General features: G+C 40.4%; 1 protein-coding gene across 2 annotated transcripts; it reads right to left on the bottom strand.

Annotated features, from left to right (window-relative positions):
* Positions 1-13,148: 13,148 nt before the first annotated feature.
* On the bottom strand, positions 13,149-27,575 carry LOC126236644 (polyadenylate-binding protein 4-like). 2 transcript variants are annotated; one of them, XM_049946104.1, is made up of 10 exons: positions 27,060-27,575; positions 26,783-26,976; positions 25,834-26,112; positions 25,634-25,750; positions 16,406-16,600; positions 16,110-16,325; positions 15,005-15,251; positions 14,649-14,809; positions 14,235-14,447; positions 13,149-14,116 (listed from the first exon to the last, which is right to left on the bottom strand). In XM_049946104.1, exons 1-10 carry the CDS (start codon positions 27,250-27,252, stop codon positions 14,045-14,047), a joined length of 1,887 nt encoding a protein of 628 aa, XP_049802061.1. In that variant the 5' UTR covers positions 27,253-27,575; the 3' UTR covers positions 13,149-14,044. The 2 variants fall into 2 exon arrangements, with proteins under 2 accessions (XP_049802061.1, XP_049802060.1); XM_049946103.1 differs by having other exon boundaries at positions 15,005-15,254; positions 27,060-27,574.
* Positions 27,576-72,089: the final 44,514 nt, after the last annotated feature.

Raw genomic sequence — 72,089 nt, 5'->3', positions numbered from 1 at the left:
GTTAGGAAACTGCTGCGGAAGCAAAGGTAACTTCACAGCAAACATAAACATAGCCAAAGCCTTGCAGACAAACAAAAATTACGCGAAGCGAAATGTAGTGTGAGGAGGGCTATGCGAGAGGCGTTCATTGAATTCGAAAGTAAAGTTCTGTGTATTGACTTGACAGAAAATTCTAAGAAATTTTGGTCATATGTCAAAGCGGTAGGTGGGTCAAAACAAAATGTCCAGACACTCTGTGACCAAAATCGTACTGAAACAGAGGATGACAGACTAAAGGCCGAAATACTAAACGTCTTTTTCCAAAGCTGTTTCACAGAGGAAGACTGCACTGTAGTTCCTCCTCTAGATTGTCGCACAGATGACAAAATGGTAGATATCGAAATAGACGACAGAGGATAGAGAAACAATTAAAATCGCTCAAAAGAGGGAAGGCCGCTGGACCTGATGGGATACCAGTTAGATTTTACACAGAGTACGTGAAGGAACTTGCCCCTCTTCTTGCAGCGGTGTACTGTAGGTCTCTAGAAGAGCGTAGCGTTCCAAAGGATTGGAATAGGGCACAGGTCATCCCCGTTTTCAAGAAGGGACGTCGAACAGATGTGCAGAACTATAGACCTATATCTCTAACATCGATCAGTTGTAGAATTTTGGAACACGTATTATGTTCGAGTATAATGACTTTTCTGGAGACTAGAAATCTACTCTGTAGGAATCAGCATGGGTTTCGAAAAAGATGGTCGTGTGAAACCCAGCTCGCGCTATTCGTCCACGAGACTCAGGGGGCCATAGACACGGGTTCACAGGTAGATGCCGTGTTTCTTGACTTCCACAAGGCGTTCGATACAGTTCCCCACAGTCGTTTAATGAACAAAGTAAGAGCATATGGACTATCAGACCAATTGTGTGATTGGATTGAAGAGTTCCTAGATAACAAAACGCTGCATGTCATTCTCAATGGAGAGAAGTCTTCCGAAGTAAGAGTGATTTCAGGTGTGCCGCAGGGGAGTGTCATACGACCGTTGCTATTCACAATATACATAAATGACCTTGTGGATGACATCGGAAGTTCACTGAGGCTTTTTGCAGATGATACTGTGGTGTATCGAGAGGTTGTAACAATGGAAAATTGTACTGAAATGCAGGAGGATCTGCAGCGAATAGACGCATGGTGCAGGGAACGGCAATTGAATCTCAATGTAGACAAGTGTAATGTGCTGCGAATACATAGAAAGATAGTTCCCTTATCATTTAACTACAAAATAGCAGGTCAGCAACTGGAAGCAGTTAATTCCATAAATTATCTGGGAGTACGCATTAGGAGTGATTTAAAATGGAATGATCATATAAAGTTGATCGTCGGTAAAGCAGATGCCAGACTGAGATTCATTGGAAGAATCCTAAGGAAATGCAATCCGAAAACAAAGGAAGTAGGTTACAGTACACTTGTTTGCCCACTGCTTGAATACTGCTCAACAGTGTGGGATCCATACCAGATAGGGTTGATAGAAGAGATAGAGAAGATCCAACGGAGAGCAGCGCGCTTCGTTACAGGATCATTTAATAATCGCGAAAGCGTTACGGAGATGATAGATAAACTCCAGTGGAAGACTCTGCAGGAGAGGCGCTCAGTAGCTCGGTACGGGCTTTTGTTAAAGTTTCGAGAACATACCTTCACCGAAGAGTCAAGCAGTATATTGCTCCCTCCTACGTATATCTCGCGAAGAGACCATGAGGATAAAATCAGAGAGATTAGAGCCCACACAGAAGCATACCGACAATCCTTCTTTCCACGAACAATACGAGACTGGAATAGAGGGGAGAACCGATAGAGATACTCAGGGTACCCTCCGCCACACACCGTCAGGTGGCTTGCGGAGTATGGATGTAGATGTAGATGTCATAGACCGGCATAGTGGTGGAAGAGAGAATGTTTTCAAAGATGCAGAGCCGGCCGCGGTGGTCTCGCGGTTCTAGGCGCGCAGTCCGGAACCGTGCGACTGCTACGGTCGCAGGTTCGAATCCTGCCTCGGGCATGGATGTTTGTGATGTCCTTAGGTTAGTTAGGTTTAAGTAGTTCTAAGTTCTAGGGGACTAATGACCACAGCAGTTGAGTCCCATAGTGCTCAGAGCCAAAGATGCACAACTGGAGACATTGCTAAGTGAAGACTCGTGTCAAACTGGCACGATTAGTGGGAGTGACACAGCAAGCCATTTCAAAATGTCTCAAGGCTATGGGCAGGATTCAAAAAGAAGGAACTTGGGTCCGTGTGAGCTGAAACCAAGAGACGTTGAACGGCGTTTGTGTTTGTGAACAGTTGCTTCAGAGGCAAAAACGGAAGGGATTTCTGCATCGCATTGTGACTGGAGAAGAAAAATGGGTACATTATGATAACCCTAAATGCAAAATATCATAGAGATATCCCGGCCATGGTTCCACGTCGACGGCCAAACCAAATATTCATGGCTCCAAGATCATGCTCTGCATTTGGTGGAACCAGCTCGGTGTCATGTACTATGAGGTGTCAAAACCAAGTGAAACAATCACAGGTGCCCGTTATCGAACACAATTAATGCATTTGAGCAGAGCATTAAAAGACAAAACGGCCGCAAAACAGCAAGAAGCACGATAAAGCAATCTTGCAGCACGACAACGCTCGACCCCACATTGCAAAAGAGGTCAAAATGTACTTGGAAATGTTCAAATGGGAAGTCCTACCCCACCCGCTGTATTCTGCAGACATTGCTCCCTCTGACTATCACCTGTTTAGATCAATGGTGCATGGCCTGGCTGACCAACACTTCCGATCTCATGAAGAAGTCACAAATTGGATCGATTTGTGGATCATTTCAAAAGATGAACAATTTTTTCGACGCGGATTTGTACACTGCCTGAAAGATGGGAGAAAGTAGTGGCCAGCGATGGAAAATACTTTGAATGATACATGTGTAACCATTTTGTTTCATTAAAGCCTCAAATGTTGGGGAAAAAACAGCAGAAGCGAAGTTGTACACCTTGTACTAATTAGAATTCCAAAGAAAGCTGGTGAGGACACGTGTGAAAATTACTGAACTGTCAGTTAATAAGCCACAGTTGCAAAATACTAACACAAATTCTTTACAGGAGAATGGAAAACTGGTAGAAGCCAACCTCAGAGAAGATGAGTGCGAACCTGGAGAAATGTGCAAACACGTGAGGCAGTGCTGACCCTATGACTTATTTTAGAAGAAAGTCAAACCTAATTTTATAGATTCTGTAAATTTGAAGAAAGTTTTTGGCAATATCGACTGAAATACTTTCTTTGAAATTCTGAAGGCAGCATAGTTAAAAAATAGGGAGCAAAAGATTATATAGAACTTGTATAGAAACCAGATGGCAGTTATAAAGAGTTGAGGGGCATGAAAGGGAATCAGTGGTTGAGAATAAAGAGGGTTGTTGCCTATCCCTGATATTCAGTCAGTACACTGAACAAGCAGTAAAGGAAACCAAAGAAAAATTTAGAAAAGGAATTAAAGTTCGACACAAAATAAAAACTTTGAGGCCTGCCGATGACGTGGCAATTCTGTCAGACAGCAAAGGACTCGGAACAGAACGGACAATGTCTTGACAGGAGGATATGAGATGAACATCAACAAAAGCAAAACAAGGGTAATGGAATATACTAGAGTTAAATCAGATGATGCTGAGGAAATTACATTAATAAATGAGACTAAAAGTAGTAGATGAGTTTAGTTATTTGGGAGGTAAAGTAACGGATGATGGCCCAAGTAAAGAGGATATGAAATGTAGACTGGAAACAGCAAGAAAAGCGTTTACGAAGAAGCGAAATTTGTTACCATTGGATATAGACTCAAATGTTAGGAAATCTTTTCTGAAGGTATATGAGTGAAGTGTAGCCTTGCACGAAAGTGAAATGTGGACGATAAACAGTTCAAACAAGAAGTGAATACAACAAGCCACGAGCCAGTGTGGCTGACGCTTATAAGTGTCCGTGCTCACTGTCGGATTACTCAGTCTAGTTGCAGTGTCCAAGCTAGCATCAAAGCATGTAAACTTTTGTTTTGTGTGGTCAGTTATCAAACGTATATTGTTCGTAATGGTGGCTAATGAACCGACACCTGGTCTTTCCAATGTGAAAAGGAGCAGGAAAAGTGTTAAATTGACAGAGGGACAGTTACTTAGTGTACTAAATGACAGTGATTTTCTGTGTAGTGAGGACGAGGCATACCACGGAGACTGTCATTTAGAGGCTGCAGAAGAATTGCAGAGTGATGATAGCGTGGAAGCACAGCTTTCAAATCTGTTTCATGACAGTTCCGCTACTAAATTGATGACCTCTATCAGAGTCAATCTTAAAAATGCGCATTTGAAGTAAATATAATTTCAAATGAATTCAGTTTCCTTTTTTTCCTTCATAAGAATTTGCGTTTTGGAATCCAAATTTTTCCTGAATGCGGTGGATTTGTTGCTTGTTTGAATTGTATTTTTTGTTACATAATCAACAAATCACGAGCATTTGAATGACGCCTGTGACCTCTATAGGTGTCAGACAGCAGACTTTAAAACATGACCACAATACAGGTGAAGCTTATTTGAAGTAATGCATCTAAGGTGTTATCATTAAGTCAGTATAGAACATGATCCTACAGGTCTTACAAGGTCCTGACGTCAGCCTGTAGCTCAGGCGTGCTTAGGAGCGTCGGCTCCGAGCGGCACCTGCCGATTCAGTGTGTTACCGGCCCGCACTCGAGCGTTACCGGCCCGCACTGGAGAGTTGCGCGCCTGCACCGATGCCGCAGCGAAAGTGTTAAAAGTGGAAGACAAGGTAATATGCACGACATACATTACTGCTAAATCATCATGTATGATTAAATTTTTGTATTATAGTATACTGTCAGAAATTGATTGTTTTCATTATTACAAAATGTGTTTTGTATTTCAGAACACACCACGTAGATCTCCAAACAAATGCTGCTGACTTGCAGAACTACAATACCTGATATAGCACAGCAATCTTTACTCAGTGATGAAAAGAACAAACATCCAAAGGAATGTGAATTATATTGGTACAAAACTTTACAACAGACTGCCAGTCAACATGACAAGGTTAGAAGATGAAAACAAATTTAAAGCAGAATTCAAAATAATTCTACTTGACAATGTTTATACTTGGTAAATGACTATGTAGGACAATAAACATTTTCTGTTAATGTTTATATTAAGGCAAAACTAAAAATACCTTCTATCTCCCCTAAATTTTGCATACCAGATAGAGAGCTGTTGTGTGATGTAAAATCTGTACTTAATTATTTTACTGTATATAAGGACCTGCTGCCTAGGGAGGACAAAAGTAAAGCCCTATGAAAAACAGACTATGTAATTACACTGAGGTGACAAAAGTCATGGGATAGTGATATGCACATATACAGGTGGCAGTAGTATCATGTACCCAAGTATAAAAGGGCAGTTCAATGACAGCACTGTCATTTGTACTCAGGTGACTCATTTGAAAAGTTTTCCGAACTGATTATAACCACATCATAGGAATTAACAGCCTTTGAATGCGGGATGGTAATTGGAGCTAGATGCATGGGACATGCCATTTTGGAAACTGTTAGGGAATTCAACATTCTGAGATGCACAATGTCAAGAGTGTCCCGAAAATACAAAATTTCAGGCATTATTTCTCACCACAGACAACACACTGGCCCACTGTCTTCACTTAACCAAGAGCAGCAGCATTTGCGCAGAGTTGTCAGTGCTAACAGACAAGCAACACTGCATGAAATAACCACCTAAATCAATGTGGGATGTACGACAAAGGTATCTGTTAGGACAGTGCAGTGAAATTTGGTGTTAATGGGCTATGGCAGCAGACGACGGACATGAGTGTCTTTGTTAACAGTACACAGCCTACATCACATCTCCTGGGCTCACGACCATACCAGTTAGATTCTAGATGACTGGAAAACTGTGGCCTGGTCAGAGGAGTCCCAATTTCAGTTGGTAAGAGTTGAGGATAGGGTTCGAGTGTGGCGCAGACCCCACAAAGCCATGGGCCAAGTTGTCAACAAGGCACTGTGCAAACTTGTGGTGGCTCCATAATGGTGTGGTCTGTGTTTACATGGAATGCACTCGGTCCTCTGGTCCACCTGAACCAATCATTTACTTGAAATGGTTATGTTCAGCTACTTGCAGACCATTTGCAGCCACATTCCCAAACAATGATGCACCACATCACAACCACAGTTGGGTTGACGAACATTCTGTATTGAGAGGTCAGTTCATGCACACAATCCTGCACTGGCAGCACTTCGCAAATATGGATGGCTGTATAGGCAACACTGCTCAATACATCAAGTTGCTGCACGATGTCAGGAAGTATCCCATGACTTTTGTCACCTCAGTGTATACCACCATTGTAGTACTATGTACTGTATGTGAGCTAATATTTTGTATTTACTTTTTTATTTAAATTGCATGTTCCATTTCCTTGAAATGATTTCACAGTTTACATGTACCTTGGGACAACATCCATACAATATTTATTGTTTATGTACGGACATAGTAGCTGAGTGGTCGGCGCGACGGTATGTCATACCTAACGGCCCAGGTTCGATTCCCAGCTGGGTCGAGAATTTTCTCCGCTCAGGGACTGGGTGTTGTGTTGTCCTTATCATCATCATCATCATCATCATCATCATCATCATCATCATCATTTCATCGCCATCAACGGAAGCCCTAGCCACACGGCATTTCCATTACAGATAAATAAAATAAAGAAATTTCAGTATACCTTTATATACTATAGTACCCATTATAATGACACTTTCTATCCCAGAGTTTACAAGCGCATTCAACTCCTGAGTGAGAAAAGGCAGAATACAAGGTGACAAGAAACTTCTTTATGAAATGTGTCACACATTACATTTAAAATCATGCTCAGTTCCATACTATATGCTGCCAACACTGTAAGCTTTCTGGTACTTCATCAACATTAACTTGCTGTCAGGGATAATACTTGCTCCATCACTGACTCATTACTTTTGAACCAGGTCTGTTCAAAAATTCTGGAACTTTGTCCACAGAATTTTTCTATCCCTTCCTTTTGCTTATTGTGCAGTCTCCTTGGAAAAACATTCCTCCAAAATTGATACACTGTTCCCAATGCCATTTCAACTTCCAGAAGCAGTCTTGGTAAGCCTCTTGCTGGATTGCGCTAAGTACTGTCTGCAAATTTTCTTTTATCTCATCTTGTTGCAAATCTCCGTCCTTTCAGTGGAGTTTTCGACTTTGGGGGGGGGGGGGGGGGGGAAACAGTCCACAGGGGCCAGGTCTGGATAGTATGGAGGATGAGGCAGCACAGGATTTCATTTTTTGCACAAGTCTTGCATCAACAGGGATGAAAGCGGTGTGTTATAACACTGCAAGAGCAATGAATTGTCTAGCCACATTTCAGGCAGTTTCCCTCTCACATGCATCATAATACATACCGACAGTAGAAGTTTTTCCCTGTGGCATACATTCATGATGAAATGATCCTTCAAAGTCAAAGAAACTATCAGCACAGCTTTGACATTTGATCTGACCTGACATTCTTTTTCTTGCCTTGGAGAACCTTCTCCAACCCATTGTGACGATTGGAACTTGTCTCGGCATCATAACCATAGACCCACGTCTCATCGGCAGTTACAATTCTCATAAGAAACGTCTCATTCTCATTTGCGTGGTCTAAAAGCTCTTCACAGGCGTCTTTCTGGTACTGACTCATTGGGCCAACTTGGTGGCAACACAATGCATTCCAAGATGCCTTGTCAGGATTTCTTGACATGATTAAAATGAAATGTTATATTCTTCTGCAATCTCTTTGTCAGTATTCAATCTGGCACGTGCAGTTTTGTTGACATTCCTAACGTGTTGCCAGTAGCCAGTGAAGGTGTCCTAAATGAGGGTCATCTTTAACTTCTCATCCGGCCATTTTTAAACTGTGTGAACCATTCATAACACCGATTAGGACTTAAGCACTCATCACCATAGGCTTCCTGCATCATTTGTGTGCCCTGTAAGGGTTTTCAAGAGATTCATGCAAAATTTAATGCAGATGCATTGCTCCCCTAACTCTACCGTCTCGATATTGGCATACTGTGTGACACAAAATTTTACTCAATACATCACTGAACATTAAGAGATATACAACAATGAAACCTCCAGTAGTTACACATGAAAGACAGCCACGTGCAGGGATGCCAACTGCATTTCACTCCAGTGAAATGGCCCAGAATTACGAATGTTCCAGAATTTTTTGAACAGACCACCTACTGCCTAGCCCACCTGCATGGGGTATTGTTTGTCACATATAATTGATGACAACACTGTATGTGGTCTACTCAGAACCAACAATCAAAATATGGACGAGTGGAAATGACTGTGTCCTGTATAGTTCTTTCACTGTAGTAAGCTGCTCTACTACCAAATGAAGATCTGTACCCCCATCATTACTAATTACAAAGCTGGTATTGTAAACACTCATTACCAACCTAATGCCATTTGGTGTCCACAGAAAACATGTTCAACAATTTGCTGTAATCAATCCAGGTAGTAATGAACAGTGGATAAAACCCCAGAAGGTGTGCCTTGTTAGTACCACAGTACACCTTCGAACAGCTCCCCCGACTTCATAAAGCAACCAAGTTAAACATGTAACATCAGTTAATATTACACGAATTATTTTCTCACTCAAAGATTAGATATCACACACAGCACAATGCTGCAGAGTGGAAATTCACTCTGGCAAGATTTAACAGTTTTGGAAGTCCCACTTATGATACTTCTGAAACACTGTAGCTCCAAATATTGCTGAGTTATCACAATATTGTTTTCCATTCCTGATTTTGTTGGAAGAATAATGCAGACAAATTACTTTTCTTCGAAGCTTGGTGGTTTAACAAGATATGTATTTGGTTTGGTCTAGTCCCTGCCAATACAAGTAAGTTTTTGAACTGCCTGACTAATCACATTCCAATAAGCAGTAAAATTTTCTGATTGGCTCCGTTCAGGCCATCTTATAGTCTTAAGCCTGGCCCATTATCCCAATGACATTCCTTACTACAAGGAAAATGTCTCTGTGGCATGACCGCATCAACAAACATAACCAGCCCACTGTCTTTCAGCCACTATTGTTTTTTCCATTGCAGATCTATTTCATGAATTAATTACTAATCAGACGTGTCACAACTCGCAGAATATCTGATATCAGCAACGTAACAGCCAATGCTTTTATGTTGCACTACAGTTTCTTTTAAACTTTACTTGTAACGAAGGTGTTTGTTAGTAATGACTCCATTTCAATGTCATTCTGTATCCATCACAAAGTTGACTGCTAATGTAATTTTTTTTTACTGAACAGTGAGACAAATGTAGCTGTAATGTATCCCATACCATCAACCAATGTGATGTTATAAAATTATAAACATTCAAAAGCGAAGGCTCAATTTGGATGATCCAGAATTTGTGCGTGGATATTACTGATGGTGATGACTTGTCCAACAGTCCTGTTGCAGAGGTTAATCTAGTCACTGTGGAATTGTATATCAGTGGTATCCACTTGAAAGGAATTGTACTAAGAAAAATAAGTTGTAATTCCTCACATCCACACCACATCAAGATTACAATTTTAGAACTGATTAGTTTGTGAATGATATCAACTGACATGCTGGATAGTTGTTAGAGGTAAGTGTGCAAGACAAACTGTGCTTAGAAGAATTGGAATGACTCAAATCTTGAAGAAATTAATAGGTGTTAAATACTTACTTGTTAAGTCAGCTGAGCAATAAAGACTCTAAAAGCCAACAGCTTACCACCATCTCAAGGTCTGTTATTAGGAATTACAAAATGCAACAAATGTTACCTGAAGATTTCTGAATCTCATGGAAGGTCCAAAGCTTTGAAGAGAGTGAACAAGGAATTCACACTAACCTGCAACAAATGTGTGTTGCCCACATGCACTCACTCACTCACTCCTCTGTACTACCATAATCTCTTAATAATTGTGATACTATTCAATCATTTCATTTTCTTTTGTTTATAGTTCCCTTATAAATAGTTTCAGTAATTCTTGCCAAGAAATAATTAAGCTGGGATAGCTGGAGTTCTCAATGTACACTAAGTTCACCTGTAGCTCCAGAAATACCACATTCCCTTTTGAAATATTGACCTAAAAAGACCATTTAATAAATATCAATGGAATTAAGTATTTTATGCTATTTCAAAATAGGTTTTGAACAGGCATGGCAATGAAACCATCATTATGCAGTCACTGTGTTAGAGTTCACCACTTGGTCATTTGCTTTTCTGCCACTAGTAGTCAACATTTGGCGCAATGCCTTAAAAACTACTTTCAATTATGGAGGTTGCCAATGTCATGGGCATGCATAATCAACACTTAGATTAACTGCAGTATTTCCAAAGTTGAAGTGTGACGTTTTAAATGATACATTTTTTTTTAAAATACCTAAAGGGTCTTCACTCTACATAAGGCAATTAACTTATTAATTTACCTTCTCAAGGGCAAGATCTCTCACAAGTGGATGACTGGGAAAAAAAGTTTAATAAATGTAATGGAGACTAACAACCTGCTTTGTTCAAAAGTTATTTATGTTTTCCACAAGTCAGGACAGAATAAAGTTCTAAGAGTATGAGAGAAATTTCCACCTCGGAAAAAATAAAACTTTACTTTTAGGTCACGTATCTCTTCATACCTGCATTAACAACCATATTCTTATCCGGGTATAGGATGCTGTACTTCGAAGCCAAATACAGTCAAGCGTAGCAGGTATTATTTGATTGTCACAATCTATGCATGCAAAACAACTGCATCAACAAACTGTTCTTAAGTACGAAAGTTGTTCCTGTTTCACTAGAATGTGCAATATGGTATACTCCTTATAAAATTTAAGCCATGTTGCTAGCTTCAGACATGAAAAATATAGCCACAGTTATAGTATAGTTTCACCCCCACAACTGTAATCTGGAGCTAACACTGGTAACCAGGAGAGGAGAGTAATACAATAATGGTGCACAAAACAATGAACATATCTCATCCTCTGGTTAGTTATTATGGTAGTTTTCCTATTAATTAGCTGTAAATAAAATCAGTTGGTAGAGCACTTTCCCGTGAAAAGCAAAGTTCCCGAGTTCGAGTCTTGGTCCGACAGTCTAATCTGCTAGGAAGTTTCATATCAGCGCACACACTGCTGCAGAGGGAAAATATTCTAGCTGTAAATCACATTGTTATTCTGATCCAGGTATAAAAATCACATGCCAAACTTCTCTACAGAATAAGTGGCAGCCTGCTTAAATGGATCCCAACAACAGTATTCGGTCACATTGCTGTTACAAAAAAAATTATAAAATTGGGCAAGATGAAAGTATAAATTCCTGTTAAAAATTAATTGCACAAAGCCAAACTGATCAACTATTATACTTTTAATAATGTGAATCGTGTAGCTGCTGATGGGGCTGAAGTACGCCATATTGTGTACTTAGATTAAACTTACTTGATAATTGAAGTCCGTCACTTGTCACTACGCTGTTGCCATACTCGTTGCTGACTACCACTCAGTTATAGGCAACATGCAAACTTCAGGTCACTTCAGAAATGCTGCCAATGTGTCGTGCAGAGCAATGTTTGAAATGGCCACGACGACGTACGATGCAAATGGGAGATGCTCTGTCGATGGCCAATTTTAAGTGAGCAGTCACTTAACTACAGCAGACGATGGGTTTTATAGCCCAAAATTTAAACTCGTGTCCTAACCCACCCATGACTTTGTAACATGCAATGTACCTGAGAAAACAGCAAATCAGCAATCTGCAGTAGAACTAAAATCACAATCACTATATTCACACCATTTAAGGGTAACATCATTGAGAAAACTCAAAGACAGAAGAATTTCATAAGTTTGTTTCCATAGTCACATTCTGCAGAAAAATTGCAGTTTCTGCAATAAAAGCAAATTGGTTACATGAAACTATTCTCAACATGTCCAAGGGATGTTGTGTTACCAACTGCCGGCAGTCTTGGTTGTAAATTATAGGTGACAAGCAGATTCCAAATGAAAAAAAGGATAGAAACAAAAATAAGAAAGCAATACAATGAAAATTATGTGGCAAAGTATCAGAAACAACATTACATTTAAACCAATTACTTGAATAAAAATGAGTTTTGGTTAAATTTAGAAAACAAATTTCACTCTTTAACGAGACTCGAACCTTTGACCTCTTACAAGTCAGGTTTACATGCTAACTACTACACTATACCATTACACTGCCAAAAGCAGTTTTATTTACAGCTGCTACCCCAGTCACAACGATTGTCAGCCTTCCAAAATTCGGGTTGACAAAATGTCAGGAGAGTCCAATTTAAGCTGATCTCCGATTACGTAACTGTATAAATGATGCTGAATCACTTCCTTTGCAGAAGGATAAAGTGGTGTTTCGATAGGGCTGTGTGTGTGTGTGTGTGTGTGTGTGTGTGTGTGTGTGTGTGTGTGTGTGTGTGCGTGTGTGTGCGTGTGTGTGTGCGCGCGCGCGCGCGCCAGGTCCATGTTTCAGGATAAAAATATTGAAAGAAAGAAAAAAGAAATGTGGACAAGGAATTCTAAGTGAACTAACTGTTGTGGCAATTGCGAATGGTTCATGCGCGACATTGAGCAATGAGCACTCTGGAGGAAACCAGGTACAGCACACGAAGTGTCTATTACCAAGTAATTTCAATCTAAGTACAACATTTCACCGTGTTATTTTTGTCTCCAGACAGGAGATTTTGAAACAGAAATAACTTCACATATCTTAATTCACATGGTACCCACATTGCAGCACAAACTTCAGTGGTGCATACCTCACTAAACTGTGCAATGAAGTGTTTTCTGTACAGAAAAGGAACATCTTATCGAACTGATGTCCAATGTGTTATGTTACTTGTTCTTGCTACACTATCACTTTGAAACGTCTCTTAAAATTACAGAAAAGCAAGAACAATCTGATTTACAGTAGTTTTCACAACAGATTTCAATACGGACAGTGAGCAGGTAGATACCTTGAAGAGGAAATTGCTGCTGAATAGGAGCAGGTGGAAAGAAAAATCCAAATGTATTATTTATCCATTAACCCATTGTTTTTCAAATTACATAATCATTACATAAGAATTTTAAACATAATTTCAAACCCCAAGCACGAAATATATACATTCACTTAAAACTACATACTTACAAATGAAAACTTCCTAAATATCAGTACCTTCAAAAACTCTCCCACCCTCCCGTCTCACTGAACTCTCATCAATATTTGTAATTTAATGTTGATTTTCCTCTTTTTATGCTGATTTTTTAATGTAACTTGATTACAGATGTTATTTCCTTGTGGGCACTTTGATGTAAAGGAAGAAAATATTACAAGTTACCATTTTAGGTATTACAATTTTTTTGCTGTTTAAAATTATTGACAAACAAGAAAGACTAACATTTGAGACATTTTAAATGAATACAAGCAAGAAGGGAAATGAAAAATACGCCCACATCTATTACAGAAGGTATATTGAAATAGTTTTAAAACTAACTCAATGTTCTTTGAATTTAAAAGCCAATCAGAACATTCATAAAACAAAATATTTGCAAATCAACGATGTACAACAAATACAATAAAGAAACTTCAATTATCAGCAACACTTAAAAGAAGATCATTTTAATAAGAAAGTGGGCTTACTCACTAGAACTCATTCATGAAGTTTTACTTTTAAAATATATTCTTAGATTTCTTTTCGTGTTTAAAGTCCTGTCTATTAGGTAACAGAAGACAAGCAACAAATTAAGGATATTTTAAAATTCCTACACATTTTAATTCTCTCTTTCTGAAATTAGTGCTGGAAGCTACCAGAGAAGATCTGAATAAGGAGTATATAGTAGCCCCAAATTTCTTCAAATTTTAAGCCACTTCAGGTTCCAAGTTAGCCGGAAATGCTCCAGTTGTGGCCATTATAATATTAAACCTTTATTCCTTCTTTCCTTGAGATGCAGCTTGTTTTGCCTGGTGGGCTTGAAGAACAGCAACAGCTTCTTCAACCTGTAAGCAGTGAGCCTCAATTTAGTGTTTCCTTAGGCATGTAACACAAAATTTAAAATTTTGATTATATCTCAATGGAAGAAACAAAAAAAAAAAAAAAAGGAAAACCAAGGATTACCTTAGCTTTGAGAGACTCATGGTGTTCCAACATATGCAGAAGCTCTGAATTATCTATCTCCAGTAACATTCCAGTAATTTTCCCAGCTAATTCTGGATACATATGCTGAATTAAGGGGAACAGACGTTCTCCCAACATCTGTTTCTGGTCACGATGGGAAGCCTCAGCCAACATTGAGGCAGTCAGTGGTTCTTGGCCTTGAATGTGCACAGCCTGAAAGGGTGAACATTTTTTATAACACCACTCCTTGGTATACATACTTTAAACCAAGGACCATTTTCCAGTTAAACACTCAAAGAGAACTCTGTTGTCATAAAAGGAACAAAATTATTTCAAATATAATAGAACAAAGCCACAAAGAAAAATTAAACATCCTTATATGTATTCTAGATGCTCTTTGCACCTCACACTTACCTGCTGTACAGGTGGTTGCTGTGCCACAGGCATTGGTTGTGGTGGGTTACGCATATTAGCTGTGTACTTGTATGTAGCAGGACGTCCCTGAGCAGAAACTGACACAGTTGGAGCACCCATTGGACGGCCCTGGATGCTACCCGCTCCAACGGACTGTTGACCTGTGACAAGAACCAACATTAACAGAACAAAATTACCGGGATGGAAACCAGGTGATACCACCAAGACATTTCTTGTATGAGCATTCTTCTGCATTTATCATCTGTGTCTTTATCTGAACTATTGTACTTTAAAAAAAGTATGAGACTGGAAATCAAATAATCTTCATTGCAATCCCACCCACAAAGACCACTAACCTGTAATTGGCCTTGCAGACAGTTGGTTTCGAATTGAAGTTGGCTGCGCTGCAGGTCTTGGAGCAGCTCGGAAAGGCAAATTTCCAAATGTCGAAGCAGTGCCCTGAGCATTAGGACGCACTTGGGGTTGTGCAGTCCAGCGTGGTGTTGCTCTTATTGGTGTCATCTGTGCTGGAGTGTAATAACGTTGCGGCTGGGCGGCAAGTGTTGGAACGAAGTATCCACCGCCTGCATTTGGCTGGAAGATCTGCTGAAATAGTTTTAGGGACAATGAATAACAACCAAGTAATGGCCAAAAAAGAAGTTAATCACAGAGTAGCTACAAAACATGGCAATTAAGACCCTACACTCTGCTCTCAAATTAACTGCCAAGACTTCTATGGAACCACAATCAAATAAACATTACCACATGGCCATTAACTACTATAAACAACCCAGAGTTAAAATTTATTTGTTGTTTCCACTTTGGAATTATGTCACATGCCAATACAGTAGGCTACACAGGTTTAAACAGGAAAATCAACTGAGTATTAGACAAACGGGGAATATTAGGGCAAAACTAGAGATAAATTTAACATTAAAATGCAACAAATAAGAACCGATGCCCTGCACGACTGTAGAACTGCACTTCACTATAATATCATAAGGGACTGAGTATTATCTTAAATAATTTTACCATCCATTTGGTAAATTAAGTCCTGTGACATTAGGAAGGTAGCAAACTAAGAAATATCATGAAAATTGGTATAAAGATTGTGAACATTAGTATTACTAGCACCTGGAATTGCATGAACATTTAATGAAAACCACTTACATTTTGGATGTTTCTTAATGTTAGTGGCCAATATTCAGTCAGGCATTTGTCAATTTCAGAATTCTTACAAGTTTGTGTGTAGTCAGTAAGTCACTGCCTAGCTTTCTATGGACAAAGAAGGTAGAGTGATATCTGGCTTCGTGCCACCTGTCCTTGCAGAGACAACCATGCATGGCACATCCAGACAAGGTTCGCTCTTGCTGTACACCAGTATGCATACTCTAAAGTCTGAGCCTGTTTTGCTATTCTTCCACTGAAGTACATTCTGTAACGTCATAAATATCTACTGACCTGTCCCATTTGCTGCATTCTCATGTTGGCCATTCTCTGCATATATTGAGACGCCAAATGAGCTTTGCGGTCTTCCTTTCTTTGCGCTAGGGCAACATACAGAGGTTTAGTACCAACAATCCTACCATTCATCTCTGTTACAGCCTTAGTTGCTTCCTCAGGTGAAGAAAAGCAAACAAATCCAAATCCTTTACTACGTCCATCTTCCAGCATGACCTGAAAAAGGAAATGTCACACATTGCTAGTCTGCAACAATTTAAAATGTATGCACACCTATTTTCAGACGAAGATCTTACCTTAGCACTAGTAATAGTTCCAAAAGGTGCGAACTCCTTACGCAGTCGTTCGTCATCTATTGTGTCGTCAAGATTTTTCACATACAAATTCACACCTTGGTAGCGATTGAGACGTTCAATCTTGAGCTGCTCAAATTTTCGTTTCAGCTCTTGCTGCCTTTCAGCTTTCTTCTGTGCACGGCCCACGTACAGAATCTACATCAAGTGGAAAGTGAAGACAAACATTATTCATTCCATGTAAAATATATGAAATTTCTCTTCAGAACCGACTTCACAATCTTACTTCTATTTCTAATCAGCCTTTTCACCTAAAGCATTAACAATGAGTGTATGCAAACTGTGCTCAGCCCAACATTTCAAGCAATGACTGCTTGACTTTAGTTTCGTACAAAAAATTTGAGCTATTTGTCGCAAAAAAGTTAACGACATAACCTTTTTGTTTCAAGTATTTTTAATCTTCATGATGCAAGTCTGCAGAAGGGGAAAACATGCAAAACAGGCAAGTGCCCCTGCATTTAACATAGACAATTGTTCCCAATAGCCTCTAAACGAAAGTACTACCTAGCTCTTGTACAATCATTTTGTGTAACTGACCTCTGTATAAAGACCTAAGATATCACTGAATATGTAGTTGGGTAGAGGTTGGTAATATGGGGTTTACATACATGTAATTGTGGCATGCAAAAAATGTAGTCAGCAAAGTATAAAATAAGAGTGGTACAGTAACTTATTTAATGGATCCATCTCTACAGACTTTTTAATCTCTTTCTGCTGGCTGCAGACTTGTTGGCAAGCATCTCTCACTTTTAGGATACTTAACTCTCCACACAATGTAAGTTTGGATTCAGGGTGTCTGGATTTTCCATGTCTATAATGTACCAATGTTTGTTGATATCCTTCATATTACTGGTTTGTACAAGAAGTGCATTAGACTGCTTTCTCTACACAATTACTATGTCTTATTCGAATGCACAAAACACCATTACACATCTCCACGTTACAATTCTATGCCAGCAGGTCTCCAAAGAGAATAGGGCAACATAAACTTTCAACCTTCACCTGGGATATTGTGTTAAAATCTTTGCACCATACCACAGAGCAGAAAGCACCTGTAGTACAGTAATCTACATAGAGCTGCAACAACAATGATGTATCGCCACAGTGACATACAAAATCACATTACACAATCACATTTTAAAGCCAAATTCATGAACTCTACAGTGAAACAGATCATTTAAACACACATCCAATTTTTGGTTAATATAGCTTAACTGTTATTTGAATATGGCAAATAATTCTTAAGTTTATCAGACAATAAGCACTAAGCACTCAGCTGATACCTTAATCTAACAAGACAATTTCTAGATTATATTTCAGACACCACATAGCCTTTTTACAAACCGCCTTATGACACATTCCGAGTATCTCAATACCCCATTTGTTGACAAGTTCTGCTATTAAACATTATTTCATTTTTTGACAAATACTGCATTCAACAGCATTTACTCAATTTCCTCAACCTCCAACATCTTGCCAGTTTCCAGCAGTCGCAAACTTTTGAATATGAAACAGTACAAACTGTTGATTAATTGGAAGCCATTCTTCAGTTGGAAGAATGTAGTCTTATGACAAACACAGACAATTTCAAACTGATACTGAAACATCTTCAAACATAGTAATTTAGGAACTAAAATTTTGGCAATTTTCTGTCAGTCTATCCATCAGTATTGGAATCAATTTTCAACTTTCTTGTTAAAGTGTGGTGCATGTGGCAAGTGAAGTGTGAACAGAACCTCTTATCAAATCCAATGAAGTGTAAAAGAACAGATTTCGTAAAGTTTCCACTTCAGAAAGTGGAGAATGCAAAGGGGCCCCAAATAAAAAAAGAACCATGCACAAAGCATTTTTTATGTTAGATCAAGCTGCTTCTGGCCATTACATGTTTTCTACATCTTTTCTGTTTCTTTTATATGCAAGATTTTAAACAGCTGTACTTACACCCAATAAAAACTAAGTATCTACATTTTTTTCACTCTAAACAGTTCTCTAACCACTGTCTCGCAAAACATTTATACTGTTTAATTTCAATAACTTCACTGTTCCCACCAGTGGCGGGGTGGGGGGGGGAGGGGGGGGTGACATACCATTGCCCACGTAACACCAATAACTAGCCAGTTTCTTTTTCTATGCCTCCAATAGAGGGTCAGTTACAGTGCAACCTGTTGCCATACTGTCAATAAACTTAAGTTGTGTAGCATCAATTGCTTATATGCTCCTCAGCTCTTGTAAAGTAGTGCTTCAAAGTGTGAGGTGTCATCAGCTGTTGTGAACTAGTGTTTCTTTGTATTAATGTCTTAGCGGAAGTCCACCACGCCCTGAAAGCAATTTTGCCGTTTAAAAGGTTGCTCACACATTTGTCAAATCCAAAGGTATTGAGGATTTGAAAGAATTCCGATTTGCAGACAACGCCATGAAAAGGTATGCTCCATGCACAAGTACTTTGGTGCAACAGGGCAATTTTTAATTCAACACATTTTCAAAAGTGGCAAAACAACTGTTGCACTGAATGTACATAGATTTCATACTAAATATCTGAAAGGAGAAGGGCTTAAGGAGAGAACCATGAAGTATCACAAGGTCATTATCTCTTGGAAACCCAGGGCAAGAAAAGACGTTACAACAGGTAATCAAGGTGGATATGTTCCAGTATGATGCAATACGCAGGTATGTGTCCAATTATTACAATGCAAGGAATTTTTGCCAAGTAAACTTCTTTTAAGTTGCCAAGCAGCTGAGTTAGTGGGAAACATCTCTCCAAAAAAGTTACTTTTCTGGGACAATTTTTTTCCACCAAAGAATTTTACCGCTGGTAACACAGTAGTCTTTAGACAGGGTGAGTCACTATTGCCAAGTAGGATAACTCCGAAAGTATGATAGGAGCTGAAAAGTTTGCGAGACAAAAGTTGCATGGCACAACAGGGGCCATAATATGACTTGATGCTAGGTGAGGTTGCTTCAGAGATATGATGGTCAATTTTTTTTTAGTGGTATGCTACAGTTTGGTACCAAGTTTCTGAAAGTGGCTATCGAGACAAATCCAATTATGTGTAACAGTAAGGTCTTTGAAGGTCAACAGTGGTCACCAAGGCGGCGTGAATGTCCATTTACAGAAGGTGTTCGAAGTGATGACCGTTGGTATCAATGCAGTGCTGCAATCTATCATGGATTGAGAATGTTGTGAGGGGCACCTTATTTTAAATGTGTTGCTTGATGGGACACAGGATTACTTGTCATTTTTAGAAATGGCTCGACAAACTGCACAGTCTAATGAACACCCAATGGAATAAAATGAAACTATCGATACCATTAGTTTGCGACACGTTCAAAATTGTGGGCATAAACCAATTGTCAAATCCAATGCTTATAAAATGCATCCAGTAACAAGAATAGTAATTATTATGTTTACATTACATTTGATTCACTGGGAAACACTCAGCTGTCAGCTTCCAACAGACATGGGCTACAGTAAGATGGGTGTGTCAACATCCATCCCAAAAACTGTACAAGGAAAATAAATGTTCATCAAAGTTCTTTTTCTGTACACACATATTCACAGACTTAACATCCTACCACAAGGCAAAACAGATTTAGTATCTGTATATCAAGCCCACTGATCGGAAGCACAAATAGGCAAATGTGGCAGAATAATCGATCTCCCCCGCCCCTACTTTTCTCCTGGCTTCGGTCCAGAAAGAAATGGTAACAAATGAAGAAATGAATACTCCAGTTCTACAGAATGATAAACTTTCTTGTTTCATAATTTTTCCACAAATTAAATAGTAATTGGACAATGAGAAATACAATACCTCTGTGTTAGACAATCAACCATTCTGGTCTCAAAACTCAGCCATACGAAGAAGGTCGTTGAGGAAACATGAAGGACTGCTGTAAGAACGGACTGGAGACATGGTCATGTATGCCAACTCCAGAAACAGTACTGAAGAAGGCTGCTCTTTGATTCCTCCCTCAGTTTCACGGCCACACAGCCGAGTGTTTACATAGTTCTAACCGATATAAGTGCCCAGTACAAGTATTTGTGTTCTTGCAGTAATAATTTACCGACAACCAATTAACAACACCCCCCTCCTCCTCTTCCCCCCTCACAGCACAGAACCATAAAAATACCTGTGATCATATCAGAGTTCTTATGTGGTTGTAACTTTGGTGACTAGCAAGTTTAAAGTTATTTGAAACATACTGTTAATAGCATTGTGCCCTCCTGCCAGAAGTGTGCATATGGAAAAGATACAACTTATGGAAACTCATGCGAACCCAGTTTTCACCGAGTGGAGGCAAAGTACCTTGGTTTCCTCCCCCTCCCCTTTTGTCAATAACATACAGGTACATGTACATACATTTTACACACTTATGATTAAATTACATTTGATCAAAACTTGGCCACTTCCAGTGCGTTTTCTGTTGCTTGTTGATCTCAGTAATCTTACTGAAAATCTTACATGCACAGAGTTAACAACTCAGCATTCACAAACAGAGTATCACATCCCAAAAACAATATGATCAATGTCTTATTTCTTTATACATGAACATTAACAGAAAGCAAATTATTCAGTACTGGGCAGCAGCTCGTCTGGCTAGATAAACACTGCTAAACAAAAATTCTGAAGAATCATTTAAAACTTCATTTCACACATGCTCTGGAAAAACATACTGTGTTACTGGCCATTCTTTTCGGATTTACAAAATGTATGCATAGTATTAACTTTCCTAGTTTTTTCTAACTGCAGTCTTCCACAATTCATGATACTCTGTGTTAATTTATGGATTTTTAATTCTCAATTATCCTCTTGCAAATTTAGTCTTTGACAAGATCAGCAATTCAAACTAGTTGATAGAAGATGAAGAAACTTTGATCCTGATAGAAGAGTATGACTGTCAGCACATTTTCCAATTTAACACCATATTTAAATATTTGCGAAGATGTTAAGCTCATTTTGCATGCCTTTTGTGGTGTCACTTTGGCTTCATTATATTAGGACATGTTACGAAACAGAGCCTAAGATCATCACTGCTGACCGAAATAAGTATTCACGGGACCAAAATTTTTGTGATCATTAAAGAAATAAATTTATTCTACAACGTGAACTTCAGGAGGCTGCCACATTCATTAGACGTATAACATGAAGCAACACACAATGAAAAGCTCACACACAAATAGGTTACATTTTCATGTTTGAGGTTTCCCTGATAACTAGTTGAAATCATTGTAATGAAATCGTTCAAGTTAACAATGGCTGGGAGGCATTTTAGCAATCTGCATCTACAGTCAATACGCATGGTAACAAAGCAGAAAGAGTTCTGAAGGACATTGACATCTTAAAAGTAGTTTCAGTCCTGTTTGTGTGGCTGCAAACCACACAGAACAGCTATACGATGACATGTTACGAGTATTCCTTACATTACTTAAATCTTAACTGTGCTGTATTTAGAAACACTGCACCAACAAAATGTCTGGAATCCTTTAAAACATTTTGTACTGTGTACAACATTTACACAAGCTTTTGGTATACTCAATGTTACGCTGGTTACTTGATCAAAACCATTATGACTATTATACCAGTACAGACTTTCCAGGTGTATTAGCTTACACCTAAAACTGTTGAAAAAAGAGAAAATGTTTTAACTGTCTTCTAATACAGCATTTGGAGCAACATACGCCTTCACAACAGAAGTAGGGTGAAGTGGGGTAAGTGTAACCATGGGGTTAGTGTAACCAGGGCTTATGGTGCCTTAAAGAAGCTGTATTTTTACCTCTGACCTATCACACATGTTAATTTACTCCTTTCTTTGTTATATTTAACCATAAGTTGTCAAATCTGACAAATTGGTAATTAATTTTTGGACTTTAATTGACGTCTACATTTTCACTCTGCGAGAGAGTGACATGCTCTGAATTTGGTGGTCTGTCATTTTCGCAGTTTTAAAGATAACTGCACAATTTTTTGGGGTCGACAGAAGCGTCCGATCCCACGCGTCGGCTTTGACCCGTGACGTAAGGGTGTTGTGTGTGACGTCATGATGGCGCGGAGTTTGGTTTGAGTGTGGCTGTCTCCAGTTCTGTTTTATTTTATTTACTTTACTGATCTGTTCGCTCTATCCCGTGAGAATTTTTTTTTAAAAAAGACAAAAAACACTAATCAGCTACTGAAGCATCTTTATCTTCTATGGGTTGCAGGGGTTACGACCCCTGGGGAGGTGGGTGGGTATTCATGCATGGCTGTCTTCACTTACACATTGTAGCTACACAAGGCGTCTAAATTTGTTTATATTTAGTTTGCCCCCCCACCCAAAACACCCCATTTCCCGCACTTGTCCCATTAGTGTCATTAGGCTTCTTGTGGAAAGTGTGTGTGTTTTTGTTTCCGCCATATTTGTGACGTCATGGGTCAAAGCAGACGGGCGGGATCGGACGCTTCCGTATTTCCATTTTCTGGTTACAAACTAACTTTTGCATGATAATTTCAAATATGAGATTCATTTTACTCTACTGATAAAGCTCTTCATATGCCAGGCATGGTTACACTTACCCCAACTTTTTCCCATGTGGGGCAAGTGTAACCAATCGGCTGGGGCAAGTGTAACCCCCCCAAACAAACTTACCGGAACATATTTATTTAAGCCATAACTGTTTTTGCCATCACACTAGATCAACTAGACTGACCTTCCTGTGTGTGAAATCTAATTGGGACCAAAAGTTAACTCATCACCAGAGACATCAAGGGGTAAAAATGAGCAAACATGACTTCCAATCTCCTCGCTGCTGTATGGAATGAAACACCACCTGAATTTGTGAAAAGTGGTTTTCAAAAAGCAGGAATATTCCCGTACAGTAGAGAAGTAATTGATAAAACTAAATATGATCCCGAGGCATATAAAAGGTATGTAGCTCATACCAAATCTTTGGCAGAAACTAATCCATTGCCAGCTCTCGATAATGCAGCCATAGACTCTGTGGAAACTATATCTCCAACAGAAAGTACTCAGATTTTTGGGAAGCTTCCAGCTGAACAACCTCCAGAATTTTATAGGCCTACATCTACTGAGCCCTGTAGTTCTCTCAGTATCAGAGTTCTTTCTCAAGCATTCGCAAGCTAACCAATGTTTCATTATGTCCTGGAACTTCTGATTTGTCATTTGAAAGGTTATTATTGGAAACAGTCCAACAGTGTAGTCCCACTGGTAAAACAAAGAAGAAAAGGATTGCACCAGGAGCTGAAGTTATCACTTTTCAAGATGCCATCTATAAAGAAAAAGATTTTAAAGGAAACAAGAATAATAAGGAGAAAGCAAAACAAAAAAGCATTATCGGCATAAAAAAGGGCTTGGTAATGAAAAGTAAATCTTCCAAACAAAGTGCTGTTACTTTATCCGAAATGGCATCTCAGAATGTTGTGCAAAAAAATCACCGATTGCTCATGTGGGTAACAAGAAAAAAGACGAAATTGAATCAACAAGTGAAGAAAGTGAAACTGAAGGAGGCCTATCTGTAATAAGTAGTGATGAAGACGATAACACTGGATGATCTCAGGAAAGAAATTATAAGCTGTGAAGAAGAGGCAAACTTTTTTTGAAGCCAAAGATAAAATTACAGTTGGAAAAGTATGTTCTGGTAGCTTTTGCAACAAAATGTAAGAAAGTTCATTTTATTGGCCAAGTTACCAAAATTATTGATTTAAGAGATCCAGAAGTGATTTTCCTCAGATCCAAAAATTAGAAAGCATGGCACCACATTATATTGGCCTGATAGAGATGAGAGACAAGTTCCCTCCTCTGATGTCATTTCAGTGCTGCCTGAGCCTACTTTGGGTCACAAGGGAGACCTGACATTTGGTGTTACATTTGATTCATACAGCATTCAGTGACTAAATAATAGTTAGGGCCTAAGTGTGAATATAATAAGTTGAATTAGGGCAGTTTAGCATTAAACACAAATTGCCAACAACTTTACTTCAATTACCATGAAAAATAATAGAAAGTGAACTTATAAAGTGATTTTTTTTCTTTTCACTTGAGACTAGATATTTTATTTTTGTCAAATTGCTTACTAAAGAAAAAAATATTACTTTTGTAGAATTTAAACTAATAAATTACTGGCCTAAAACAAAAATAAATCATCTATAATGCATTCTGCTTCAGTGTTTTATGGTTTATGCTAACACTTATTTTTTTAGTTTAGCTAACAGTTTGTTTATTTCATAATATACAAAGAGGCAAGTGCAAAAAAGTTCATAACTTGAGTAAAATTTAAGGTATTTTAATTATCTAAAAATCCTCAAATTCAGTAAAAATTGGGTAATCACGTCACTTACCCCAAGTCTCTCTTACAATGCTCTGTGTGGGAACAAGAAGACGGGGTTACACTTGCCCCGAACCATGGGGCAAGTGTAACCTCACAACAAAATTTTGAAAAAATTATTTGACCATATAATTTTTTCTTTCAGAAACAAATTGTATATTGTTTAAAAGTCAATAAGTCAAACTTTAATCATAAGAAATTTCAAAATCATATCTTCAATAACAAGTTGACAATTTGGTGTCAAAGTTGAACTATGCCAAAACGTGGTTACACTTACCCCCACTTCACCGTAAGCAAAACGGCTTCTTTTCACAAAGTCAAAAGTGTACTGAAATGCACGTAAAGTATAATTTTATTTCTTATTTTTTATGGCAGGGCATGGTTTACCAGGACTGATTCACTTTGAATTGCAAACAAGGGGTCCAATATCTTAACTTTAGCCAATAAAAATAATTAAACTCAACAACGCTAAAATAGGACATGGAATCTTTTTACTTCAAATCAAACTGAACAAATTATATGACAACATTTTAGTACAAACTATAGGCATGCACCTCAACATTTCTACCAAGATAATCTTAACATATGTCCCACAACATTTAGGGATAGATGCCACACCCACATCGTCTTCACAGACCAGTAACAAGCCCCTATCCCATCATCACCTTTCACAATACAATAAAGTGGCAAAACCTAAGCAAACATGGGCTTGAAGCAACCTGTATGTTGGCTGTTAAGTGTTTCGTTCATGTGTTAAAAGTTCTTTTGAACTCTCATGATGGCCACAATGCTGCCACACAATCATATTCTTAACTACGAATACTGCAATTCCTCATGACATCTAAAAATCTTACCTTCCCATCCGGTAGCTCTTTGCCATTAAGTTCTTCCACCGCTCTTTCGGCATCTTCCGGGTCTTCAAACGCAACGAAACCAAATCCACGCGACTTCCCATCTTCCCTTGTCATTACCTTTAAAAGATAAGGCAAGTTGTGTAACTATTCAAGGACTACAAAATGTAGTGTGTATACAGAGGGAATACACACATGCTTACCTTATGACTGGTGATTTTTCCATACTTCTGGAACATCTCTTTCAGCATATCATCAGTGAAGTCTTCACCAAAGTTCTTTATATAAACATTTGTGAAAAGTTTTGCCTTTTCTCCAAGTTCCTTCTCACGCTCCTTTCGTGGTACAAACTTTCCAACAAATACTTTCTTGGCATTAAGTAACATACCATTTACTTTCTCAATTGATTTAGTAGCAGCTTCTTCAGTTTCAAAATGCACAAAGCCATATCCCTTTGATACACCATTTTCATCTTGAGCAACCTGTAACACAATGCAGCAAATTTAAAGAGGCATATGGCTACCAACACATGTAGGCTAATGTTAATGCCATTGCAGCAAGTAATTACACACCCATACTGAATGAAGTATTGTAAACTTATGATTGACACATTGTGTAACAGAGCTACTGCAACGCTTTCCATTACCCTTGTGTAGAATTCCTCAGATCTTAGCAGGTTTTACCAATTTGGTTTATGTTTACTGCATACGCCCAAGTAACATCTGAATTCGTGTTATACATTGAACAAAATACGTAAGAGCATTTCAAATTAATATTTATGAGGTAAGAATTACAGATAATTACCCTTAACTGTAGATATACTGTGCCCTGAAGCACGAGACATACGGTCTACAAAATACAGAAATCTCGCTGAAGCTACTTTGGCCTGTCCGGAGTAATTAAACGTTTCCAGCGAAGTACCAGTGAGCTTATGACAAAATGAACACAATACCTCACACTGTAAGTCTATACGGCGTCTTAAGACTAATATCAAGGAGAGTTCGTGTAATCATATGAACAAACTTGCAGGCGCCCACAATGAACCACTGGAAATCATTTATACGAAGGCTTAATTCATACAACTGACACTAAAGTGATAAAGAGTTATTTTGGGATTCTCCATTTTAAAATGATTCACCACGTGTTACTCACCTTACAGCTTAATATATTTCCAAACGCGGAAAACGTGTCATACATGGCTTTGTTATCAATGCTTTTGTCTAAATTCTTAATGAAAACATTGCCAACGCCAGACTTTCGAAGAGAGGGATCTCGCTGAGACCACATGATACGAATTGGACGCCCTTTAATTATATCAAAATTCATAGTGTCCAAAGCTCTCTCCGCTGCAACAGTTTAAACAGAAATTAGTGAAGTCGTAAGTGTTGCAGAAGTCATGGCACGATTTTAGAAAACAGCTTGCACTTACCATCGGCAGGTTGCTGGAAGTTGACATAAGCGTATCCCAGCGAACGACGGGTTATCATGTCCCTGCAGACACGAATAGACAGCACAGGTCCAGCAGTTGAAAACTTTTCAAACAGTACAGCTTCTGTAACATCTTGATGCAGGTCGCCCACATACAGCGAAGCCATAGGATAGTTTGGCCCTCCTGGATTCATTTTCGTAGCACTGTTTCTCTAGATCCGCAGTAGCAAATTCAGATGCAGACTGATCACAGAAGTCTTCTGTCGACGCGGTTGCACAAACGTCTTCAATACTCCTCAATATGCCCACGTTGTATGATCACAGAACCACGCGTTTCGGTTAAATTATTATAATTTTCTCGATTTTTTCTATTTTTTTGTGTTTTTTGACTTTTAAATTTTTTTTGGCTTTTTGTAAATTATATCACGAAATTAAGGTGGGTTGTGTAACCTATATTGCAGGCGACACAACCTCACATTAACGAACCCTACTCCTGAAAGAGGCAGAAGCAGTGAAAGTAGGTCGGCTAACGCTTTTATACGCACGGCATTTGTATCCTTCCGCAATGGCTGAGACAGAAAAGTAGTACGTATTGAAACATCAAACTAAACCACCCTTGTAGAATACCTTTTGATTTGTTGCAGTTTATCTGAAGAAAATTGAAAAATATATATAGTTTGGGATATTTGGTAGTGCAACACCGAACATTTTAAGTAACTGTTAGGTCCCCATTTTCCGCCGTTAACAATCGACTGGCACGTTGTCGTTGGTGTACCACGTGATTCATGGCGTCACGTAGTTGCGTTTAGTCGTCCTGAAAGCAACGAGAAAGAACGGACTACTGCAGTATTTGACATCTTTATGTTAATAATAAAATTTATTTAATAACTGCTGCATCTACTTTTAACCATTGTATCCCGCTATTACACCAAATCAATTTAGGGCGTCTACAGCAATACCATGCTGTACTGCTTGGACAGAAGTATTGCAATGAAACCGCTCCAAACGAATTACTGAATTATTCAAAAATGTGTGAAATCTTATGGGACTTAACCTGAATTATTCAAATTCTTTTTATACACATTTCAAACAGGTGAATTTATATTTACTGTATTATTATGTACGTATTTAATGAATAGACGAGCATCACTGGTAAAATGTTTCATACTAATTTCGACCGTGGTATTTTTTATCTTTTCGAAATGTATCAAAGATTATATAAAGTATTATTTAACGAAAGAAATGTGTGTTAGTGGTAAAAGTTGGTCTGGTTGGCATGAAAGAAGTTCCTATTTCGTGTACGGAATTTTCAAAACCTAACGAAAAGTTTTAATTTATTTTTATTATGTGTCAAAATAATTTTGCAACATCATTTCTTACACTTATATTCTGCATAGAAATACCTGGGACACAACGAGAAAATAACTATATAATTGTAGATAAAGCAGTGGAAAAGTAAACTGAAGTTTGTACCTACAGTGTGCTATCCTCCTGAAGCGCGTACCTACAGTGTGCTATCCTCCTGAAGCGCATGGCGGAGAGTGAGTCCCACTGTACCAGCTACTAGTGTTTTCTCCCGCTCTCTTCACGCATAGATCGCGGGAAAAATGATTGCGTGAATGTCTTGTTGAAGCGATACACAGAGGGTCGTTACATGTCCATACATCCATCATTTAACGCTGGTTCTAGAAACTTTCTAAATAGATTTCCACGGGATAGCTCACGTTTATCTTCAGGCGTCCGTCAATTCAGTTCTTCCAGCATTTTCGCGACACTCTCCTATGGGTCGAACAAACCTGTGACCATTAGTGGTGCCCTTCTTTGTATCCGCTCAGTAGCTCCTGTTAGCCTTGCATGGTACAGGTCCCACAAACTTGAACAATATTCTAGGATGTGTCACACGAGTGTTTTGTATGTAGTCTACCAATGAACTGTAGCGTGCCATTTGCTTTAACTACAACTTATACTATGTGATCGTTCCATTTCATATCCCTACGAATTGTTACACCCACGTATTTTTATGCTTTGATCTGTTCCAACTGTGATTCACTGATATTATAGTCACAGGAAACTACGTTTTTTTCGTTTTGTAAAGTGCACAATATTATATTTCTGAACATTTAAATCAAGTTTCCAGTATTTGCGCCACTTTGCAATCTTATCAAGATGTGAGTGATAATTATGCAGTTTCCTTTAGACAGTACATCATTAGCGGTAAGTCTGAAGTTACTGTTAATAAACAACGTAAAGAGAAAGGGGCTCAACACACTTTCCTGAAGTGTTACGTAAATAGCGTCTCTTTTTTTTTTCTTTTTCTTTTATCAGATCACGGAGAAAAGTAGCTACATGACAGCTTTAAACCTCTGACCTTTAAACATTTGCCATTATGATTTTGGTTTCACGCGGTTAGCTAATTTAGGCAAATATGGAGAGTTTCTGTACCAGACCTACCATTTCATTCTTCATTTTCTATTCAAAACCACGATGTGGTTATAACTAAACTTGCGCTATTTGAGGCAGTGTAGACGGAAAACTATTTAACGTACAGGTACCCAACCAGGAATGAAGTTCAGACTGTGCGCTGTAGGGTTTGCGTTGTGGCTAGTTTTAGTGTCATGACTTGCCGTTAGACACCGGTGCCGGTACGGCGAAGTAAGGCTGGAACAATCATCATTCATCAGTGCGCATTATAGTTGCAGATGGCAACATGGATCTGGACAAGGTGAGCAGGGCTGTACTCGTTAAGCTGTAGTATAGAAACAAAAACAATAGTGCTGCTCTTCGCGAGTATCGAAGCATTAAAGGATACGGAAGGTATCGTGGTATCGTGGTTGAAGAACATGATTCAGAAGTTCGAATTAATTGGGAATTGCTCTTGGGAGAGGCCGACAACCAATTGCGCCACAGTTTGTTGACTAAGTTACTGTTTCCACGGCTGAGAATGCTGGACACAATAGGCAAACTTGCACCCCAAGAACCTAGGCCATGCAGCGTGAACGATAACCATTACTGTGATCTGCTTCACCAACATGTGATCCCTGCTCTACGGCAGGGAGGTGCTTTGGACTCAACTGTTTTGTTACACGATGTACCTTTCTACCTCACACTGATCGTAAGGTGACTCGGTTACTCCGTAACAGGTTTCGAAAAAATCGAATCATTCGCCGATTGTTCCAAACTGCACGCCCATCAGTATCACTTTTGATTTCTGGCTGTGGAGTTACCTGAAGGACAGCGCTTATCAACGAGACACTAACGCACGTTGGATGTTGAAAATGAGCATAGCGAGAGAGGAAGCCAACATACCACCAGCGATGTTACAGAGGTTAGTACAGCAATATTTAGTGCGGTTCCAGTCTGTCGTGAATGCAGATGGTTGCCACTATGAGCAATGTCTGTAACCTGGAACGTCATCACGGTATGCAATTAAGAAATGTTACCTTCTTATGTGGAAATTCAAATATGTTTCTTTCAGTAGTTTTTTCTTTATTTCCCTTCCGCATGTGCTTTACAAATGTTTCCAAAAAGTTTCATTTTCTATTATCACTCGTTATTCATGGAGGTCCTTTCAACTAGCGAAAGTTCAATTATAATCACTCTGTACATAGATAAAAAATCAGATCCGATACAGAAAGAGAAATATAGCACGCATAAATCTTTCAGATATATATGTATGGCAGAAAAACTGGAGTTGTGTATATGTGGCAACAGTAGTGGTGCAACTGACCTTGTTCCAAGGAAATAAAAAAGCAAAACAACGAAGACTAAAAAAGCGGTGACTGTTCAATGAAAATCGTCAGAAAATCATTGCTTTCATGGCACAGGTAGACGACAGTTTGTTCTTCACAGTACAGGTCACAAATAACAACTGCTCTTGGTTGTGGTCATTTATATAATGGGAACTTCAATCATCAGAAAATGTTAGAGGAGACATAAAATTAATCAACCAGACTAATGAGAAGTCATAACTTATATGCAAGACGGCAAAGAGGATGAAACGGTTTGTACATCTACATACATTCTCTGCACGTCACTGTGAAGAGTACGGCTAAGAGTGCTTCACATTGTGTCAGTTATAAGGGCTTCTTCCCGTCCTTTCAAGTATGGAGCGCGGGTAGAATGACTGTTTAAATGTCTCTGCGCGTGCTGTAATTAACCTAATCTTGTCCTCACGATCCCGTGGGGAGCGACATGTAGAGAGAGGGTTGCTGTATATTCTTAGAGTCGTCAGATAAATCTGGTTCTGCAATATTTGTAAGTAGGCTTTCTTGGAATAATTTGCATTTACCTTCCAGTATATGTCAGTTCAGTTTCTTCAGCAATTCCGTGACACTCTTTTACGGGTCAAAGAGACCTGTGACCATTTCCATCCTTATTTCTGTTCAGTACACCCTGTTAGTCCTATTTAGTATGACTCCCACACACTTGAGCAATATTCTAGTGCGGATTGTACGAGTGTTTTGTAAGCAATTTCCTTTGTAGCCTGATTGCATTTCTCTAGTAGTCTACCAATGAACCGAAGTCTGCCACCTTCTTTACCTTACCTTCGACTGAGCCTATGTGACCGATCTAAGTCATACCCATACAAATTTTACACCCAGGTATCTGTATGAGTTGACCGATTCTAGTTCTAGCTCACTGATAGTCTACTCACAGGCTACTACATGTTTCCGTTTTATGAAATGCTTAGTTTTACAATTCTGAACATTTAAAACAAGTTGCCAATCTTTGCACCAATTCTTATCAAAATCCGATTGAATATTTCTGCAGCTTTTTTCAGACTCTACTTCATTATAGACGACTGCGTCATTTCCGAAAATGAGAGGTTACTATTATTGCTGCCTGCAACGTCATTAATATACAACATGAACAGCAAGGGCCCCAACACACATCCGTAGTTGGTTCTACATCTGTCGATACCTCTCCTTCCAAAATAGCATACTGCGTCTTCTGTACCAAGTAATCCTCAGTCCAGTCACAAATTTATTTGTTACCACAAGCGATCGTACTTCCAATAATAAGCGTATGTGTGGAACTAGGTCAAACGCTTTTCGGAATTCAACAAATACTACATCTTCCGGTAACTGACTGCCTTAGCCCATCGCTTTCAGTATGTCATGTGAGAAAAGTGCGAGGTGAGCTTCACATAATCGTTGTTTGCGGAATCCATGCTGTTTAGTATGGAAGAAGTCGCTCTGTTCGAGATACCTCATTATCTTTGAGGTCAGAATACGTTGCAAGATTCCGCAATAAATGGATGTGAAACATATTGGAAGGTAGTTTTGTAGATTACTTCCGCTACCGTTCTTGTAGACCGGTGAGACCTGCACTTTTCTCCAATTTCTGAACAATGTTCTTTGTTCGAGGGAACTACAGTAGATTAAGGTTTAAATAGGGACTAACTCAGTTGCAAATACCGTATAGAATCTGATAGGGATATATCGGGCACTGGAACTTTGATCAGTTTTAGCAATTTCAACTGTTTCTCAACATCATCGGCACTAATATCTGTATCATTCATCTTCCTTGGTAAAGGAACATTTGAAAATTGAGTTCAGCAGTTCTGCTTTTGCTTTTCTACCCTCAGTTTTAGTTCGTGCCTCGTCCAGTCTGGGCACTAACTTTGCTATCAAAAATAGCATTTATCTACTGGGTGATCCCATGACGATGTTACAGATTTGCAGGGATGATGGAGAAGGATGAATTTATCAATCTGAGGTAAGAGACACTCGTTCGGAAATGACTGAGTCGAAAGTTATAAGCGCAAATACACTACTGGCCATTAAAATTGCTACACCAAGAAGAAATGCAGATGATAAACAGGTATCCATTGGACAGATATATTATACTAGAACTGACATGTGATTACATTTTCACGCAATTTGGGTGCATAGATCCTGAGAAATCAGTACCCGGAACAATCACCTCTGGCCGTAATAACGGCCTTGATACGCCTGGGCATTGAGTCAAACAGAGCCTGGATGGCGTGTACAGGTACAGCGGCCAATGCAGCTTCAACACGATGCCACAGTTCATCAAGAGTAGTGACTGGCGTATTGTGACGAGCCAGTTGCTCGGCCACCATTGACCAGACGTTTTCAATTGGTGAGAGATCTGGAGAATGTGCTGGCTAGGGCAGCAGTCGAACATTTTCTGTATCCAGAAAGGCCCGTACAGAACCTGCAAAATACGGTCGTGCATTATCCTGCTGAAATGTAGGGTTTCGCGGGGATCGAATGAAGGGTAGATCCACGGGTCGTAACACATCTGAAATGTAACGTCCACTGTTCAAAGTGCCGTCAATGTGTACAAGAGGTGAGCGAGGCGAGTAACCAATGGCACCCCATACCAACAAGCTCATAACTCTCAAGGTATGCATTTTAGAGCCCATGTTTATTGGGCTTTTCTTCTTGTTTTGATCCATGCTACTACATCTGAAAGTTGTCTATCCTACGATCATAGCAACAATTTCGTCTCGGTCGTTTCCACGCCAGCGTCCCTTTCGTCAAATTAATAAAATTACTCTTCTCCATCACTCCTGCAAGTTTGTAACATCCTCACGGAATCACTCTGGATAAGAGCAGAATTTCTTCGTGTTTTGTGACAGATTCTTCGACAATATTCTGCTACACTAGTCGATGAAGATTTCGCGCACTGCCCTTTCGACAGCCAAAAGTGCTTCATTCAGCACTTCCCTGTCCATGGTAGCACTATGCTTTCACACCTACTACACAGTAGTCTGCCACTTTAGAAGTTTATTTACAGTGTCACACTCAACATGAACGGTTATACTACGTAGATAGCAGAAGCAACATTAATAAAACCGACAAACTGCAGGGACGGATTCATGACTGGAAATGGAAGAAGAAAGGTCCTGCGAACATGTGTCCGGAAGTGGGCTGTACGCGTGCAACGACAACAAATCGTCCCGGAACACAGTACACAGCTGAATCGCATCCACATCACAACAGATGTTCAAAGTGGCTATCTTGCAGGATACACATAATCGTTCTTTGGCTTACACCATGTTGGCGGGGCACTTGCCTGCAGTTTGTACTACAGTTCGTCTCAATATCCTGCAGAACACGGTCCTCCAAATCTGGTGTACGCGCAGTCCGCCGCCTCCCTGCACGTTCGTCTATCTGGAAGGGCCCATGATCACACAAACGCCCCAACAGGCCTTGAAATGTTGTGTACTGTGGTTGGTGTCTGTGAGGGTACTTGTGTTGGTACAGCCGTGCTGCCTCTCTACCGTTTCCATCTGCTTGGCTGTACAAACACCATCTCAGATTGCTCCCGACACAAATATCGGACCATTCTACTGCTTACTTTACGCTTCGTCAATGATACAGCCTGCAACACACAAGGAACACACGGCGGGGGGAAAGAGGAACCGTCATTCGTCAGCGCCATCTACAGTGGCAACGATGCACTTCCGGACACATGTTCATAGCACCTTTTTCCCTTCATTTCCAGTCATAAATTCGTCCCTGCAGTTTGTCGGTTTTATTCATGTTCAACCTGGACATCCAGTGCATCGTAAACCATTCTTCCAAACATGAGCCACAGTCCTGCAAGCTCCTCTCCGGAGCTACACGTTTCAGGGTATCTTGCGGAGATACGATGCTACTGCCTCTTTATCTACACTACTGGCCATTAAAATTGCTACACCACGAAGATGACATGCTACAGACGCAAAATTTAACCGACAGGAAGAAGATGCTGTGATATGCAAATGATTAGCTTTTCAGAGCACTCACACAAGGTTGGCGCCGGTGGCGACACCTACAACGTGCTGACATGCGGAAAGTTTCCAACCGATTTCTACAACGTGCTGACATGCGGAAAGTTTCCAACCGATTTCTCATACACAAACAGCAGTTGGCCGGCGTTGCCTGGTGAAACGTTGTTGTGATGCCTCGTGTAAGGAGAAGAAATGCGTACCATCACGTTTCCGACATTGATAAAGGTCGGATTGTAGCCTATCGCGATATCGGTTTATCGTATAGCAACATTGTTGGTCGCGTTGATCGAGATCCAATGACTGTTGGCAGAATTTAGAATCAGTGGGTTCAGGAGGGTAATACGGAACGCCGTGCTGGATCCCAACGGCCTCGTATCACTAGCAGTCGAGATGACAGGCATCTTATCCGCATGGCTGTAACGGATCGTGCAGCCGCGTCTCGATCCCTGAGTCAACACATGGGGACGTTTGCAAGACAACAACTATCAGCACGAACAGTAAGACGACGTCTGCAGCAGCATGGACTATCAGCTCGGAGACCATGGCTGCGGTTACCCTTGACGCTGCATTACAGCAGGAGCACCTGTGATGGTGTACTCAACGACGAGCCTGGGTGCACGAATGGCAAAACGTCATTTTTTCGGATGAATCCAGGTTCTGTGTACAGCATCATAATGGTCGCATCCGTGTTTGGCGACATCGCGGTGAACGCACATTGGAAGCGTGTATTCGTCATCGCCATACTGGCGTATCACCCGGCGTGATAATATGGGGTGCCATTGGTTACACGTCTCGGTCACCTCTTGTTCGCGTTGATGCCACTTTGAACAGTGGGCGTTACATTTCAGATGTGTTACGACCCGTGGCTCTACCCTTCATTCGAACCCCGCGAAACCCTACATTTCAGCAGGATAATGCACCACCGCATGTTGCAGGTCCTGTACGGGGCTTTCTACATAAAGAAAATGTTCGACTGCTGCCCTGGCCAGCACATTCACCAGATCTCTCACCAACTGAAAACATCTGGTCAATGGTGGCCGAGCAACTGGCTCGTCACAATACGCCAGTCACTACTCTTGATGAACTGTGGCATCGTGTTGAAGCTGCATGGGCCGCTGTACCTGTACACGCCATCCAGGCTCTGTTTGACTCAATGCCCAGGCGTATCAAGGCCGTTATTACGGCCAGAGGTGGTTGTTCTGGGTATTGGTTTCTCAGGATCTATGCACACAAATTGCGTGAAAAAGTAATCACATGTCAATTCTAGTATAATATATTTGTACAATGAATACCCGTTTATCATCTGCTTTCTTCTTGGTGTAGCAATTTTAATGGCCAGTAGTGTAGTTTGCTGAACATTTAAATCCTTCTACTTCTTTTTGTTGGACTTTGTACTTTTCCAATCATTGTTTGTAATGCCAGATAATTTGTTTTCCAGATACACAGCAAGTGTCTATGACTTAAAGCTGATTTTTCTTTGCTTTATTCACAGCTGTGGAATGATACAAGTGATCATTACGTCAAAGTGTGGTATATGGTAACGAATGTGGCACGTTACACTATAACCAACCAGTCCAAATGTGAAGCTGACCTCTAACAGCTAAAACCGGTCATGATTCTCTGCATCACTTAGAAGCTGTGACTTAAATAAGTTATGGTTTTGGCCGAGAATTAGATACTTTTTCTTTTTAGCACATTCCATTTTACGTTAAAAGTGGGCTTGTCAGATACACAAGGAGCACAGGCTGACCTAAGGAAAGCCGTAATTTTAAATAACATTATAGGGAATTACGGAAAATCAATATTAAACTTACCGTCAAGACAAATCTCATGGGTACTTTGATACAAACATACTTTCTTTGATATTTTTAAAGCCACAATTTTCCACTTATTTCTCTTCGTTTGTTACAGCATAATAATTATCACATATATCAAATGGTATTATTTGCTGTTTGTTTGTTCTTGTTAAAGTTCATGCAGAATGCTCAACAACGATGTGGGCGGTAATGACAAAAAGTGTGTTACCACATCTCTCAGATATAACAGTAGTCATCAATGTGTCATGCATCATATCAATGATGTACAGTGTCTCATTTCTACAACAGTTACACATATTACTTTGAAAATAATTCATATGCTACTCACTCACATTCACAGAGGTAACTACTAACTTATGTTTACAAGCTCATTAATGGTATAGTAGGGTCTCTGGAGAATGACATATTCCTGCTATCTGTCAATTTTTCGTTAGCTTGTCAAAAGTTGACGTGTTGAAAAACGTGGCTGCAGTACATGTATATGGTTTGTAATTTAAGCAGCAATCAGCCGCAAGAATGTTGCAAAAAATTTTATTTAATTCCACCTATTACCGGTTTCGGATTTGCTACAAATCTACTTTCAGATGGCTTTTACAGCTTTTTTTGCTTTCCTGCTGGGACCTCATTTTGTGTGAGTCGGCCATTATATTGTTGGCACCTGGGAGTGAAGGCGATTCGGTCGGCTTATGGTGAGTCAGCGTATAATCTATGTTAATAGTATATTCAAAACTGGTCTGAAAGCATTGACAGTACGATACATTTTCTTACTTCTCCAGCACTTGTTTACTGTTAATGTCACCGCGTGTTTCCGTTAACAGCCAAGTGCAATAATGTTGTGGTTGAGTAGTATTTGTTCCACATAATCTGCAAACAACCGTGAGGTACTTGGCAGAGAGTACGTCCCACTGTACCAGTTATTAGGGTGTCTTCCTGTTCCTTTCACGCATGGGTCACGGGAAGAATGACTTATTTTAATCTTATTCTCACGATCACTATGTGAGCGATACGTAGTGGGGTTGTAGTATTCCTAGAGTCATCATTTAAAGCCTGTTCTTGAAACTTCTCTGGATGTCTGTCTTCATGAGTTTCGAGTTCCGTTCCTTCAGTCTCAATGTGACGCTCTCCCACTAATCAAACAAACATGTGACCTTTCGTGCTGCCCTTCTCTGTACACGTTCAATATCCACTGCGAGTCTTATGTGTTACGGGTTCCACACACTTGAACAATATTCCACGCCGTACAGCAATACTCGAAAAGAGGGCAGTCAAGCGTGGTGGAAGCGGTCTCTTTAGTAGACCTGTTGCACCTTCTAAGTGTTCTGCCAATGAATCGCAATCTTTGGTTGGCTCTACCCACAACATTATCTATATGATCGTTCAAATTTAGGGTATTTGTAATTGTAATCCCTAAGAATTTAGTTTAATTTGCAGCCTTCAGATTTGTGTGACTTATCGAGTAATCAAAATTTAGCGGATTTCTTTTAGTAATCATGTGAATAACTTCACACTTTTCTTTATTCAGGGTCAATTGCCGCTTTTCGCATCATACAGATATCTTATCTAACTCATTTTGGAATTAGTTTTGGTCATCTGATGACTTTACAAGGCGGTAAACGACAGCATAATCTGCAAACAATCTAAAAGGGCTACGCAGATTATCTCCTATGTCGTTAATATAGATCAGGAACGATAGAGGGCCTATAACACTTCCTTGGGGAACGCCGGATATTATTTCTGCTCTACTCGATGACTTTCCGTCTATTACTACGAATTGTGACCTTTCAGACAGGAAATCACGAATACAGTCGCACATCTGAGGCGATACACCGTAGGCACGCAGTTTGGTTAGAAGACGCTTGTGAGGAACGGTGTCGAAAGCCATCTGGAAATCTAAAAATATGGAATCAATTTGACATCCCCTGTCGATAGGACTCATTACTTCATGAGTATAAAGGGCTAGCTGTGTTTCGCGGAACAATATTTTCTGAATCTGTGCTGACCACGTGTCAATAAATCGTTTTCTTCGAGGTACTTAATAACGTTCGAATACAGTGTACGTTCCAAAATCATACTGCAAATCGACGTTAGTGATATGGGCCTGTAATTCAACGGATTACTCCTGCTTCCATTTTTGGGTTTTGGTGTGGCTTGAGCAATTTTCCAGTCTTTAGGTACGGATCTTTCTGTGAGTTTTACATAGTTGCTAAATGTGGAGCTATTGTATCGCCGGACTATTATACAATCTGGACCAGAAGCCTTGCTTTTATTAAGTGATTTAAGCTGCTTTGCGACACCGAGGATATATATTTCTATGTTTCTCATCTTGGTAGTTATTCTTGATTTGAATTCAGGAATATTTACTTCGTCTTCTTTGGGGAAGGAGTTTCGAAAAATCGTGTTTAATAACTCTGCTTTAGTGGCACTGTCATCAGCGACTTCACCGTTGTTATCGTGCAGTGAAGGTATTGACTGCGTCTTGCCACTGGTGTGCTTTATGTATGACCAGAATCTCTTTGGGTTTTCTGCCATATTTCGAGACAGAGTTTCGTTGTGGAAATTAAAAGCATCTCGCATTGAAGTAAGCGCTATATTTCGAACTTCTGCAAAACTTTGCCAGTCTTCGGGATTTTGCGTTCTTTTAAATTTGGCATGCTTTTTTCGCTGTTTCTACAACAGTGATCTGACTCGTTTTGTGTACCATGTGTGATCATTACCAACAATTATTAACTTATGTGGTATGTATCTATCAAATTGCTGTCGATACTATCTCTTTGAAATCATTCCACAACTTTTCCACGCTTACATGATCAGGTCGGAAGGAGTGCAGACTGTCTCTTAAACGGTGTTAAGAGCATTATTATCAGCTTTTTAAAATAGATATACTTTGCGTTTCTTTTTGATGGTTGTAGGAGTTGAGGTATTCAGCCTAGCAGCTACTGCCTTGTGGTCGCTAATCCCTGTATCCGTCACGATACTCACTATTTGTCCAGGATTATTTGTTGCTAAGAGGTCAAGTGTGCTTTCGCAACCATTTACGATTCGAGTGGGCTCATGAACTAATTCTTCGAAATTATTTTCTGAGAAAGCATTCAATACAATTTCAGATGACGTTTTATGTCTGCCGCCGGCTGCAAACGTAAATTTTTCCAGCATATCGACGGTAGATTAAAGTCACCACCGACTATAATTGTATGAGGTACCTTTTTGAAATGAGACTCAAGTTTTCTTTGAACTGCTCAGCAACTATATCTTCTGAGTCGGGGGGTCGGTGAACGACCCAATTAATAGTTTAGTCCGATTGTCAAGCATAACCTCTACCCATACTACTTCGCAAAAATTATCTACTTCAATTTCACTACAGGGCAAACTACTTCTCACAGCAATAAATACTCCACCACCAATTTTATTAAATCTATCCTTTCTGAACACGGTTAGATCGTTTGAAAAAAATTCTGCTGAACTTATTTCCTGCTTTGGCCAGCTTTCTGTACTTATAACTAGTTGAGCTTCAGTGCTTTCTATTAGGGCTGGGAGCTCTGGTTCTTTCCCAACACAGCTACGACAATTTACAACTAAAATATCAATGGTTTCTACAACTAACTTACTGTGTTTTACCTGCCCCCTATTAGACGGACGCCATTTCTGTGGTTCCCTGAAGCCCTCTAACCTAAAAAACCGCCCAGTCCCTTCCACACGGCCCCCGCTACCCATTTGTGGCTCTGGAGATGTCGAAGTTCACAAAACCTATATATGTTGGTATGTGTGTAGCGGACCTATCCAAGCTCCACATGTACTGTTTTCATTATGAGTTTGTGAGAACTCATTCTGAAGACTCGGCGTTGCTATATATGGATGCAGACAGTTTCATTTGCTGATTGAAGGACTGTGATCCATGTGAGATGATGAGATGCCATACCAATACATTCAACATGCCTGGATACAAAACTGATAAATTGTTGCATTTAAAGCCTCCAACAACGTTATTAGTTTGATGAAAGGTGATGTGAATGAGTTGCAATTTGTGGTGTTTGTAGGTTCACGATCCAAAAAGTATGCATACCGTATAGATTTAGGTGTAACTTTAGGGTGGGCTAAGGACACGCTATGTGCTGCTACATGGGCCATTAAGGTTGATAATTACCTAGCATGCCCATATGGTGGTGCAGTTGATGATGCTCCTCATCTGGTGTGTCAGGTTACTTTTCAGTCTGAGGGGACATGTTGTTCATACTGTAGCCCAAACTGAAATTCGATCTGTATCGTATCAAGCAGATAATTTGTGATGGCAGCACTGAAACCCTGTCATACTAACACTATCCACTGGAGAAAGAGAGTGTGTGTGTATGTGAGAAACAGAGAGGGAGAGGAAGGGAGGAAGGGAGGGAGAGAGAAAGAGAGACAGAGAGAGAAGTTGCATACAGTATGTTCAGCGTCAATGGGCAATAACAAATCACAGAGGCAGGTGACAGCACTACCAGTGGAGGGTATATGAAGCGTGTCACGGTAACATGGAAAACAGTGTAGTCATTGTCGTAACGTGGAAATGGAGCGATTTATCTCAAGTCCAAAAGGGCATGATTATTGTATTTTGGGCCAAGTGGAAGCATTTCTTAAATGGCTAAGTTTGTAAACTGTTCACAGTGGTTACAGTATTCAGTGTGCTTGGCAGAACGGTGCTATCCAAAACTGACGCCGAGGCAAGTGTGTGTACCACAGACCGTAGATAACATGAGCTATGCATGGGCATCTGTAGCAGGTGCCTGTTTCATGCATCTATGCTGACTGGTGTTCATCAACGATGAAAGCTGGAATTTGCATATCAACACCATAACTGGACGTTCACTGAGTGGAGGCAGCTATCCTTTTCAGAGGAATCACATTTTGTGCTCCATAAGACAATTTACCATGAACCATGGACCTTGGCGTTGGTGGGGAGGCTTGCGTGCCTCAGCGATACAGATGGCCATGCTGTAGGTGCAACCACAACGGAGGGGTATCTGTTGAGAGGCCAGACAAACGTGTGGTTCCTGAAGAGGGGCAGCAGCCTTTTCAGTAGTTGCAGGGGCAACAGTCTGGATGATTGACCAACCTGGCCTTGCAACATTAACCAAAACGGCCTTGCTGTGCTGGTACTGCGAACGGCTGAAAGCAAGGGGAAACTACGGCCGTAATTTTTCCCGAGGGCATGCAGCTTTACTGTATGGATAAATGATGATGGCGTCCTCTTGGGTAAAATATTCCGGAGGTAAAATAGTCCCCCATTCGAATCTCCGGGCGGGGACTACTCAGAAGGACGTCGTTATCAGGAAAAAGAAAACTGGCGTTCTACGGATCGGAGCGTGGAATGTCAGATCCCTTAACCGGGCAGGTAGATCAGAAAATTTGAAAAGGGAAATGGATAGGTTAAAGTTAGATATAGTGGGAATTAGCGAAGTTCGGTGGCAGGAGGAACAAGACTTTTGGTCAGGTGAATACAGGGTTACAAACACAAAATCAAATAGGGGTAATACAGGAGTAGGTTTAAGAATGAATAAAAAATAAGACTGCGGGTAAGCTACTACAAACAGCATAGTGAACGCATTATTGTGGCCAAGATAGACACGAAGCCCACGCCTACTACAGTTGTACTGAAAGGGTACAGTACCGCCCGACATTGAAAATAGGTACAACATACTTCATTATTTTTGTCAGAACAACACATTGTTTTTGTAAAATAACTCAATTTCAATTTATACAGCGAAGCCGGATACCAGTGTGGGAAAGAATGACAATTTATTTATTTAATTGATCACATGTGCACTCCCACAAAGTAAATCCCTACATTCAGTTTGGTGAGATCTGTGAAATGAATGAATGTATGGTCGTCTGCTAACCGCAGATAGTGAATGTGAATATATGATCATCTTTGAGTCGATCCTTTGGCCACCTTTGGTGGGACCAAAGAGATGAAATTTACCTGAGCTTTGAGCGCCTGAAATGTGGCTGACCAATACGGTAGCATGGTCTTCCCCCACCTCGACAGAGGTGCGAGATGACCTAGAGAACGGCCATGTTTCAGCACTCTGCCGCTGGATCTTGTGCTGTTAAGACCTGTTTTAGTTGCGCTCCGTAATGACGAAAGAGTGGAGACATGGTATGCATGTGGAATATTTAAGAGTAGTTTGAAATAATAATTTCTCTATTTCAGGAACTTTTGTGGGGAGAATTAAGTGTCAGGCAGGTAATATTAATGGGATTGTAGTAATCTTCGGAAGTGACCAACGGTCACAATGAAACCACGTGTAGCAATAAGTTGAAATACTTCCGTGTGCTTAAGTTAAGCTGAATTACTAGCGTGTGCACAATAAGTTGAAATATTTAAGAAATAGCATGTGTACCATAAGTTGAAATATTTAAGGAATGGCGTGTGCAGGACTTGAAATTAGAGACGAGTACTTCCACGTGGTGAGTACTGTGTGAGTGTCAAACTGTGTATGAGACAAAAGATAAAGAGAAGTACTCGTCCATGGTATCAGTTGAGGACTCGCGTGTGTGATGAATACGTTCTTAATATTACTTTGCGTGATATGATTCCGTGTGACGCTAGATTCAAACTCTGAGAGAGAAGCAAGGTGAGTCGGCCGTCTATCCAGCAACGCCACTTGGCTTGCATTGCACAGGAAGACATGCAAATATCTCCAGAGTTCATAGTAGGAAAGTAGAATTACAAAGTGGGGCAGTGTCGTGTGAAACTGGGATAAATACTAATTGAAGTGGGAAAGCTGAAACTGATAATGTTGTGACTATTTAGTGTTTTGTATTTCATGTCGTAGTGTGGTGTATGTCATGTAATTTGGGTATGTGTGGTTTGCATGGGAGAGTAGCAAAGTAGTTTCAAAAGATTAGTGGGTTATGCTTGTTCCTTCTGTACTGCTCGGTCTGGAGGATAGTTTCGTGATGATGATTGTGTGAGTCGAAGTGTGAGATATAATAAAAGATCCACCATCCTATCCAGAAAGTGCACTGTAGCGTTAAATAATTACGAGGCCATAATATAGAGATTCACCAATGTAAAGCCATGCCCACTGGGCGGAATTTCTCATGTGTTATTGTTGTAGGTTATAGAATTTGTGTGTTTAGGTTAGAGAATTTATCGGAATAAATAAGATAGTGAAAAGAAAAAGATTGGTGGACTTTTCCTTCGAATTGTATGTTGTCATGATGTCCCGAATTTATAATGTGTGCGCCATTCATATTCAGTGCGGTGGCCACGTGTTGACAAAAGCCGTTAAATAAAAGACAAAAAGAAAATGTGGTATTGCCAGTGCGTAGTGAACAGTCAGAGTTCTGTAAATCACTGATAGTCAGATGCGTGTTTCCGTTGCGTTTTAATCATATAGGAGGATAACTTGTAACTTAATTGTGAGTACGAGAGTTCATGTTACTCGATAAATAAGAATGAATCCACTCGCTTGGCAGACCACTCATCTTGCAGGCCTGACTGCTTGATGCCACAGTATGAGCAAGGCATGTGGGTGCCTCTCATAATTTCGACCCTGCCAGGATTTTTTGCTGTTAGGGTTTGCTGTTAAGATTTTTTTAATGGAATGTATTGTGATAGCGCTAAGAAGTAAAATTTTTTCTGTTTGCAATTTCTTTCTGGATTGGTGAGGCTCTTTTATTTTTTTATGTAATTAATTGCTATATCGCCCAAGGCTGGAAGATCGTTGTATAATTTTTTTTGCGTAATGTCCGTAGTAACTAGGTCTCAGTCAAAAAGTGTAGTCACCATGGAGAATAGCTATTCTGGCGTGAACGTAGCAGTGCAGCAGGAAGTAGCTGTTGACCATGGGTTAATGAGCAAGAACGACAAACACTCGGAAGGGGCTGAATTGTTCGGTGGACCGCTGCTAGGTGATCCTTTGAGCGGCGGGCTTTGTTCACAAATGGGGGCTTTTCCCGACGACGCGGGCGAGCCGGGACTAGGTCAGGTATGCAGTGAAAGTGCAGCTACCCTTAGCGAAGCTACGGTTTCTCAGGCGAACGAGGTGAGCGCACCGAAAGTAGCAAATGACAATGTGCTACTGCAGCTTTTACAGAGGATGGATAGAGATAATAAGGAAAGATTGGAAGCGATGGATAAAGAAAATAAGGAAAGATTGGAAGCGATGGATAAAGAAAGTAAGGAAAGATTGGAAGCGATGGATAGAGATAATAAGGAGAGAGATAGGGAGTTTAAGGAAATATTGGACGCGATGGATAGAGATAATAAGGAAAGATTGGAAGCGATGGATAGAGATAATAAGGAGAGAGATAGGGAGACTAAGGAAAGATTGGACGCAAATAAGGAAAGATTGGAGGCAAGGGATAAGGGAAATAAAGAGGCAAAGAGGAAGCTACACGCAGTTATCGATGAGCGTCTGCCCGCAGTTAATAATCGGTTAGATGAGGGGGAGAAGAATCTGGGTGCGTTGAAGCAAGTGTGTGGCGCCGTGAAAGAAAAAGCCAATAATTTGGAGGTACGAATAATTGCAATAGGGAGTGATATTACAGAACGTAGGGACGTGTTGCCGGACGAGCGAATCAATGAGGTAGTGGTCAGAATGAATACGATTAGTGCAGATGTAGAAAAGCTCAGTATAAGAGGCGAGACAGGCTCTGACAGTACGCAGCGAGAGGTTTATGCCAACCAGGGGGAGATACAATCACTATTACAACTTAAAGAGGCGCAATTAGAAATAAGTAGGAAACATAGGGAAGAACTAGCACAGCTGCAATTAGCGTGCAGTAGCGAAGGTGACACACCACCAGGTAGATTGCAGAGAGAGAGTGAGATAATTCCAAAAAACGAAAATAGGCAGAAAGCGGAAGACGAACTCAGAGAGTTAGAAGAACGGTTGTGTCGGATAAAACAGGTAGCAAACCCAACTGGGTATAGTCCAAGGCTGTCTCAATTTCAAGATTCATTACCTTCATCGTGGGGACTGCTCCTCAAAATGAAGTTTGTGTGTAACCATTTGAGGGACGAGGCTAGAGCGAAAATGCAGGAAGTTATTAAAGACTGTAGTAGCTATTTAAATGAATTCTGGTCGAAAAGTAAGCAGGACCAGGTTATGCAAAGCATATTGATGATGCCAAATTGTAACGAAGGTGGTATAAGAGATCCAGTGTCGTGCTATCAGGAAATGCTGAGACGAAATAAGTATTTGGATGTGACATACGAACCTGGGGAGCTCATTAGGATCTGTATAGCGAAGTTGCCAGTGAAATTGCGCAGAGATATAGCGATAACAGGCAGAGGCGTAGACGATTCTGCGTCATTTCAGCACTTGTTACAAGGATTGGGTAATGAGAGCAATATCGTGAACGGAGACACGACTCATAGGTCAGATAGTGTCGAGGATAGGAACGGCAGAAGCTATCAGAATGACAGGAGAGCATGGAATCCCGGCATTCATTCTTGTCATAATGGATTGAAGAATAGGAGAAACTAATCCAACATATCAGCTCTTAGCATCTTGCCTTAAAACACATGCCGCTGGCACTGAAAATTGTCTATGTAACAGACATACTCTACTGATATGTAGGAATGCAAATACCATACTTCTGATCAGAGAATAAAACACCAGTAATGGCATCTGTTAGGCTGGTCTCTCAGAGAAAAATTTGCAAATTTTTATTTCGAACAGTAAAGTAAAAGGACTGTTTCCTCAAAGAAACCAGTTGCTAAAATGTTATGTAATAATGCCAATGAGTCCAGTTTAATTAGTGTGATTTGACTATTGCAGGTACTTAACACATAATGTGATCTGTATGGAATAGGGTACGTTTATACCGCTGTTACAGGTAACATCAGTAATGTGATCCAAGTTTTTAAATTAGATGCCATCTGATCTATAGTATGTCATAGTCGTGGTGACAGTTATAATGAGGTGCTGTGTATGGTTGTTCGGAATCTGGTGTTAGTGAAAGAGGCCACTAGCACCAAAGTTTCTAACACTTGGGCTGTCCCATCTCTCCCAGCTTGTATATTCTTTGCACACATTTAATTTTCATGTAAGCTTAGATTCCTAACTAGCAAATTCTTTACTGTGTATAGTGGACCATTCAGAGTGAGGCGTATTATCCGTGAAAATGCTGTACTGATTGAGACGATCAAGGGAAAACAATCTCGTGGGCATCATCACATTTCTAACATCAAATTATGGAAAAGTTAAGGAGAGATTGAAAGTAGGCAATTTATGGTAGATAGTCAGTGTATTTATTTGTGGTGTGTAACGTTGTGCAGGGGCAAATCGAACATAAGAATTTTCAGGCGGGATGTCGGGAAGTATGACGGAATAGACTGGTCGAATGAGTCATGAACAGGAGTCGACAGAGTGGCGTATGTACGTATTTTTTGTCATATGAATAAGGATCAAGCAGAAACGACGTGATGATTAATGAGTGGATAAAGATGGTAGATAGAGAAGCGACGTGATAAATAGTAGTGGATAAAGGTGATTTTTAAGGAGAGAAGCGACGTGAAGCAGTGTGATTAATAAAGAGAGATTCGACGTGATGAAACAGTGGTGAATATAGGTGAGTAGAATTAATAATGTGGAGATTTCTTAGATGTATGTTACAGAGGGGCCTGTGTATGCTGCAGTAGAGATTGATGCCAATGGCGAAGGAAGACCAGGAAATGATGGAGTAATGGACGGACGGAGAGCCGAAATACGAATGAAGAGATGAGGACAACTGCACAATGTGAAAGGACATAAAGGGAGTATGAGATCCAGATGGTGAACGTTGTGGAATACTGACGTAAGATGTAATATAAGTGTAAATCTAATTCTTACCATAACAGTTGCTATGTGAAAAAAAAAATTTTTGTTGTTGTTGTTGTTGTTGAAGCCTGGTACCAGTATAACTAATCAAAATGTGTACAGTTATTTTTTGCAGGATGAATAATTTGTGTATTTTTTGTTCTTAGATGAAATGTCGCAATTCTAAGTTGATATTTAGCAGGATGAATAATCGGTAAAGTGAATGCAGAAGTAAGCCGATGGAGAGAGGAGCCAGAGTGAAAGGACGAATTCGGAGACTGGAATGCTATCTCCGAAACAGCTTCATGTGTTATGTGGTTGAGTATAAGGGAGCAAAAGGTATGGTATGTTGTCGTGAGAGTGGTGGTGTTATGAGTATAAGGGAGCAAAGGTATGGTATGTTGTCGTGAGTGTGGTGGTGTTAAGGTTAGCTGACTTCTAGACCTATTCTGTTAGTGTATTAATGGATTGAATGAGAAGGAAAATGTGATGTCTGGTGAGTGAGAGTCGTAGAGTAGTGTGATTAATGCGCACACTCCTGTAAAGGGGATGCTACCGATCTGTAACTAAAACATTATTGTGTATTGTTTGATTTGGATGAACCTCGATGGCAGGTCAGGATGTGACATCATGTGGATGGTTCATACATGTCCTAGAAATGTTGTTATATATAATAAAATGTAAAATATATAAAGAGATACTAATTTCAGTCTGTCACAAGCACAAAGGTGCATTGTATGTTGTAGATTTAGAGTCACCAGTTTCTAAAAGGTTTATTGTGTTAGGATGTTAAAGTAGTTTACTATTTAATAACATGTGGTAGGTAATTGTGAGCTGTGTAGATTATTTCTTATTTTTTTGTCAGTACACTTTCAAGGGGTATTAATTTCAGTCTGTCACAAGCACAAAGGTTCACCTTATATCGTAGTTTTAGAATAAACAGTTTCTAATGTTTTCACTGTGATAGGATGTTAGAGTAGTCTATTATTTGATATTGTAATTATGAGCTGTATAGATTGTTCATTATTCCTTTTGTTTTTTTTTTACACTTTCATGTTTTGTATGAGGGACGACAGGTACAATCAATAGCACAAGTGTGGGCTGTATATAGAAAAGGGATAAATGTCGATGTTGTATGTGTAGAAAACTAGGGTGTATGACTATGTTTTTTAGAACAAAGATTCTTTTATTACCAATGTATCTAATAGATCATACATGTAATCAATGAGTATTTAAATACTGTAAGAATATCCTTTTGTCTGTAATGTTGCGAGATGCACGGAAGGGTCTGACTGATTGGGTGTCGTAGCGCTGAGATGCTACGCGGAACGCGCCCATACCGCTAGCGGGGCCGGGCTGACGTCGCCATGGCGACGGGCGACAGAGCCGCGGCATTCCCCACTCCACTGCGGGGTACACTCCACGCACCCGCTACAGCAGGTCAACGGCCTGGGGCGACACGCACGTACCACTGGCCATTCATAAGTTCTGCCACCCTTACGACTGGGGAAAGTATCCCGCGGAGGCAACAGCAGGTGGTTTCTTCTGCTCAATGGCGGAGCGACGGCAGAATGAACGACGCGCGGCAGAGTCCGGCGGGCATTTGTTACCAGCAACTATTAACTAGTACTGGACTGTGGAGCCGTGAAACAAGACGACTGCTCGTATGTCTCCATAAGATGGAAAGTGAAGGACTGGTGTTTCCACGTTGTGAGTGGTGGAAAAGATTTTGTCTTTAGCAGACAGGACGGTCGTTTTGTTTTGTCTTGACCACTGAACGGTGGGATCCATAAACTTTTGGCAGTGACTTGTTAAGTGTGCTTTGTGAATTGCATGTGGGACGCTTGGTATACTTAAAGAGGACAGTTGTTGTTTGGTGACTAATTACTGTATAAACGCAAGAAACTAAAGTGGGACATTGACATTTGCATTTGTAGTAGGAGATATTTCTTTAATTGGTGCGGGAATAAGTGCTGTTTGTTGGAACTTACGACTTTTAATTACACCATGAACTGAAAGGACAGAACCGTGGGTAATAGTAGTTGTAGGGCCATTTCTGGACGACCAGATTCGTGTGGATGGTACGCTGAGAGTGGCTATGACATTTGTGTTTAATGTGAGATACAGTAACAGTGCGTGTTCAAAGTGCCGATTTGAGTGACTTAAAGACTTTCGTCCGGGTAACCATGGGAGAGCTTTGACACCGAGACAGTGTTTCTAGGGAACCTGTCAGCAACCTTTTTGGCCCCAAGAAAATCACAGAATGAAATGATTCCGTGTGACTCGCAAGATAGGGAATAATGTATTTGTACTTGTAATTGTTTGCGCCATTCATATTCAGTGCGGTGGCCACGTGTTGATAAAAGCCGTTAAATAAAAGACAAAAAGAAAATGTGGTATTGCCAGTGCGTAGTGAACAGTCAGAGTTCTGTAAATCACTGATAGTCAGATGCGTGTTTCCGTCGCGTATTAATCATATAGGAGGATAACTTGTAACTTAATTGTGAGTACGAGAGTTCATGTTACTCGATAAATAAGAATGAATCCACTCGCTTGGCAGACCACTCATCTTGCAGGCCTGACTGTTTGATGCCACAGTATGAGCAAGGCATGTGGGTGCCTCTCAGTACAAGTTTATATGCCAACTAGCTCTGCAGATGATGAAGAAATTGAAGAAATGTATGATGAGATAAAAGAAATTATTCAGGTAGTGAAGGGAGACGAAAATTTAATAGTCATGGGTGACTGGAATTCGAGAGTAGGAATAGGGAGAGAAGGAAACATAGTAGGTGAATATGGATTGGGGCTAAGAAATGAAAGAGGAAGTCGCCTGGTGGAGTTGTGCACAGAGCACAACTTAATCATAGCTAACACTTGGTTTCGCCCGCATCTCGTGGTCGTGCGGTAGCGTTCTCGCTTCCCATGCCCGGGTTCCCGGGTTCGATTCCCGGCGGGGTCAGGGATTTTCTCTGCCTCGTGATGGCTGGGTGTTGTGTGCTGTCCTTAGGTTAGTTAGGTTTAAGTAGTTCTAAGTTCTAGGGGACTGATGACCACAGATGTTAAGTCCCACAGTGCTCAGAGCCATTTGAACCATTTGAACACTTGGTTCAAGAATCATGAAAGAAGGTTGTATACTTGGAAGAATCCTGGAAATACTAGAAGGTATCAGATAGATTATATAATGGTAAGACAGAGATTTAGGAACCAGGTTTTAAATTGTAAGACATTTCCAGGGACAGATGTGGACTCTGACCACAATCTATTGGTTATGAAATGTAGATTAAAACAGTAGAAACTGCAAAAAGGTGAGAATTTAAGGAGATGGGACCTGGATAAACTGAAAGAACCAGCGGATGTATAGAGTTTCAGGGAGAGCATAAGGGAACAATTGACAGGAATGGGGGAAAGAAGTACAGAAGAAGAAGAATGGGTAGCTCTGAGAGATGAAGTGGTGAAGGCAGCAGAGGATCAAGTAGGTAAAAAGACGAGGGCTAGTAGAACTCCTTGGGTAACAGAAGAAATATTGAACTTAATTGATGAAAGGAGAAAATATAAAAATGCAGTAAATGAAGCAGGCAAAAAGGAATACAGACGTCTCAAAAATGAGATCGACAGGAAGTGCAAAATGGCTAAGCAGGGATGGCTAGAGGACAAATGTAAGGATGTAGAGGCTTATCTCACTAGGGGTAAGATAGATACTGCCTAGAGGAAAATTAAAGAGACCTTTGGAGAAAAGAGAACCACTTGTATGAATATCAAGAGCTCAGATGGAAACCCAGTTCTAAGCAAAGAAGGGAAAGCAGAGAGGTGGAAGGAGTATATAGAGCGTCTATACAAGGGCGATGTACTTGAGGACAATATTTTGGAAATGGAAGAGGATGTAGATGAAGATGAAATTGGAGATACGATACTGCGCTAAGAGTTTGATAGAGCACTGAAAGACCTGAGTCGAAACAAGGCCCCGGGAGTAGACAACATTCCATTAGAACTACTGAGGCCTTCGGAGAGCCAGTCCTGACAAAACTCTACCATCTGGTGAGCAAGATGTATGAGACAGGCGAAATACCCTCAGACTTCAAGAAGAATATAATAATTCCAATCCCAAAGAAAGCAGGTGTTGACAGATGTGAAAATTACCGAACTATCAGTTTAATAAGTCACAGCTGCAAAATACTAACGCGAATTCTTTACAGACGAATGGAAAAACTAGTAGAAGCCGACCTCGGGGAAGATCAGTTTGGATTCCGTAGAAATATTGGAACACGTGAGGCAATACTGACCTTACGACTTATCTTAGAAGAAAGATTAAGGAAAGGCAAACCTACGTTTCTAGCATTTGTAGACTTAGAGAAAGCTTTTGACAATGTTGACTGGAATACTCTCTTTCAAATTCTAAAGGTCGCAGGGGTAAAATATAGGGAGCGAAAGGCTATTTACAATTTGTACAGAAACCAGATGGCAGTTATAAGAGTCGAGGGGCATGAAAGGGAAGCAGTGCTTGGGAAGTTATTCAATCTGTATACTGAGCAAGCAATAAAGGAAACAAAAGAAAAGTTCGGAGTAGGTATTAAAATCCATGGAGAAGCAATAAAAACTTTGAGGTTCGCCGATGACATTGTAATTCTGTCAGAGACAGCAAAGGACTTGGAAGAGCAGTTGAACGGAATGGACAGCGTCCTGAAAGGAGGGTATAAGATAAACATCAACAAAAGCAAAACGAGGATAGTGGAATGTAGTCGAATTAAGTCAGGTGATGCTGAGGGAATTAGATTAGGAAATGAAACACTTAAAGTAGTACAGGAGTTTTGCTATTTGGGGAGCAAAATAACTTATGATGGTCGAAGTAGAGAGGATATAAAATGTAGACTGGCAATGGCAAGGAAAGCGTTTCTGAAGAAGAGAAATTTGTTAACATCGAGTATAGATTTAAGTGTCAGGAAGTTGTTTCTGAAAGTATTTGTATGGAGTGTAGCCATGTATGGAAGTGAAACATGGACGATAAATAGTTTGGACAAGAAGAGAATAGAAGCTTTCGAAATGTGGTGCTACAGAAGAATGCTGAAGATGAAGTGGGTAGATCACATAACTAATGAGGAGGTATTGAATAGAATTGGGGAAAAGAGGAGTATGTGGCACATCTTGATAAAAATGAGGGACCGGTTAGTAGGACATGTTCTGAGGCATCAAGGGATCACAAATTTAGCATTGGAGGGTAGCGTGGAGGGTACAAATCGTAGAGGGAGACCAAGAGATGAACACACTAAGCAGATTCAGAAGGATGTGTGTTGCAGTAAGTACTGGGAGATGAAGAAGCTTGCTCAGGATAGGGTAGCATGGAGAGCTGCATCAAACTAGTCTCAGGACTGTAGACCACAACAAGAACAACAACAACAAGAAGAAAATAACCATGGCATGTATTGTGGGTCACATCTGAAAGCAAACACCCTGCAACAATTGTCAGAAGCATCCAGTGGGCATCCCCTGGGTGATCTCATGATTGTGGAAGGCACAATGGATCAACACATGTTTGCATGTATGCTTGGGAACCATGTTCATTCCTACATGCAGTTTGTTTCTCCTCAGCACAATGGCATCTGCCAGCAGGACCGTGCAATGTGTCACACAACTTGCAGTGTACATGCATGCTTCAAAAGTCACCAAGATGAGTTTTTTTTGTACTCCCCTGGCAACCAGACTCCGCACATTTAAACACAATCGAAAATCCATGGGTCCACCTTGACACCTCGATCGGGCTGTTCACACTGTGGATCCTCAATTGAGAAATCTAGTGCAGCTGGCCATAGCATTGGAGTCGCCATGGCTCCATATCCATGTTTTTACCTTCCAGAACCTCAGTGATTCTCTTGTTATACGTCGCGCAGTGGTCTGTGTTGCAGAAGTGGTCATTCAGGCTTTGAACAGGTGACCTAATTAATGTTATATATATGTGTGTGTGTGTGTGTGTGTGTGTGTGTGTGTGTGTGTGTGTGTGCACCGTGCCTCACACACACACAAACACACACACACACACACACACACACACACACACACACACGCAAATGCACACAGAGGGAGAGAGACACACACATAGCACTTACTAAGGTTTATTTTTGCTGTTGACCTTGACAATAAGAGATTTGTGTCTTCCTTCACATGTGATTAACAGAGAGAGATTGAAATGCGTCTAGAAAGAACTTTTCTTCTCATATTCTCTATAACTGTATAACATATCTGTTTATTAATGCAGAATGGTCAGTCTCGATAGCTTGTGGTCAGTGTGATGGAATGCCATGCTAAGAGGCCCAGGTTCGATTCCCTCCTGAGTTAGAGATTTTCTCCGCTCAGGTACTGGGTGCTGTGTGGTCTTCATCATCATCTCATCCCCATCGACACGCAAGCCGGCGACGTGGCGTCAACGCAAAAGACTTGCACCAGGCGATCGGTCTACCTGAGGGGAGGCCCTATCCACACGACATTTCAATGCAGAATGGAAATCTGTATCGTTTAGTAATGTCTGTGATTGTATTGCATGAATATATTCTTATACACACTGTGCATAAAGCAACTTCAGCATCTGTTATTAAATGAATCCTTGTCATTTATAAAGAAAAATAGTGCCTTCAATCCCAAGCCCTATCACAATAGCTTAAGGAATGGATTGACTTAAATAAATTGTAGCAATGTGGTTAAAAAATATTTCAGATGACTTCTAGATCTGTCAGTAATGTGGTAGTGAGAGAGGAAGACATACTACTATTATTAGCTGAAAGCTCATATGACAGTTTAACCACACATGTAGAATACATGTCTACAGATCCGCATGACGCAATCTAGAGAGGAGTGGTGGTGGTGGGGAGTTGGGATGGGGGAGGGGGGGACAATTTGAAACTTGCAGGTAGGTTGTTAAAACCAGACTGTAAAGGAGTGGTATTGGTGGTGGTGGTAGGAGTGATGAATGAGCAACTAGCGCATTTAAGCTGGCCAGCCAGTACCCCAGCCAGCATCTCTGCTCATCTCAAGAGTGGGAGCAGTCGAAAGCCATCTATCCGTACTTATGCTTTGGGGGTGGATGCTGATATCTGGGACAGGGATAGGGAGACTGGGAGAGCTCACTGTTACATACCCCAACAGCAAGTACCTAGCACCTCACACACAGCATGATTTAGTCAGCTAGGCAACTCATGGTCACACCTGATTCATTATTGTGCACCCTATGCTGACACCTGCAACACATGTAGCCATCTTCCAATGTGGGTTCTTATTTTCAGCTCAGATGCCTGCGTGGGGAAAAAGGCATGTCATTCTGGGTATGATTCTTCTTTCTAGCTCTGGCATCTGTGTGAGAAAAAAAATGCAGGTGTATTTCAAGTGCAAGTCGTCTTTTCAGCTCTGATAGGTGTGCTTCACTCATGTTCCAATAGCAGATATCTGAAATAGTTTAGGGCACGCACAGACGTGGGAGGGGAAATGAAGGGGATGGGGGAAATGTGAGTAAAGAGGGAGAGGATATTATGGGGGAGGGGATGACCTTGAGGGGAGACAAAGTGTGTGCATACATTGTAACTTGCAGGGAGCTTTTGCAAACCAATTAGTAGAGGAGTGCTGGTTTTGGGAGGGGGCTGAAACATACATGGAGCTTGTTCAAAGTAGCTAGCCAGTGGTAACTCTGCTCACGGGAGTGCAGGCACAACTGACAGCCATCTCTTGCATTGTATGCTGCGTGGGCAGAGACTGCTCTTCGCGCCGCTCTTCGCTGGATCTTCTCTATCTCCTCAGTCCTACCTGATAAGATCCCAGATAGATGAACAATGCTCGAGAATCTGGCGAACTTCTTTCGTGGATGAGTTACATGGCGCCACCACAAGCTTGTACAGTGCCTTGTTGACAACTTGAGTCTACAGCTTCGTGGGGTCAGCGCCACATTCGAACCCCACCGCCGACCGGAGTGGCCGAGCGGTTCTAGGCGCTTCAGTCTGGAACTGCACGACCGCTACGGTTGCAGGTTCGAATCCTGCTCGGGTATGGATGTGTGTGATGTCCTTAGGTTAGTTAGGTTTAAGTAGTTCTAAGTTCTAGGGGACTGATGCCCTCAGAAGATAAGTCCCATAGTGCTCAGAGCAATTTGAACCATTTGAACCCCACCACCAGCTCTTACCAACTGATATCTGGACTCACCTGACCAGGCCACCGTTTTCCAGTCGTCTATGCTCCACTATATGGTCACGCGCCCAGGAGAGGCGCTGCAGGCACTGTCGTGCTGTTAGCAGAGGCACTCGCGTCTTCCTTCTGCATCTATAGCCCACTAAAGCCCTAACTTTAGTCGCACGTTCCACTTCGATTTGCACGGTTATTTCACGCAGTGTTGCTTGTCTGTAAGCACTAGCAACTCCACTCAAACGCCATTGCTCTCGGTTATTAAGTGAAGGCGATCGGACACTGCGTTGTCCGTTGTGAGAGGTAATGCGTGAAGTATGGTTTTCTCGGCACATTCTTGACAATGCGGTTACCAGAAAACTGAATTCCCTAACGATTTACGAAATTGAATGTCTCATGCATCTATCTCCAACAACCATTCTGCTTTCAAAATCTGTTATTCCCGTCGTGCGACCATAATCACGTTGGGAACCTTTTCACATGAATGATCTGAGCACAAATGACAGCTCCGTCAATGCACTATCCGTTTATACCTTGTGTACACGGTACTACCGCTATCTGTATTATACGCGCAAACAAACTTCACACTCGGCACGGTGGCTGATGGGAACGCGCCGGCTGCTGTGGCCGAGCGGTTCTATGCGCTTCAGTCCGGAACCACGCTGCTGCTAGGGTCGCAGGTTCGAATCCTATGCGATGCCCTTAGGTTAGTTAGGTTTAAGTAGTTCTACGTCTAGGGGACTGATGACCTCAGATGTTAAGTCCCATAGTGCTTAGAGCCATTTGAACCATTAGATGGGAGCGACTGTAAAGGCATTTCCCATTTACAGTCGCTCCCATCAGCCAGCGCGTCGAATGTCAATTTTGTTCGCGCTAGTAATAAATGTGCGTATCGGTGTCCCATGACTTGTCACCTTAGTATATAATGAACATTACAATTAAATTTGTAATGTTTAGAAACAAATAAATACTTTCAAATAGAGGCCATTCGGATCTGCTATGTTATAATATAGCTCTTCGGTTTCAGATTATGATTTATTGACTTGATCTCAAAAAATTCTTTCTCAAAATTTTTGTATTTTTACACAAGTCATACCTGTGGAGCGAAATATTACATCCTTCCGCACATTACTTCGTTGAATCTAAACGCTGCACTAATCATTACCATTCGTTCTGCCAAGCATCGACGGAAAATTCAATTAATGTTAACAAAAACAGTACAGTAAAGAATAATTAGTGTTTATTCCATAAACTGCTTTCAGTAAACAGCTATCGACTGGCGGTGACGCTGGTTTCAGTATTGTCTTGTCTACGCTCAATAACATCATCAGTGGTCTAAGGAAGCGAAAGCAGACAAGAAGCGAACGAGTGGCGCTACGGGCGACCGTGACGTCACAGTCCCCACCAGCTATATTTACCGCGCATTCCTCGTGCTCCCCACGTTGCGGTCCAGTAACAAGCCCATTAGCAAATTTGCAAGCTCGTGGAATTTCCGTGAAGTCCTATTCTTCATTAAACGGGGCTTTCAGGAGCATTCAGCTTTTCCTGAGAAATAAATTATGTGCTGTATGCGTTCGGAGCTTTGAATAGAGTACATACACCTCGTAATTTGGAAAATTTGAATGTCATCTACGCGAGACATAAAAATGACTGAATAATACAATGTCGTTTTGTATTACAACGACACCGTCAGAAAACCACTTTACACGAAGCGTTGTAGTGTGTACGGCACATACTGTGTGTCATGAACTGATTCATACGCATGTGTAAAAATCAAATAGGTACCCCGCACATCCAGCTATAGTCGGTGGTGACTTCAGTTTACGCTCGATATGTTTGTGAACATATATGTCCAAGGCCGGTATATGAAACATCGTTAGAAATTGTGCTAAATGCTTTCTACGAAGATTATTTTTAGTTCAGAAGCCCACTCGAAGTGATAACGGTTACGAAAACACACTTGACCTCTTAACAACAAATAATCCTGAGCAAGTAGACAGCATCATGACGGATAAAGGTATTAATGACCTCAAGGTCGTTGTAGCGAGACTGGCCACTGCAACATCCAAATCCACCAAAAGCAAACGCCAAATACATCTATTTCAAAAAGCAGACAATAATTCGTTTTACCCTTTGGGAATTACAGTATTATCCACTGCTGGAAAAGTAAAAATTGAAGTGTAGACTTGATATGGTTTAAATTCACAGAAATAGTATTTGAGGGAATTGAGAAATTTATAACCGATAAGTTAATAAAAGACGGTACTGATTCCCCGTGATACATAAAACAGGTCAGAACATTGTTGCAGAAGCAACGAAAAAAGCATGCCCAATTTAAGAGAACACAATATCTCCCAAAATTGGTAATGTTTTATTGAAGCTTAGCGCAGACTTCAATGCGACATGCTTTTAACAGCTGAAAGAAAATCTAAAGAGATTCTGGTCATTTGTAAAGAACACCAGTGGCAAGACACAATCAGTACCTTCGCTGCGGGGTAGCAATAGTGATATTACCGATGATAGTACCATTAAAGAGGAGCTATGAAACATATTTCTCCAAAATTCCTTCACCATGGAAGACGAAGTAAATACTTGAGAACTCGAATCAAGAACAGCTGTCAACATGAGCAACTTAAGAATTAGGTATCCTCGGTGTGGCGAAGCAGTTTAAAGGCAAGTCTTCCGGTCCAGACGGCAAACCAAATAGGTTCCTTTCAGAGTCTGCTGATAAAATACCCCTATTCTTAGTAATCATATACAAACGCTCGCCCGATGAAAAATCCGTATCAAAAGACTGGAAAGTTGCACAGGTCACATAAATATTCAGTATCACTGAATCGATTTGCACTAGGATTTTGAAACACAAAACACATACAGTACTCCCGAACAAGGTCTGACAAGCGAAATCGTGTTGTGCTGAGGACACAGCAAAAACCGGAAATAATACACAAACTTGAAGATTACGCATACGCAGTATCTGGCGCTGATTTACAATGTGGGTGAAATTAACATCCGTGATCTTCGGAAAAAAGACGAAATAATTCAGCTTACTAACAGTTCTGTCTGATTTAGAGCTTTGTCAACACGGACGGCTATGAAAATATTCACGTATGCAGAACTGGATTAAAGCCATGTTGGAATGGTTTCAACAGAAAAGAGCAAAGAGCATACAAGTATCTGGCCCAATAAGCACCAAACAAGTCCTGATTTTCTTCAAAACTTGGAGGAGATTTTAATGCATCTTCCAGCCAGCTAACAAAATTTAAACAGCGTCATGACGTCTGGGAGATAATAAAGGTTGCTTCTGAATTTTGCAATGATTTCCAGGAGTTTATTGCACGAGAAAATTTAGAGCTGGAGCAAATATACAATGCGGACGAAACCGGGATGTTTTGGAAGTGGCTACCTTCAGAGACTTCAGCTTTCGAGACAGAGTGTAATGCACCTGGTTACAAATCAAGGAAGGAAAGGATAAATGTGTCGTCTTATGCTAATGGTACGGGATCACAAATAGTTAAGCTTAGTGTAATAGGTAACGCTATAAAACCGTGTTGTATCAAAGGAAAGGACATGCTCAATTTACCTGTCCATTATTTTCGCCAGAAACGGGCCTGGATGGACTGCACAGTATTTTAAACATGGTTCCATAATTGCTTTGTGCCACAGGAGGGAGAACATTTAACGTTGAAGGGTCTACCTGTAACAATCAACCACAGCCTAAAACTGATGAAATCAATGATTTTGATGACGAAGAAGATTGCTCATTAGCACTTTCGCTGCTGTTCTGTAAAGCTCTCTAGGTTTGAAACTGTTGACAAAAAAAATATTTCAGAATGGTTTGTCGTGACCCGCGCGGAGCAAGGTCATGAGATGTTGAGCGACAGTGCTATTATTGCTCAGCGAGTACAAGGGAATTTCTAGGAGGTGAATAACAGTGACAAAGATGATAACATTCCTTTAATTCCAGAAATAGTAATCAGTCATGCATCAAAGGGTTACTGGACTGCCTGGAACAGCAAGAAGATGCTCCCCTCTCTAACAAGTTGGTGTTGCATAAAACTCGTAGTGTGATATGTAAAAGACAAATCACCTCACTGAGACAGAAATCAATTCAAGAGTATTTTGTTTCAAAGTAGTGTAGTGTAATGTGCAACTGGCTTGCACTCTATTTTTTGTAAGTACTATATTCTCAAATATAATACGATGAATAAAGTGAAATTTATTATAAACAATGGTTAACTGATTTTAATTATGACACTGTAATTAGTTTTCGTTCTGAACAAATCTATTACATTTCCGTGTGCTTCAATTACGGGTTATCCGCGGAATATGATTATTCGCTGTTTTCAAGTCCCCAATTACCATGGATAATCGAGAGTACACAGTACTGTGTTCGAACTTTATGAATACCTCGATGACAACATAGTACAGATTGAGCAAATACCGTTCCTGTGACACACTATTAGCTCTTTATGCGCACGAAGTAATGAATGCTATCGACAGGGGATCTCAAATTGATCCCATATTTCTAGAGTTACACAAGACTCTCGACACTGTTCCTCACAAGAGACTTCTAATCAAATTGCGTGCCTATGAAGTATCGATTCCGTTGTGTGACTGGATTCGTATTTCCTGTCAGAAAGGTCACAGTACGCAATAATCGATGGAAAATCATCGAGTAAAATGAAAGTACTAACAGCTATTCCCAAGGAACTGTTACACGCCCTTTGCTGTTCCCAATACACAACGAGACAATCTGCGCAGCCCTCTTAGATTGTTTGCAGATGATTTTTTCATTTACCATCTGGCAAAGTCATCAGAAGATCAAAACCAATTGCATAATGACTTAGACACGATATATGTATGGTGCGAAAAGTGATAATTGTCTCTCAATGAAGAAGAGTGTGAGCCTGTAACGTTACATATATTTAGGCGAACTAATCGGCCGTCCAATACTGGTACGACGAATTTGTTGCACAGGCAAACTTTAGCGGGCCATAGGACTCAAGAGGCGTCAAGACCAGCCCAGCTAGTTGACCCTAAGTCTGAAGAGCTGGGAATTTGGACGGCTGATGCTGCATTGCCTTTGCGCAGAATATGTTCCAGGAAATGGTAGAGAGGCAGACTCTCTTTAAGAGGCCAATTACAACTCTTTGAGATTCTCAAATAACTCACATCAAATATTAATACAAATCTGAACACATTTGCGATCTTAGAAAAAAAGAGGCGCATCCAGTGACACAACAATATCTCAATCTCTACAGAAGGTAATCTCTATGTAAGGTAACAGGGGATAATATGGAACTCTTTCAAGTAATTTTAAATTTAAAGCACAGCAGCAGAGATAATATGCTGGGCAAAATAGACCGGAAAATACTTGTTTTGTGTTTTGATCGGCGTTGTAGTTCCGTTGCACAGTGTTTTGGTTTTCTTTTAATTGCAACGAATTATATAAGTGTGGTGATAATTTGTAAAATTATATAATGTATTTAGATTTAAGTATTTAAATATTATAAAATATTGTAAACGAATTGTGGCCATGTTTAGCGATTATTTTGACTACTGTGGTATCATGTGACCCGACTCAGGACTGTGGATATGAGCGGGAAAATCGGGGTCTTTTGTCGTTGGCCGTTGTGGTGGCGAGTTGGGAGCGGCAAAGTGCCGTGAGTGCAAGCATGGACGCCAGGGTATGCGAAGGAACAAAGTGAAAGTGTGTGTGTGTGAGACAAACAGTGTACGAATTGCACCGATTATTATTTGTGAAGTTAAAAATGCATGGCCACAACGTTAAAGTGTTTCTTTGAATAAATAAGTTTTAATCAGAACGTGTATAGTTCACTTCACTGCTCTTCAAAAGCCAGCCAACATCTGACTCAATAATAGGGGCGCAAATGCAATCGTTTACTACCAACCCCCTGTACAGACGAGCCACGTGAAAAAATAGGTAGTAAACGAGCCCGAGTTCAGTTGCAATTGGGGACTCGTCCGGGATAGGACTTTCTTCCATATTCCATAGTATTTCGGAATCGGATGTCCGTCTGATGTTAGGCTTTTGAACAGTCAGTGTGGGGGCTCTGAGCTAAATCGGTGCATTAGCAGTACCGGAGTGTTTGTGCTGGACAAGATACGCGCTGCCCCGTGGTTACGCCGATATAAGGCCACCACGATTGTGAGGCAGTCAGTTACACAGTCTGATGAGTCGACCACGTGTTGCCGCGGGTAAAACCACCGTGCGTGCCGTGTCCACGTGTTGCCGCGGGTAAAACCGTCGTCCGTGCCGTGACCACGTGTTGCCGCGAAAAAAAAAAAAAAAAAACCGTCGTCCGTGCCACGTCCATGTGTTGCTACGGGTAAAGCAGTCGAAGCTGTATCCACATGCTGCCGACGATCAACGCCGTCGTCCGTGCCACCGACCAACACGACTACATGCTGCCAGGGGCCTACGCAACGTGTTCTCGCTCCTGATTGAGTTTGCTGTGTGTCCACGCCGCCGATTACGATTCATTGCACAGCTGTGCTGCGGAGCCTACTGCAGACGTTGCGTCACACGAGGATATAAAAGATAAGTACAGCCAGCAGCTACATTGTAAAATTGTGCCCTTTCATTAGCCATGGCCGATGAGACGCGAGAATCTCAAAGTGAAGGCGAATCAATGGATGTTAGGAGTAACTGTAGTAGCCCTAGTACGCCAAAAGAAATAGGCTGGATACCAGGAAGTGACCTGCGTACATTTTTTGTAAAACTTACAAGTAAATTAGGAGAAATAGACTCGAAAATAGGGAATATAAAAACTGCAATAGCTGGAGAAATGGATTCGAAAATAGGGAATATGGAACTAAGGCTTAGTGATAAAATAAAGACAGTGAGTGAAAAATTTGATCAGCTAGATCTCAGATTCACTCAAATTACAGACAAAGTGGAAAACACAGTCAAAATTCTTGAGGGAATTATTGAGAGAGTTGATGAGGTTGAAAGAGGACTAGTAGCCAAGGTGGACACTGTGCAAAGTAATCTTGTGGGGCAGATTCAAGTACAGGAACAGAAATGCACATTATTTCAAAAACAAACAGAGGCAGACATTGAATCCATTAAGATAAGAGTGCTGGTTTGCCATAAGGGCATTACTAACAATAAAAAGGAATTAGAAGGGGAAATAAATGTCTTGAGGGAAACAGTTAATAATGTGGCAGCAGGGAATGGAAATTTATTATTGGGATATCTTATGGGGCATGGATTTCAGTCAAAGCCTTTTAGTGGGGAGAGTAAATACCATGTAGTTGACTTTCTAGCTGCATGTAAGGATAACTTTGTGACAGGGATGAGTGAGCAGGCAAAAATTAAATATGTTAAGAGGCAGTTGGAAGGGGGAGCTCAGACATGGGCGAACCAAATGATGATAAATTTTGTGATTTTAAAACCTTTGAAAACCTGTTCTTGAACAAATACTGGGGCCAGGCAAAACAATTAAGATTGCAAACGATTTTTTGAATGGACCCAGTTACAAGAGTGGAAAGGAAAGTATGAGAGAGTTCTGTGTTAGAGAACTGAATAAATTAAATCATCTGGATAGGCCACTGGGTGTTTTAACAGAAATATCTACACTAAAGAGAAGATTACCAGAGCATTTGCAATGGGATTTGATTCACAGTGCAACAGATTCAGTGGAAGAATTTCTTAATTTTGTGGATAATATGGACAGGGCATTGTGTTACAGACCTAAATACATGGAACATAGGGAGAGTGGAAGGTATCATGAAAGGGGAAACAGTATTAATTATGAATACAGTAATAATCATAACAGGTGGAGAGACGATAGAAGTGATCAGAATAATCAGGATAGAGATTGGAGAATCAGGCCACAAAGGTATAACAGAAATTTTGGGGGGAGAAGAGGCAATTTTGATCAGATGAGGAGTGATAGAGAAGGTATGAGAATAGGAATGCCAGATGCAAATGGACAGGGTAGACAATCAAAAAACTAATTGATGCCTCACTTAAGGTCCGTAGGGCGGCTGGTAACTATGTGAACAGGGCCAGACAAGGACATGATGGGATGAGTAATAAAGTCAGCAAAGAAAATAGGGAAATTGGGATATGTCATATGGATGCTGTCTTAGGAAATGAAAATCTATGGGGGGGTTTTAACAATTATAGAAATACAGATAAAAGGTATAAGAGGAAAAAAGGGAATAAGGCTAATATCAGCAATGAACAGTGTGAGTTTTACATTGATGACATGTTTAAAAGGGAAGAGAAATTACAAGTAGAGGAGGACAATATTGGTTTGTGTGCAGCAAAATTCATTGAAAGATCAGAGACAGAGGTAGTTTCATCAAAAGGGGGAACAGAAGTGGATATGGAATTAAGGGGCAATGTTCACAGTAATAATGGGTGTGATGAATGGGTAGAGATGTCTATTGGAAATACTATGGAGAATTGTGGAAAAGGTGAGGAGAGGGTTATTCAGTGTGATGTAAAGGCTAATATGAGTGGTGTATTTGACAATGTGGAAAATGCTGGTAAATTACCTACTGATAAGGTTACTGTGCTTGTGGGTGCAGGTGTTAACTATGGTAGTGGTAATGACTTCAGTGTGGATATGAAAATGTGTAATGATATGGAGAATGTTGCTGTAGGTTGCCCAGAAGATAAAATTGAAACCTATGTTTTCTTAACTGATGATGCAAGCCTGAAAGATGTTAATTGTGGATGGTTAGGAAAGGAGGAGGCTGATTATGATTTGATTGATTGGGTGTCCTACGCAAAATTACATAAAGCTTTGATGCCTGAAGAATGGGGTAAAATAAAATTTAAAATTGCCAGAAAATTGGAAGAATTAAGTGAAGAAGAGAATGTTGAGTTTGCTATTAAGGATCTGTTTGAAGGGGATACTGATGTATGTTTTGGAGAAAGACCTAAAGATATTTGCATTATGCAAGAGGAAAGTAGGAGTGAAGTAGAAAGAGATTTATTACAGGAATCAGGGCTGAACAGAGTAGAAATAGAGGTGATACAGCTAATAATTGATATCAATGTGGGAGGAGTAACAGATATAGCATTATTAGACTCTGGCTCAAGTTTATCTGCAATCTCTGAATCTTTCTGGCAGCAAATTAAAGGTTTAGGATTAATAGAATTACCAGTTACAGGAGTCAAAATTAAGACAGCAACTGGGACATGTAGCAAGCCCATCAGCAGGGAAGTATTACTGGAATTTAATAGTAATGAGTATTGTTTTGATATTAGTTGCTTTGTGGTGAAGGGTTTGGCATTGAATGTAATTTTGGGTATGGACTTCTTGTGCAAGTATGACTGTAGCATGTTTGTAAAGGACAGAGTGGTAGAATTTGATGCTGGTGGAAACAGATGAAGAATAAAATTTAAAGGGGAATTAAAAGGTGGTGAGACAATTACTCATTTACAAAGGATAGAAGAGGTAGGTGATGAGATGTGCACTGAACAGCAGATACATGACAAAGTAAATGAAATGGGACATTTAAATGAGGAACAAAAGGTGCAGCTTACAGATTTATTGTGTAAGCATAAGCATGTGTTCTCTGACAGACCTGGAAAAGTCGTAGATTTCAGTTATGTTTTGAGGGTATTGCCACATGAAGTGATAAGGGCCAAACCTTATCCTATAGCAATAGCTAATAGAGAGGCTGTAAGGGCAAGGATACAGATGATGATGAAGTGGGGCATCCTGGAAATCGGGAGGAGTGAGTATTGTAATCCAATAGTAGTGGTGAAAATGAGGGATGGTTCTATAAGAATAGTATTGGATGCAAGAAAGCTAAATAAAATAATAGTCAAAGAAAATGATCAGCCAGAGAACATGGATGAGCTGTTGCAAAAATTTTATAATGTTAAAATTGTGTTGATTTGATTTCAGGGTTCTGGCAGGTGCAATTGGCTGAAGAGAGCAGAAAGTGCACTGCTTTCTTATTTGAGGGCAGGACTTATATGTTTACAGTTGTGCCATTTGGTTTATCAATATCTGTAGCAGTTTTTGTAAGGGCTTTAAGTCATGTGTTGGGTGATGAACTAATGAGAAAATTGACAGTGTATGTAGATGACATTTTGATTACGAGTAGCAATTGGCAAGAGCACTGTCAGCTGTTGGAGGATGTATTCAAGACTATATCTAAAGGGGGGATGACCCTTAAGTTAAGTAAGTGTGAATGTTTTCAAGCAACATTACTCTTTCTCGGTCATCAGTTAACTCCTGATGGCATTCTGCCCAATAAAGAGAAAATCAAGGCTATTGTTGACTGCAAGGTGCCAACGAACAGGAAACAATTGAAATCGTTTATAGGACTATGTTCATTCTATAGGAAGTACATAAGTGATTATAGCCTGAATTCACCTAACTTATGTAGACTATTAAAGAAAAGTGTAACCTGGTGCTGGACATCTGAGTGTGACAGGGAATTTAAAGCCATCAAGAATAGCTTAAAAAACAGCAAAATTTTGTTATATCCAGATTTGTCTTTGCCTTTCTGTATTGGGGCAGACAGCTCAGATTATGGGATAGGGGCAGTGCTATTTCAGGAGAGGGTAGTAGATGGGAAGACCGAGCACAGGGCAACCGCTTTTGCAAGCAGAATGCTTTCCAAACATGAATTAATGTATGGTATCTCAGAGAAGGAACTTTTAGCCATAGTTTTTGGATTTCAGAAGTACAGGATATATGTGGAAGGTAGGAAAGTGGTCTTTTACACAGACCATAAGGCTCTGAGCTATTTGCAAGAATGTAAGCTGTTAAATAATAGACTCATGGGATGGGCCATGTTTCTGCAGCAGTTTAACTATGAGATAAGATATATTAAGGGCACAGACAACAATGTGGCTGATGCCTTATCAAGATTACCTTTCATTGGAGAAGAACACGAAGCAAATGGAGACGAGAAAGAACTACAGATATTGTATATGAAAGGAGTGGGTGGAGAGAAGGAAATCAGATCCATCTGTAAGGACATGAGAAGACTTCAGAATGGGAACCAAACCTTGAAGTTTATCAAAACAAACTTTGGAAGTAAAGAACATGAAAAAATAGCTAAATATTATAGAATTTATAAGGGTATTTTATTTAGACGAAGAAATTTTGACAAAGAGGAGTGGTAGGTATGTTTTCCAGATGAGCATGTGGAAAAATTAATCAATTACATCCACCTTAGCTATGGGTATTATGGGGCTCAGAAATGTTTGGAAATACTGCAGGACTATGTTAGTTTTAACAACATGTCCAGGAGAGTAAAGAGACAGTTGGCTTCTTGTGACAAATGCCAAAAAGTGAAGTATAATACTATTGCAGTACAAGGAGAGATGCACAATATTGTTCCTACAAGAAATGGTGAACTGCTGGCTATTGATTTATTTGGGAGGCCGCCAAGAGGTCGAGGGGGTGTAAAGTATGTTCTTTTAGCTGTTAATGTATTCTCAAAGTTTGTAAGGCTGTATCCACTGAAAAAGGCCACTAGCCAGAATATGATTAACAAGCTAGAGAAAGATTACTTTGTGAATGTTATAAAACCAGAGAATGTTCTGTCTGATAATGGAGCACATTTTGTATCTAGTGTGTGGGGGAAGTTTATGCAAAGATCTGGGATAAAGCATATAAGGATTTCAGTGTATCACCCTGCGGGAAACCCGGCTGAGAGGTATATGAGGGAGCCGGGTAGGCTATGTAGGACATATTGCAGTAAAAAGCATAGTACTTGGGCAGAATATATAACTGTGTTTGAGGATCTTATGAACACAGTGAAGAGTTGTGCGACAAGATTCTCACCCTATGAGCTCATGAAAGATATCAAGCCAGACAATCTAATAGCAGAACACATAGATTTTCCTCCATCTCAAGACTTGACAAGTCAAGAGAAGATGCAGATGGCCAGACAGCAAATGTTAAAGAAAGGACATGAGAGGCAGAGGAGGCATGGAGAAAGGTATAAGACAACAAAGTTCAAGGAGGGAGATAAGGTGCTGGTGAGGAACAAGAAAAAAATCCAGTGGCATTGACGGCGAAATCAAAAAGTTATTTGAATTATACCATGGACCCTTTGAGATAACGGGTTGTCCACACCCTAATGCATATAGGTTGGTATATCCAGTGTCCAAAAAGCCATTTGGACTGAGAAATGTAACGGAGTTGAAAAAATATGTGGTAAAAGAATAAAGGTTAAGGAAGTGAGATTCCCATGTACACTATTGTCGAGTTAAAAAAAAAATTGGGTGCTATTTATAATTGGAGTATTATTTGTGTTACTGTGTATGTTGCGATGCCATTGTTGGTGGACAACAAACTTCATTATACTGTATGTATTTGCAATAAAGGAATCTGTTGTCCAATGGATTTGCACAACTGGTGTGGGTGTGATAGAAGCCTTGTTGAGTCATACGGGAACTGAAACCTACTGTACATATAGTCTATTTCTGTATAAATGTGTGGAGAATATAGGAGGGAGGAAATCTGCAAATAGTTTGTTAAAAAAAAGTTGAGATTTTATTAAAATTTCTAATGCATCTGTGGCACCTGGAGTTGATACTGGTACGTGGGGGTAGGATTGTTGCTGGGACAGGTCATGTAGAGCAATCACTAAATATGCAAATTGTAGAGGCATATGGGAAATAATTAACTTGCTTATTATAAGATGTTCATGAGGGAAGTGAGGAAAGAACACTAATGGCTAAGTGGATGCTTGTAAAAGTTCATGACCTTGGTGAGTTTGTTTGCCATTTATGATTGAATCTAGGTAGCCATGGAAATGTCATAAAAGAATGGGTTTCAAGATATTGCCAAATATTATCTGAAAATTTATATAGGAATTCATTAAAAAATTGAGTGTATTTATGTAGTGATATAGCTGTATGGATGCTTAAAAATCTGGGAATAAATTCTCTTGGTGCGGGGGGGGGGGGGGGGGTAGAAGTGTCGGAGCTCCTGATCTGGGAACATTTGAAGTGTGAAATAGAATATATTTAACTATGCCATGTTTGTGTTTGATTTGTGTGCATGTTCGTCATTTGTACAAACCTCAATAAGAACCGATCAGTGAAAACATAATGTTCCAGGGAGGATTTGGATAGCCTGATTTCTGGGAAATGTGGGTCTGCATGTCTAGGCAAGATTCATGAGGATTTGATTAAATTTTGATAGGATGGCTTGGCTAATGAGAGGAAGCACACTGCTGCTGGCTGACAAGTTTGGAAAGACTGTATTCCAATGCATAAACCTGTGAACACAAGGATCTGGTTACAACAACTTTGTGCAACTTACAGAAACAACTGTGTAAAAAGTGGAAGTGTTAATGTGCAGTGAGTGTGCAACCTACATATAGACTAACATGGGCATTTATTTTGCCTGCCCAATCACTCAATAGGAGACTATCTAATTGTATGTTTGAGTTGGATACATTGTTGGATTATGTATGTATGTTTTCTGATGACAGTACTTACACTGATTAACTCACCACTATAACACTGTTCTACATGTTTTGGTGCCATTATGGTTCTAATTAAAATGTTTAATATATAAAGTAATATGGGTTCACTCAATTTGGTGCTACTTCATGTTGCCATTACTAAGGCAATGTCTCCATGAAGTGGGGGTATGTAAGGTAACAGGGGATAATATGGAACTCTTTCAAGTAATTTTAAATTTAAAGCACAGCAGCAGAGATAATATGCTGGGCAAAATAGACCGGAAAATATTTGATTTGTGTTTTGATCGGCGTTGTAGTTCCGTTGCATAGTGTTTTGGTTTTCTTTTCATTGCAACGAATTATATAAGTGTGGTGATAATTTGTAAAATTATATAATGTATTTAGATTTAATTATTTAAATATTATAAAATATTGTAAACGAATTGTGGCCATGTTTAGCGATTATTTTGACTACTGTGGTGTCATGTGACCCGACTCAGGACTGTGGATATGAGCGGGAAAATCGGGGTCTTGTGTCGTTGGCCGTTGTGGTGGCGAGTTGGGAGCGGCAAAGTGCCGTGAGTGCAAGCATGGACGCCAGGGTATGCGAAGGAACAAAGTGAAAGTGTGTGGGTGTGAGACAAACAGTGTACGAATTGCACCGATTATTATTTGTGAAGTTAAAAATGCATGGCCACAACGTTAAAGTGTTTCTTTGAATAAATAAGTTTTAATCAGAACGTGTATAGTTCACTTCACTGCTCTTCAAAAGCCAGCCAACATCTGACTCAATAATAGGGGCGCAAATGCAATCGTTTACTACCAACCCCCTTTACAGATGAGCCACGTGAAAAAATAGGTAGTAAACGAGCCCGAGTTCAGTTGCATCTATAAAAGGTGATCTCTACAGAAGGTAATATCTCAAAATGAATAAACATTTTCACAATGACCCTCCGAATTAATAACTTTTATCACTTCCTGCAATGTCAACAAACATTATCTATCATTGCACTGTAGCCATCATCCCTGGAAGCTACGTCATCTGTATCTGTTTTCTTTACTGATTTACAACGTCTTTACTTCTTTTTCATTATTCAAATGTTTGTCAGAACAACGAATCCGCCACAATCACACAGCAAATGAATACCTCATATTTTGTCATGGCTCTGAGCACTATGGGACTCAACATCTTAGGTCATAAGTCCCCTAGAACTTAGAACTACTTAAACCTAACTAACCTAAGGACATCACACACACCCATGCCCGAGGCAGGATTCGAACCTGCGACCGTAGCAGTCCCGCGGTTCCGGACTGCAGCGCCAGAACCGCTAGACCACCGCGGCCGGCATATTTTGTCATACTTGGGTATTTATTTAATGACCAGTTTAATATTTGCCAGTAACTTTATTTAAATGTTCACTGCAAGTGCTATTAAGAACTGTGCTAATTTGAAAGTGGTCAGTCGCATGTGTTAGTGGACACCACAACTGTACAGAGAACCGAAAGATGCTGCTGTCAGGAGGCTAACATAATTGTTTAAACAATAAATAAAGACAATCTTTTGTCATTTACTGTGAGCACACTTGAGCAAGAATACTGGCTTATTTATTACATTTCTTTATTTAAATATTGTTGTAATATATTAGTTTAGTCCGGGAAGTGGTTGAGTCAAATCATGTCTTTAGAGTTCAGGAACGATGTATTTTTGCTGGGGACAGCCTTCAGCCAATGGAGAAGCAGACAGTAGTCGATAACTTATCGACGCTGAAAGAGAGGAATATGAAGGGGTTAGGAACTTAAAACTGTAGACATATACCGTAGATAGACTTCCACATTGTGACAGAATGGTATGTGGAATACTTCACGGACACGAGGATAACAATGTGGCACATTAGGTGATCCTGCGTAGACTTTGTATTGTCGGATATTGTCGATCAGCTTCCGAATTGTGTCAGAATGACATGAGGAACAGTTCACGGACACGAGTATGAGTCTGTGGCATATGGGATGATCTTGAACTGACCATAGCTCTATTAAGGACACCTGCAACGCTGTCGAGACATTTGCTCATCCTGTAGTATAAAAGTGGTTGAGAGCTAATGAATCAGGATGGCCATGTGACTTGTGGAGTCCAAGACATGACAATCTGCCACTCTCATCAGAGTGAAGGGAAATGCTGTATGTTCCTAGTAAGATGAGCATGCCTCGGTTGTTGTTAGCTGTGTAATGATGTATTATTTTATACTGTACTGCTCGTGTTGGTTTTTCAATATAAAATGAACTAAACTATCTACGCGCCAGTCCTCGTTTAGCGAATTTTAACTAAGATCTATTAAAATCTATTTATTTCCGATTAATCGAATTTCTGTAGACATGATAAAGTTGTGGGTTTATTCCGGACCGTTTTATAATATCCCCCCACACCAGGACGCACCTACGTGCCCTCAAAACTTGGACAATTTTGCGGGAACTTGGATGTATGGCTGCCCTAGCCATTGATAAAGCGGAGTATTGTCCGGTAATTCATTTTCTACCCTTGAAGGGAAGCAGCTCTGCAACAATATGTTGAGTCGGTCGCAGTGTACTGCAACAGTGCACCATCGTATCACATAGTGGTTAGGTGGTGCAGACGCTTCCAGTCTCAAGTCTGAATAACATGTAACGAAGAGGCAGACCGTTACTCCGTGGAGGATTGGGAATCTTAAGAGAAGTGGAAGCCTAGGTGAGAAGTGGAAGCACAGGTATCGAAAATTGTTTTTCTCAATCAGTTTTCTGCACGTTGCAAGACAGTTTGAACGTGACAACGGTCCGCCGCCCGCTAGGTTCCACGAGTGATCATTAGCCTTCAAAAAACCCTTGAAGGAAGGTAGTAACGGCTTTGTTGTAGATGTGTCAGGCCAATTCAGATGACTATTCATCATGGACGAGGTTTGGGTGCATTACTATGACTACAAAACAAAGGAGCAAAGCAAGTAGGGGAAAAATGAGGATTTACCACCGCCAGAGACCACTTCCGAACCATGTAAGTCCACTAGGTAGCAGAGTGGTCAGCACAGCTCAGTGCAATGTAGGTGGTCCAGGTTCGATTCCCAGTCCGACTGGAG

The sequence above is a fragment of the Schistocerca nitens genome, chromosome 2, assembly GCF_023898315.1.
Source record: "Schistocerca nitens isolate TAMUIC-IGC-003100 chromosome 2, iqSchNite1.1, whole genome shotgun sequence".
In the NCBI taxonomy this organism is placed as follows: domain Eukaryota; kingdom Metazoa; phylum Arthropoda; class Insecta; order Orthoptera; family Acrididae; genus Schistocerca; species Schistocerca nitens.
Note: the sequence above shows the minus strand (reverse complement) of the source record. Positions and strands in the feature narration are given on the sequence as shown.

What these genes read in the sequence shown, in the direction of transcription:
- LOC126236644 (XM_049946103.1), bottom strand. Translation starts at nt 27,252, where the DNA reads ATGAATCCAGGAGGGCCAAACTATCCTATGGCTTCGCTGTATGTGGGC. An exon ending in GTCTGCAAGGCCAATTACAG is followed by an intron (nt 14,810 to 15,004) that starts GTTAGTGGTCTT and finishes TTCTTGTCACAG; the next exon opens with GTCAACAGTCCGTTGGAGCG. An exon ending in ATGAGTCTCTCAAAGCTAAG is followed by an intron (nt 14,117 to 14,234) that starts GTAATCCTTGGT and finishes CACTGCTTACAG; the next exon opens with GTTGAAGAAGCTGTTGCTGT.